A 70,819-nucleotide genomic window follows, 5' to 3' on the forward strand; every position below is an offset into this window, starting at 1 on the left:
TTTCACATTAATTCACTTTCTAAACTCAAAAAACAAAATCTGTTTGAAATGAAGGTTCATGTCAGCAACATGAATGAAAATTCAGTATCTACGGTCATAAATAGAAGGCAACTACAAATACCCCCATGGGCAAATAAATGCTTGTCCTCTAACTCACCCCAAAGCTAATTCCACCCTGCGGTGGTTTCTAAAAGCCTTTGCTGTCTGTGTCTGGTGGTCACCTCCCATTTCCTACTTGGCCTCAACCTTTCCAAGAACAGAAGCTGTTTATCAAATAATGTCAAAGGCCGTACGCCTCCGAGCTGACCCCTTGAGGAGCCCTCCCCCCACCCCCCCCCAACACCTTCAGGAATATGATACTCATCTTTTGTGTAGATAAGCAGGCATACTTTGGGACACTGCCAAACGGAATGCTTCCTATGCTTCCCTTTCTAGAAAAAAAAATTTATTTAAACCCAAATATTGCTGAGGTATCAAAATACAAGCAGTTCATTTGTGAGACATTGGAGTTGCTCTTGTCAGTCAGTCATGACGTTGAAAAAAAAACACAAAGGGCCAATGTATCCTCTTTTGTTTTTTTAGCTGATAGCTCTCCTTCTAAAGCTCTCCACAGTCCACATTTATTTATTTTTAGAGTCCTGTGGCTACCACACTGGCCTGAGGCATGATTGATCTATTCACTTCTGTTCTCTTTAATGTTGAGGGCAATTACAGCAGCTGAATCGACTGTGTTCTAAACCCAGCTAGTGGCCGCCACCCCAAGTGGCTTAGTGGCACCTTGGGCTTTGGTTTTGTGAAGAGTCATCATCTTCCTGGTTCCATTCAGAAGCTTGTCAGCTTTGGTGGGTTTTCTTGGGAATCATACATTGTTGAATAGTGACTGTAAATGGAAAGCTCCCCACTGTGATGTTTTTTATTTCTGGATATTGGCTGATCCATTTGAAAAATTCAGTTCTCCCCATCCCTGTTCCAAGTGCAGGCATCGTCTTGAAGTCCTCCCTCACACTGTGTCCCTTTGGAACTGAGGATTCCTACTTCCTACTGCCAATATTTCCAGGTTGTTTGCTCTTTACATAGCATCTTTTTTAAAAAGGATTTAAATTCTTTTTTTTTTTTTTTTTTTTTTTTTTTTTTGGTTTTTCGAGACAGAGTCTCTCTGTGTAGCCTTGGCTGTCCTGGACTCACTTTGTAGACCAGGCTGGCCTCGAACTCACAGCGATCCGCCTGCCTCTGCCTCCCGAGTGCTGGAATTAAAGGCGTGCGCCACCACGCCCGGCCTTAAATTCTATTTTTATTTCACATGTATGCCTCTTGCGTGCATGGGCACGCACCATTTTTGCACAGTACCCACAGATGCCGGAAGAGGGTGCTGAATCCGCTGGGACTGGAGCTGTGGTGGTTGTGAGCTACCATGTGGATTCTGAGAACTGAGAGCAAGTCCTCCGCAAAAGCAGCAAATGCTCTTAACGGCTCTCTCTCCAGCTCCACCTCTTTTCCTTTTTTCTTTGTTTTGTGAAATTTTGTTAAACAAAACAGTTCTTTGCACATGAAAAAAATAGGCAGTGGAAGTGAAGAGGAAAGCCTGATTTGGGGAAATTCAATCAGGAAACTAGATGGCAGAAGCATTAGACAGTTTTTCACTCATTACTTAAGCTGATGTCAACATATTAACTGTAAACAGTCTATTTTCCATATCTGAGATTATATGGATTTTTTTTCTTTAAAAATTGTATGTTTTCTTTTCTTTTTTTTTTCTTTTGGTTTGTTTGTTTGTTTTTGTTTTTGTATTTTTAGACAGAGTTTCCCTGTGTGGCCTTGGCTGTCCTGGAACTCACTATGTAGAGCAGGCTGACCTCGAACTCAGAGATCTCCCTGTCTCTGCCTCCAAAGGGCTGAAATTAAAGGATGTGCTACCACTGCCTGGCTTCATTAGATTTTTTAAAATCGGTTTATAAAGAAGGGTTAAGGAGAGCTGCTGATGAGGGTAACAAAGACATTTTTCTAGAGTTCAGTCATAAGGCAAAACCAAATGTACATAAGAGCAGGACAAATGTAATAGAAATAATGGCTGGATGGATGGAAATGAAGAAGAGTGCACTTAATCCCAGCACTCTGGAGGCAGAGGCAGACAGAGCTCTGTGAGTTCGAGGCCAACCTGGTATATAAAGGAAGTCCAGGACAGTCAGGTCTACCTAGAGAAACCCTGTTTCAAAAAACCAAAATAAATAAAGAAAGAAAGAATTCAGAAGAGCTGGGCATGTTTGTCAGAGACAGGCAGATCTCTGTGAGTCTGAGGCCATCCTGGTCCACATAGCTGTAGGCTAGCCAGGACTACATAGTGAGAGCCTATATCAAAAATAAATAAGCAAGCAAATAAATAAGTATATAAATGGAGGAGGAGGAGAAAGAGAAGGAGATATTAATCCCACCAAATGAGAGGAAAGACCATCACCCAAATTCTTTGGTCAAATTAAGCAAGCTTTACTTTCTGTCAGATAGGGCTATGCCCTAAAATGGGATTTGAAAATTTGCATTAAACACAGGAAAGGGTAGGGTTTATGTATTCCCCAAAACTACAAGACTAGGGGTTTTTCAAGGGTTGGAGGATTTCTAGAGGAATTTTGGTTGCATAGGAACTTGGCTGAAAATTTTAAAACTTTTTTTGCCAGAATGTCTTGTATCAGGGTGTACTTGAGGTGTGAATCGAACACCACAGGGTGGGGAGCACATCAAATTCCAGAAACAGGTTAAAGCGTGCTCTGCTTGAATTTTGCAGCCAACAGAAACAAACTGGTTTTGACCTTATAACAAAATGGCTTCCGCCCTTAAGACGGCATTAGGCTGGTTCATCAGAGGAACAGGAAGTGCAGGGGGAGGGGCTTATACGACCTGTACTGGTAGACAGGCTTCTGATAGCAAAGCAGGGCTTCTCTGTGGAGGCTTGCACCACAGGTGTGCCGAGCGATCCTGACCCACCTTAGGAGAAAAACAGCAACCATTTCAGGTCACTTTGAGAACAATGGCTGTAAAACTTTCTGCTTTTAGACATAATTTTAAATTGCTTATTCTCTACCCCAAGACAAGTGGGTAAGTATGACTCAAAAAGACTAATACTGCAGGTTTTCTTTCGTCTGTGAAGTCTGGGTTTAAATTTGTGTGCAGTGTGTGTATGTGTGTGTGTGTGTGTGTGTGTGTGTGTGTGTGTGTGTGTGTGTGTGTGTATTACAAGTCATGAAATGAGAAATGGAATCATGAAAGGGGAGAGAAGATCTGAAGGGAGAAGGAGAGGAGGAAAGGGAGGGCAACGAGGTTCCTGTCACATAAGAGCAGAGAGGACACTGTTTGCAGGGAGGTAGGGAACCAGCCAGAAGGCGGAAGTGGGCCTGAAGGAGGGGGCGGTGAATAAGACGAAACTACCGTGGGACATGTGGGGGAAACCACAACTTTGTATACTAACTTTCAAATAATTCTTAGGAAAGTGCTGAGTCTTTCGTTTGGGAACCAGTTGAACTGCTCTGAGCTGTCTACTGTCTTGTTTGGGTCCCAACTGTATGTTTCTGTAGCAAGGACACAAATCTACCAGCAACTTCCACTTCCACTTTCTTCCAGAGCTTGTGCCCCACAAGCCTCTAAGTGTCTATTCTGGATTCCAGCCCAGGAATCCAGAGTTACGTAGTTTAGACAGGGGTGTCTTTCCTCTATCCTGTTTGAGACAGGAACATTTAATCTGTTCTGTTTTCAATAGAACAGAATATGTCTGTTGTTTGCTCACTTGCTTGCTTCTTGAGACAAGGTCTCTTCGCCTTAAGCTTTGTGTTACTCAGGATTCTCCAGAGCAGTGGTTTTCAACCTTCCTAACGCTGAGACCCTTTAATATAGTTCCTCATGTTCTGATGACCCCCAACCATAAAATCGGTTTTGTTCCTACTTCATAACGGTACTTTTGCTCCTGTGATGAATTATAATGTAAATATCTCATATGTGACCCCTGTAAAAGGTTCACTTGACCTCCAAAGGGCTTGTGACCCACCGTCTGAGAACCACTGCTCTAGAGTAGTGGAACTTATAGACTGATCTCCCTTTATATATAGAAAGGAGATTTATTAGAATGACGTAAGGCTGTGGTCCTGCTAATCCAACAATGGCTGCCTAGGAAGAGAAGGCCCAGGCATCCAGTAGTTGTTCAGGCTATGAGACTGGATCTCAGCTGGTCTTCAGCATATGCCAGAATCCAAAAAGATGTAGACCGTAATGCCAGTGAAGGAATGAACTGGCCAGCAAGGTGAGAGCAAGAAGGCAAAGAACAAGAGCTTTCTCCTCCCATGTCCTCATATAGGCTTCCAGCAGAAGGTGTGGCCCAGATAAAAGGTGGGTTTTCCCAGATCAAAATATATGGATTAAAGATGTATCTTCTTATTTCAAAGACTTCAAATTAAGCAAAAATCCCTCACAGGTATGGCCCACCACATTTGGATTTTAGCTAATTATAGATGTAGTCAAATTGACAACCACGAATGGATGTCACAAGCTTACTATTATAGCCCAGGCTATCCTAACACTCACAATCCTTGTGATGCTGTCCTTCTTGTCCTAAGCTTGGGATTGCAGGTATATGTTACCATGTATGTTCAACCAGAAAAGATCTTCAATTTAGAGGGGAAAAAATTACCAGATTTGGGTTTGTACATAATTTCAACTAACTCTGGGCACTGAGGCAGGAGAACCAAGTGTTCAAGGCCTCCCTAGACTATGTATACAGGACGTTCATGGCCAGCCTGGAAAGCTTAGTGAAACTCTGTCTCAAAGTAAACTCTGCTATGGGCCGTTAGGATGGTGCAGCAGATAGAGGAGCTGACTGCCAAGCCTGCTGACCTGAGTTCAATCCCAGGACCTACAACATGATGGAAGGAGAAAACCATCTCCTACAAGTTGTCCTCTGATTGCTACACTACACCATGGAAGTCCTCCCCCAGTCACAAATACATAAAGCACTTTAATGAAAGAGGGCCCTGGGTATATGAATGCTCACCTAGTGTAGTCAGGGCCCTGGGTTCATTCCTTGGTACCATTTCAAAAACCAAAAACCAAAGACAGAAAGAGAGGAAGGGTTAGAGGGAGGGAGAAAAAGATGAAGAGAGAGAAAGAGAGAAACTCGCAGAACTTGAGAGGTTTAAGCAGAAAGATTAAACATCTAAGGCCTGCCTGGGCTACATAATGAGACTGCCTCAAAAATATTAAATGCAGCCGGGCGTGGAGGCATACGCCTTTAATCCCAGCACTCTGGAGGCGGAGGCAGGTGGATCGCTGTGAGTTCGAGACCAGCCTGGTCTACAAAGCGAGTCCAGGACAGCCAAGGTTACACAGAGAGACCCTGTCTCGAAAAACCCAAAAACAAAAACAAAACCAAAAATAATATTAAATGCTGGGTACAGTGAAGCACACCTTTAATCCAGCACTCAGGAGGCAGAGGTAGGTGGGTCTCTGTGAGTTCAAGGCCAGCCTGGTCTACAAAGAGAGTCCAGGACACCCAGGGCTACACAGGGAAACCCTGTCTCAAAAAACAAAATTTAAAAAAAATGTAATTAAAAATTTAAAAATTGAAGCTGGGCGTGGTGGCTCATGCCTTTAATCCCAGCACTCGGGAGGCAGAGGCAGGTGGATCGCTGAGAGTTCGAGGCCAGCCTGGTCTACAAAGTGAGTCCAGGACAGTCAGAGCTACACAGAGAAACCCTGTCTCGGAAAAAAATAATTAAAAATTGAATTAATATGTCTTCAACTCAGCCTTCACAGAATGGGAACCAGTTTCAAAGAACACATTGATTATTTGTAACTAAACACTCATTGCTTCAACAAGAAATTGCTGAGTGCCCTCCTATTGGGTGCGAAATACTTTTTCCATTAAAATAATAGGATGAATATTATTTAGAATCAAGGCCAGTTTGTGGAGAAAGTCCTAACTCTGAGCTGTGATATCAGCAGGCTCAGTGCTGAGAACAGAAAAGAGGAAGGAAGAAAGGCAGAACCTTGTGCTCCCATCTGGCCACCCATTGTCTCTGGACCAGTTAGCACATGGGGCTGGCTGCCACATTAAACACTTTGCAGAACTCCTTGGCTCAAGTAGCCTAAGCTAGTCTGGTGTGTTGTTAGCCTTCCTTCTCTGTTATTTTTAAAGAACTATATTTGCTTGAGAGCTTTTGTGCCGCACACAGTGTAAATCCGTGGTGGATCCCAAGGCTATTCGGCTTCGGTTTTCTACGCCCAAGGTCCCTCGGCTGCTGCTTTGGTTTTGCTGATGAGCAAGGTAGGTGCCTCCACATAAAACCTTGCTTTTCATTCCTTCTCCAGCAGTTCTGTCCTGGATTCTCTGCTTTACATAGTTCAGTGGGACCAGTGTCAGAGGACAGTGTGGTAAAGCCTCCTACTGCACGTGACCCCCTAACTCTCCTGTTCAAGTGCAGCCACGGCAGAGGCTGCGAGGCCGTGCAATACCACATCTCATGGACAGGGAGTGTTTTCAATGTCTGAGACTCACAGGAGCTTAGGGGGCAAGGAGAAAACAAAACCAAAACAATAAACCCTTCTTCCCCAGCTCATGGGACTGCGTCAAGGTGGTCATGGTGATCAGTCAATACTTCTGCATTGATTGATTGAGTGATTGATTGATTGATTGATTGATTGACTGGAGACTATGTAACTCTGGCTGGCCTGGAACTCACTTTGTAGACCAGGCTGGCCTCAAACTTGCTCAGGTCCTCCTGAGTTTGCCTCCCCAAGTGTGCTCCACCACGCCCAGCTCTTTCTTAACTCCTGGGGCAATTCTTTCCAAGTTCTTGGGTTCATGTACTGGATCCAATCTCCCTTGCATACTGAGGGGTGTGTGTGTGTGTGTGTGTGTGTGTGTGTGTGTGTGTGTGTGTGTTTTCTTCTCGAGTTGTCTTCTGTGTGGCATTACCGCTAACAAACACTTTCATGCTTTTGAGATTGATTTTTAAATTCTATAACCAGAGAGGCTTTCAGCCTAAGATCCAAATTCGCTGCTCTGTGGGAGCATCCTCCTGCGTAGACCTGTGCTCTCTGCCTTAGCATTGTCCTTGCCAAGTCACTGTCCCAAGTGACCTGTGCTCTAAAGTCTCCTCCTTCCAGCCTCTGCATTTCCAAGCCACCGTTGCCCCAGTGGAGTTGACCTCACGCCCTAGGAAAGAATTTCCCACACATCTTTTGTTTTCAAGGAGATGTCTCCATTTCTGCTGATACTTCAGGCTGACAGATCTAATGGTGAAGGGCAGGAATGGGGGGCGGGGCTCCTGGTCAGCTCTGTCTACAGTAGGTGGCGGGAGGCCATACTTCAAGGCCGTTTTGGTTCTTGCATCGTCTTTCCTCCTTCACTTCTGAACATGAGAGGAGCACTGGGGATAGAATCTTATGAAGAGACTTGACACACACACACAGCTTCCCTGAAATTCTACAGAACATTAGGAAGGGTCAGGAAAGGCTTAGTTTGTTTTCTGTTGCTAGAACAGAGTACCTAAGACCAAGTAAATTTATCAAGAAAAGGAATGTGTTTGGCTTATAAATTTGGAGCCTAGGATGTCCAAGAAGATGGATCCAGCATCTACCCAGACCTGGGATGAGCCTTCTTGCTTCATTGTAACGTGATGGAGGCAGTATTGGAGAGGGATGAGCTTGACGAGCCCCCCCCCCATGACAGCCTTTACCTAGCTGTACATCTTCAGGAAGGCATGCTTTATGAGCTACCCTCCCCGTCTCCGCCATAAAGAAATATTGCCAGTGGCCCAATTACAGCTTTTAGAGTCCTGGAGAGCAATCGCCACATCATATCTAGAAGAAAGCAAGAGAAGGGTGGAGAGATGGCTCAGCGGTTAAGAGCACTGACTGCTCTTCCAGAGGACCCAGGTTCAACTCCCAGCCCCCATACGGCAGCTCACAGCTGTCTGTGACTCCAAGATCTGACACAAGCATACATTGCAGGCAAAGCACCAATGAGCATAAAATAAAAATAATTAGAAGAAAGTGTTCCACGACCTCTGCCTTCCTCTTTTAAAGCCACTAATGCTACCTCATGACCGTACCTCATTGTCTCCCAGAGGTCCCATCCCCCAAAGCCACCAGGATGTGAATTTGAAGCTTACCTTGCCAGCCAGCATGAGATGTTCTGGGGCACAGGGGTCTCTTGTGTGGCCCAGTTTCTTTTCTTTTCTTTTTTTTAGACAGGGTTTCTCTGTGTAGCTTTGGCTGCCCTGGACTCACTTTGTAGACCAGGCTGGCCTCGAACTCACAAAGATCCGCCTGCCTCTGCCTCCCGAGTGCTAGGATTAAAGGTGTGCACCACCACGCCCGGCTGTGGCCCACTTTCTTACTGTGAGTGACCGATGCCTGTGTCTACTGATTTCTGGCTGACCCATAGGAAAGTTAACTTCCATTTATGTCCTGTTAGGGGAAGTCAGAGTTGAAAACAAAGTCTTCAGACTGATTCCTGCCAGTCCTGGTTTGTAGACTTGGAACACCCTAATGGATTTCATTCCTCTGTTCAGTACAACGGACCAGAGCCTCCAAGGACAGGAAGTGGTGGTTTCTCGTGGTCATCTCTTAGTGTAACTTCCTGGTATAAGAATTAATCATCTCACAAAGGCAGATTCTTACTTTTCAGTCTTCTAAATAGAAGGTGACAACCTGCAGGTCTTTGTCTTCTCTGAGCGAGTCATATAGATGCCAAAACAAATGATACCATTGCTGTCCGTTCGCACTGCACTGAAGCTGATTGGTTTCTCTGAGAACTCTGAAAACTTAGAATTCTGCTGAAAGAAAATCTAGTGTGATTAGTAGGTATTCTGTGATCAGTAAAGGAGATATTTACACCCCCCTTTGTTGTTGTTTTGTTTTGTTTTTCAAGACAAGTTTCTCTGTGTAGCCTTGGCTGTCCTGGACTTGCTTCGTAGACCAGGCTGGCCTTGAACTCACAGCGATCCGCCTTCCTCTGCCTCCCAAGTGCTGGGATTAAAGGCGTGCGCCACCACCGCCCGACTACGCCCCTTATTTATTTTCATGCTTTTTTTCTCATGGACTTGCGGCATCATATGCAGTGAACAGTCGGTGCTGGGTCAAGCTGCAGTCGGTCTCCTGAGTTTCTTCCTGTTACACAGCTCGTTAAGCCGGGACTCTCACCCAGGAAGATGGCTCCCCTGATTGACCTTTTCTGACGCTCATCACAGTGTCATTCTTTTCCACGTCTCCTCTGTATCACCTAAGAAAGTCTGCTGTGTTCAGCACTACATGCTGCCTAGCCCTCCTCTTGCAGGACCTGCGCACATTCAGCCTTATAATAAAATAATCACCCCAATGAACCAATACGTGCTATCCCCAGGCGCCCGGGATAAGGTTGTGGTGATAGCCAAGCAATACATTTGACAATTTCTTGGCAGCTACGGCTTAAGGGAAAAGCTACCAGTTGTAGAACAGTTAGGCTTCTGTTCTAACGACCAGTGACGCGCAGAAGAAGAGGCAGTTTTTCTGAGCTGACCCACAAGGGGCAAGAGTAGCAATGACCAGAACTATATGATTTTGAAGAAGCAAATACCGTCCAAATGAATTCATTTATGGACTCTGCCTAAAAGTGCATGTGACATTTTACCCACAAGGAACATTTAAAGTATCATATACTGTCTTAATATGCTAATAGCAATCAAGTAATATAATGTCTATTTTGGTGCTTAATTGCTTAAGCTGTTGTAAGAAAGATACAGGTTTCGGGCCGGACGTGGTGGTGCATGCGCCACCACTCCCGGCAGGCTTCAGCTTTTTGAAGTGAGCAGCAGTTGGTTTTGTCCAGCTCTTCAGCCTGCAGACAGCTACTGTAGGGCGGTGCGGACTCTGTGCAGCCAGTCTACCGAATCTCCTCAGGTACATACACCGCGCATGCGCGCGCGCGCATAGTCATTCTTTTCCTCTGGAGACACCTTACTGCTACATCTCTTCCTCATTTGTTGACGGAATTTGGCTAGTAAATGTAGGAAGTGAAGGAGTTGGCCAAAGGGAAAGCCATAGTTTAGATGACAGGGAGTAAGAAATGAACAAGTTAGTTCTCCTAGGAAAGAAGATCCTGCCGTATCACTGATGTTTGTAGTGGTTTGAGTGAAAATGGTCCCCACAGACTCAGGGAGTGGCACTCTCAGAAGGTGTGGCCTTGTTGGAGTACGTGTGGGCTTGTTGGAGGAAGTGTGCCACTCGGGGTGGGCTTTGAGGTTTCAGATGTTCAAGGCATGCCCAGTGTGGCACTCTCTTCCTGCTGCGTGAAGATCCCGATGTATAGCTCAGCTCCTTCTCCAGCACCATGTCTGCCCGCATGCCGCCATGCTTCCCGCCATGACGATAATGGACTACACCTCTGAACTGTAAGCCAGCTCTAATTAAATGTTTTCCTTTATAAAGGTTGCTGTGGTCATGGCGTCTCTTCACAGTAATAATGTCCTAGCTAGGACAATGTTGGTAAGGTATATAGGGCATGAAAAAAAGGAGACTAAGAACAGGGAAGAGAGCCGGGCTCGGTGGCGCATGCCTTTAATTCAAGCACTTGGGAGGCAGAGGCAGGTGGATAGCTGTGAGTTCGAGGTCAGCCTGGTCTACAAAGCAAATCCGGGACAGCCAAGGCTACATAGAGAAACCCTGTCTCGAAAAACAAAACAAACAAACAAACAAAAAAACTCAAAAAAAAAAAAAGAACAGGGAAGAGGTCTAAAGGGAGCAGATGAGAGAGAACAGAAGAGTAGAGGGTTAGTATAGAGATGTTAAAGTCAGGAGGGGAGAGAGGGCTGAGAGATGGCTTTGCGGTTAAGAGCACTTACCAACCTTCCAAGGAATCCTGGTTGAGTTCCCAGCTTCCACACGGTGGCTCACAACTACCTGTAACTACAGGTGCAGGGGTCCACGGTTTCTTCTGACCTCTGTGGGCTCCTCCACACACATGGTGCATACACACACACCAAATGGGTTTTATTTTGGTTTTTTTTGTTGGTGGTGGTTTTTGTTTTTTGTTTTTTTGGAGATAGGGTTTCTCTGTGTAGCCTCGGCTCTCCTAGACTCACTTTGTAGTCCAGGCTGGCCTCGAACTCACAGAGATACACCTATTCTGCTTCCCAAGTGCTGGGATTAAAGGCATGCGTCACCACTGCCTGGCTAAAATAAATATATATATTTTTTTTTTGGTTTTTCGAGACAGGGTTTCTCTGTGTAGCCTTGGCCATCCTGGACTCACTTTGTAGACCAGGCTGGCCTCGAACTCACAGCGATCCGCCTGCCTCTGCCTCCCGAGTGCTGGGATTAAAGGCGTGCGCCACCACGCCCGGCAATAAATATATTTTTTAAAGAAGGGACCAACCAGAAAGGAAGGAGGAGAGAATTAGAGGGGGGTGGGTATAAAGGTAGAAAAATTAATAAATTTTAAGATGCGATCCTTTACCCAGCAGCGGTCATTGTTGGATATCTTAGGCCAGGCAGGGCTCAGGACACTTTCTTGCCTAAGATACAAAGGGACGTGGCGATTGAGTCTCAGCGCTTAGCCCCCTTGAAGAAGCAACCCAGGTGGTCCTGCCAGGTCACGAGTGTGATGAGGCAGAACACCGGAACGGTGCCGGAAGCGCAGGACTCCTTCGTGTGTACCTCCTCTTGCTTCCTCCTTAGGCAAACCACTCGCCGTGGTTCCGATAGGCCTTCTGGATAACCAGGCTCCACCTGTAACGTAACGGCTCGAGTTCATCAACTTCTAATTTCTCTTTGTAATTTTTTTTACTCCGATACATGTTTCCTGTCTAGGATCAAGTTGGACAGATCTCTGCCCTGTTTCCTTGATCTCAAAGCATTTGTCAAATACGACGTAATCTTCTGTGGCAAAGTAAAGTACAGAATGCGAGCAGGACAATGTGTGTTAGGAGGTGGGTGTGTGGGTGCCCAGCACCCCAGGGTGATCTATGACTGAGTGCGTGTTAGCAGGTCCCATAGACCGGGGGATTGAATCCAGTTCTGCAAACACAGCAAGTGCTCTTCACCACCGAGTCATTTCTCCAGCATCTGCCTCTGTTACTTCTTAGGATAACTTTGCCATAAAGCCTCAAAGGAAGGCCACCAGCATAGAGGAATGTCCCCATTCCAGTGTCCTGAAGCAAGGTAGCTTTTATTCTGCTCATTAAATGAAGTGATTCTATAACATTGTCTTAATTCCCATCTGTAGTTTTAAAATGCTTGGGAAACTTGTAGACTGCAAGGACAGACAGGAACAGAGCACACGTAGACACCTTCCAAGCTGAGCCTGCACGACTCAGAATGAAGAGTGAAACAATTTTGTTTTGTGTCTGAAATCTGCAACAGGAACAGTAATCCTAATGCCTAGAGGTTTTGTTTTTTCTTCAGATGCAATTAATTAATTTGCTCACCTAGAACTATTTGTGTTGGCCTGGAGAGATGGCTCAGAGATTAAGAGCACTGACTCTTCTTCCAGAGGTCCTGAGTTCAATTCCCAGCAACCACATGGTGACTCACAACCATCTATAATGTGATATGATGCCCCCTTCTGGCCTGCAGGAGTACATTCAGGCAGAGCACTGTATACATAATAACAAATAAATCTTAAATAAAAAGAACTATTTTTCTTGCCTGTTGTATATCTACCAATCATAACTTCCAATTTTAAATTAAGTAAAATTAATAAAGTTATAATTACTTTCAAGCCTGTGACCATATTAGCTACATTTATTTTTTGTTTGGTTGGTTTTTTTGTTTGCTTGTTTGTTTTGTTTTTTGGTTTGTTGCTGTCCTTGTTTTTGTTTTTTTGTTTTGGTTTGGTTTTTTGAGACAGGGTTTCTCTGTGTAGTCTTGGCTGTCCTGGACTCACTCTGTAGACCAGGTTGGCCTTGAACTCACAGCGATCCACCTGCCTCTGCCTCCTGGGTGCTGGAATTAAAAGTGTACACCACCACGCCCAGCTAATACTAGCTACATTTCAAACACTAGAGAGTTACACAAAGCTAGTGGCTACCATAGTGGACAGTGTAATTAGGAAACTTTCATCAGCGTGGGTAATTTTATGGCACAGTACCTTTCTAGAATAGTTAAACCGTCTGGCTGCCAACCTGGAATGGCTCCAAGCTGACGAAATGCTAAGACCCTCGTGAGGTTATGGAGTGGAACCAAATGACTTGTCCATCTCCCCGTGGCAATTCAGACTCTGCTAATTCCTCCTGCAAATGTCATGTCAAAGGTAATTTCTTTCTGACAGCTGAGAATGGTCTCTCGTTCCCGAAATAATGTTGTGTCACCTGGGTCTCTTGTAAGTGCCCTCAGCTTCTCTCGTTAAATCTACACAGTAGTCCCAGGAAGGAGGTGTTCTTTTCAAAATGTGAATGAGAACAATGAAGTTTGGAGTACTGATGTCTTACCTGCCTCAAACAAGTTGGGTTATAAGCAACAGGCGTCTCAACTCTCTTCTGTGTCATTCCAAATCTCTCTGGACTTTTTAAAAATTAAGTCAAAGGTTCATTATTGTAGCCCTCATTAGCCCCAAACTTCTCTTGTAATTCTTCTGCCTCAGCCTTTTGAATACTAAGATTATAAGTGTCTGCCACTATAGCTGGTGTGTGTGTGTCTGTGTGTGTGTGTGTGTGTGTGTGTGTGTGTGTGTGTGTGTGTGTGTAGAGAGAGAGAGAGAGAGAGAGTTGGTCTATCTTCTGTGACTGGGGATTGAACCTGCAGTCTTGTACATGATAAGATTGTGCCACAGAACTCTCCCTACACAGTCAACCTACAGCCTATCTGAGAAAGTATTAATAATGCCTCTTATAGATGAACCACTTCTGATATCTTGAGCCAGACTCCTGCTTAATAGCTATGTGACCTTCGGCAAACAATTCATTCTCAAGTTTGTCATCTATAAAATGGGAGTGGCGGCCACAGCAGCTACCTGTGGCTCATGAATGAGGCTTATGGAAGAGCCGTCTGTCATCTTGTGGGAGCTCAGTGGAGCCCTGATACTATTATCTAACCAATGTTCCACAAAGAGGTGGAGAAAACAGCTTTTAGTAGCTTTAACATAGTTTATAACTTAGTCTGGGAAATTATCTTAGATTTTTACAATATCAAACAGAGAGACTAGATAATCAAATTTTCCCCTAGCTGGCTTTCAGCTCAGACTAGGAAGCAAGAAGTCTAAGAGCCAATGCTGCTCCTGGCTTGACAAAAAGCTAGAGACACACAAAGAAAGGCCACCTTGGCTGGCAGCTGGGACACTGTTTGCACAGGGGCAAGGTAGGGATGACAGAGGAGGAGGGCATCAAAATAACTAGCCTTGCTCTCCTTTGCTAGCTGCCCTCTTACCAGGGTCTTCTATGTAGGGGATGAGAAAAAGGAAATGGAAGCCTCGTTGGAAAAATCTACCTTCACCTCTCTGTTGATAGTTTAAGAGGAGGATGAAGGCATGGGGAGGCTACCATTAGGCAAGGGAGCACATCAGGGCCGCTGTCAAATGCAGGCTTTATTTACTAGGCAATGATTTTGCCATGCTGAGACCAGTCTGATCTGTGTATTTTGATGCTAATTACTGATAGGCAACATCTGGTTACCGCCCTGAACCTCGCCTCCCTGACTGGCTGAATAAAATACTTGGGCAAGGCAGAAGAAGGGTTGGAGGCTTTGGAGCAGAGAGAATCAGGAAGAGAGGCAGGTTGGTTGGGGGAGGAGAATGCCATGGCCTAGGAAAAGAGCCTCTGCAGTTCCTCATGGAAAGAGATGGCCAAAATGAACAGCCTTAGCAAGAATCTTGAGACTATGGGTGGGAGGTGGCCCAAACAGGCATGATGAGAGCAGAATGGGATGGGATGGAGACTGGGAGAGGATGGAGGCTAGGAGAGAATGGAGGCCAGCTTAGGAGGAATGCCTGCCTTGCCCCAGGTGAAAACAGGCGATTCTAAAACACATCAGGTGTCTGTGTCTTTCTTGATTGTAAAAGCAGGTTAGATAATACCACTGTATTAATTATAAGCCTGATAATAAACATTTATCAGACCATACCTTAAACTAGCGGCACCTCCTCACTCCCCACTGAACTGCCTGAACAGGCTAGAGCTCAGATCTGCAAGCCTCTTTCCAGGACAATCAGCACTACATAGAGAGACCTGGTCTACAAGAAGGAGAAGGGGAGGAGGGGAAGGAGGAGGGGGAGGAGGGGGAGAGGAGGGGGAGGAGGGGGAGGAGGGGGAGGGGAAGGAAGAGGGGAAGAAAGGGGAGGAGAGGGAGGAGGGGGAAGAGACCGTCACAAATTCCCTATATACCACGAAGGGTGTCTTGCCTTTAGCAAAAAAGTAGTCACCTGCCCACTTTTCACTGAACAATCTTTCTTCCTTTGTAATTTTCCTTTAGAAGGGTTCTATTTCTTTTGAGATTTTTGTAGACTTGGATTGAAAAATAACAGATAAATTATTGTACTGTATTTATCTTTATTATGAAAATTAATTGGCAGGAAAATAAAAAATCAGAGCTTTCTACATCTATCCTTTGAGCTAGCAAGTTAAAACATTATTGTTAATTGCTGTGTGTCACCACATTGCCATGATGATGTCACATGTGAAGGTGAAATTCACACGGTGATGTCACATGTGAAGGTACACTTCAGCTGTCTCTACTTGAAAAGCAATGCATGGGAAGCCACCAACCTGCTGTAAAACTCAATCTGTACATCTGAATAAGTGACAAGAGGCCACATTTAGTTTGTGTGACGCTGTAACATGAAATTGTCATCTACCAATATCATACTCAAAAACTGCGTAAGCAAGTAGATTTTCTTTTCACAAAAACCTCCATGTCTTAAGTAGGTTTGCAAGCTTGTGCAGGGGTAAATTTATAGCCTGCCTGAGCCACAGGTGGTGGGTTGGATGCCTAGAGGACATCTCCAGAGAGGGAAGGCCCTCCGCTCCCTAAACCTTGTCTCTTCATCTAGCTTTAACCCATATCTTTTGTTTTATTTTTTATGTAATTTAATAATCCAATATAGGTATAAATATAAGCCAGTATTTCCCTGTATTCTGTAAGCCACCATAAAAAAAAAAAAGGCACATTGGGCAGAGGAGACTTCTATTCCAGTGACTATAGAAATGAAAATTGAAGTATAAAGCATAAACTCTCAAGCAAAATTTTTGATGTTTTCTGTTGGAGGTAAAATTGTTAATGAAAGGGGGAAAGAAAAAGGTGGAGTTAACATCGATTGCAGGAGATGCAGACTACTCATTGACAGAGAGAAAATAAGTCATTTGTATCACATTGTTGAAGTGGGCTTAGGTCCGGTAACTTTTTTTTTCTTTTTTTTTTCTTTTTTTAGCTATTTATTTATTTGTTTGTTTAGGAGACAGGATCTCACTATGTAGACTTGGCTAGCAGCAGGCTGGCGTCAAACTCATTGAGATCCATCTGCCTCAGCCCCCTGAGTGCTGGGACTTAAGGTGTGCATCACTGTGCCAGGCTAAGGATGTTATTTTTCTGTTTTTGTTTTGCTTGTTTTATTTTGTGTTGTTGAGACATGGTTTCTTCGTATCTCTGTCTGTCCTGGAACTTGCTACATAGGTGAGGCTGGCCTTAAATGCACATAGATCTATCTGCCTGTGACATAGTTTTTTTGTTTGCTTGTTTGTTTATTTGTTTGTTTTTAATTTAAAATACCTTCTTCAGGCTGGAGAGATGGCTTACAAGTTAAGAGCACTGATGCTCCTCCAGAGGTTCTGAGTTCAATTCCCAGGAACCACCTGGTGGCTCACAACCATCTATAATGAGATGTGATGCCCTCTTCTGGCCTACAGTTGTACATGCAGGCATAGCACTATATACATAATAATAAATAAATCTTTAAAATACTGACTTCATAGTTGAAAAGATCTTTCTCCATATAAAATACAGGTCAGTGGGCAGCTTGACCTGTAGACCTCAGGCACCTTCCTGTACCTGTTATTCTCCCCAGACCCTAAGGTCAGTGGACAGACACACTTCATACACTGGTTATCCTGGGAGAACAGGTCATGGATGAAGAAAATGAGACCTATTACCTCTTGTCCCCAAGAGACCCTCTATTTCTGTTTCATTAGGCCCCAAAGAGGGATTCATGGAAACTCTGACCCCTTGATGGTGTCACTTTATACCTTGTGATGGGCGTATGGCATTGAGGCCAATCTTGTGGGGCTAAGACTTTAATGTGTAGGATATGACTTTGCCCACAGGGTAGACATTACAATAAAACGGAATTATAGGATATCAGGTAAATGAACAACTTCTTGGTGTGTAGGGAAAGTTTCTGGTGTCAGAAGTGTAGAATACTGAATATGAGAGTAGGAAACCCTTGTACTTCATGCCTCGCACAATCTCCAACTGTCATTGACTGCCTCCATTTTACAAAGGTAGGGGTTTTTCTTTTCATTCTTTTTCTTTTATTTTTTCTTTTTTCTTTCTTTTCTTTTCTCTCTTTTTCCTTTCTTTCTTTCTTTTCTTTTGGTTTGTGTTTCAAAATAGGCTTACTCTGTGTAGCCTTGGCTGTCCTGAACTCACTTTGTAGACCAGGTTGGCCTTGGACCCACAACGATCCACCTGCCTCTGCCTCCTGAGTGCTGGGATTACAGGAATAAGCCACCATACTCTGCTTTAAAAGTTACTCTTCTTATTAGAGTAAACACTGAGGTTTGTAATGTTGGAGACACAACGGCACAAATCTAGTTGAGGACATAGCCCAAAAATGTAATAAAAGGAAGTATGTGTTATTAAACAAAAGAGCAGTCCATGAAAGTAAAATAACCAAATGTTCTCATCTGTAAAATGGAAACCACAAGTTCAAGCCTATAGGGTTGAAGAAAATCGCTAATAAGATAATAGAGTTGAAATCAAAAGAAATATGCATCTACTTATGACCACACCCCAGTCAGCCCGGAAGGAGAGCGAAGAACTCAACACAATCCATTGTCCTCTCCCTCCTCAAAACACAGCTACCTTCCTAAAGCATGGTTCTCGGCCCTCTATACAACAAGATGTGTGTTTCTCGCCTATACAGTGTGAGCAGAAATCACACGCACTGCTTCCAGGCTTCAGTTCTAAGGCATTCCCAGTGCTGTCTCCATGTTCTCTCTGCTTCTGGTGATGTGTGGTGTTTGGGTGAGTCTTCGACAGTGCAGGGAAGCCATGTTCCAGCAGCGGATAGTGTACCATAGTGGAAGGCTTACGAGCAGTCATGCGGAGCAAGGCTGGTCTCCTGATCTAGCCACTTCTATGATGGTCACATGACTGAGCTCCTGTAGTGCTGGGTTCCATCCTCATCCACACGTTGATTCAGTGAGCATCTTTACAAGCTTCCGGATGCCAAAAGGAACCTAGTGGATGGTTAGAAAAAGCATATGGCTCAGTGTAGGGGAATTTTAATTCAGACGATGGCTGCTTTGGCATGTTCCAAAGACTTTCTAGGTCTGTGTGATCCAGCTGGAATACAAACAGGCCTTTAATCCCAGGAGACGGGAGACAAGTAGGTTTCTGAGTTCAAGACCAGCGTGGTAAAGAGCAAATCTCAGGCAAAGAAAAGCTTAGGTTTGGGCATGGTGACACACGACTTTAATCCCAGCATCCAGGAGACAGAGGATGCAGACCTCTGAGTTCTGTGCAGGCGGTTCAGCTGAGTCAGTGAGTTGAGAGGCCGTGCAGTGGAGTTGAGTTTGTGGCAGTCTGTGGAATTCAGAGGCAGTTTTTCTGGGACAGTTTCACAGAGAGAGGTTGAAAAGAGAACAAGCTAGACACAGGTGAAGACAGAAGGAGCCAGAGAGTGAGAAGGAGCCACAAGATTAGAACAGATTGCCAAATTAATATGAGACGAAACAGAGCCATTCAGAGAAACCCAGTCTGGGAGGGGGGTGGGCAGGAAGTAAAAAGCCAAAGCAACATAATGCCTACAGAAGTCACTAATCCCACAGCAGTGCTCATCAGGGGGAGTGAATTAGGTAAGATGCCAGATAAAGAATAACCATATATTCAGCAGGGCGGTGGTGGCACACGCCTTTAATCCCAGCACTTGGGAGGCAGAGGCAGGTAGATCGCTGTGAGTTCGAGGCCAACTTGGCCACACCCAGCTGAGTTGGAACATTCTAACAAAGACAAATATAAGGAGGTACATTGCAATGAACATTGGCAAGGGAAGATGTGGGACACACTGTGACACACTACAGCTTCCATGATGACATCTTTTCTGTGCTTTGTTTCTGGTGTTTGCTTGTTTTTATTCGGGGGGGGGGGTGAGAGGGGGGCGCGGACTGGAGGTTGCAGGGGCAAAAGGGGGATATGGCGGGATAGGGAGACGATTGGGACTGGCATGGGTGCATGATATGAAAGTCACAAAGAATCAAAAAAAGGTTTGTTTGTTTTTTTTTTTTTTTAAATATAAGGAGGTACAAGAATGTCAAGAAGCCGGGATCTGTGGTGCAGGTCTGAAATCCCAGCACTTAGGGAGGCAGAAGCAGGCAGATCTCTGTGAGTTCAAGGCCAGCCTGGTCTACAAAGCGAGTCCAGGACAGCCAGAACTGCAGAGAGAAACCCTGTCTCGAGACTAAAACAAAAAACAGAGGCAGGGGGCGGGGTGGGGCGGGGTGGGGTGGGGTGGGGGAGGGGAAGAGACACGGTGTGTGTGTGTGTGTGTGTGTGTGTGTGTGTGTGTGTGTCACTATGTATTCAGGCTACACCACACTACAATTCAAAATCCTCCTATCTTTATCTTGCAAGCGCTGGCTTAACTGGTGTGTGACGTCACACTCCACTTTTCCCCAGAGAACTTTGGTATGCATTCTAGGTACTGATAGTTATCTTGCGGGAAATTGACAGTGGTTCTTTTTTGAGACGGGACCTTAAAGGTTTGACCTTAAGGCTAACCTCCTTAGCCTTGGGCTTCCAGCTCTGGAGGGCGGCTTTTGCAGACGTGTGACCACATACTTGGTATGTGGTGCTGGGGGGCTTGTGGCTTCATGCATGTTAGCCAGGTACTTACCAAAAGAGCCACGTCTACGGGCCCTCCCAACACTGACCAATCTTAAAGAGTGGTTACTCTTTGATTAAAAGAATAATAGCACATAGCCTTTTATACGCACATATTACTTTTTACCGAGTTCTTCCAGGCCTGATTTCACAACAGATAACCAGCTCCTGCCATCTGTCTGTTTTTCCAGTGTCTCCCTGTTATACGATGTGTAGTTGTCTGGAAGACTCCTGTGTAGGCTCATGGGAGAACGGACGTAAAATGTAGATGGTGCCTTAGTATTATAGCCACAGATCGACCCTTCCACCTTAACGGGTGTGTGGAAGGTCACTCCACACTTGGAGCACAACTGTTTAATTTGTAAATCTCTGAGTTGTGGGCCACACTCACACTCTGGAAGATTTAAAACTTGATACCAGCATGGGCTACACAGTGTGGCCCTGCCTTAAATACAAAACCAAGAAGCACCAAACACAAAGAATTAACAGGTGATTCCTAGTCAATTAAAAAACAGCAGCCAGGCCCGGGCATGGAGGCCCAGGCCTTTAGTCCTAGCACCCAGGAAGGAGGCAGAGGCAGGGGGATCTCTGTGATTTTGAGGCCAGCTTGGTCTACAAAGTGAGTCCAGGACAGCTAGGGCTCTGTTACATAAATAAACCCCGTCCTGAAAAACCAAAAAATAAAAAATAAAAATAAATGAAAAATAAAAATATCTTCAAGGTTTCACAAGCTTAGGTGTTTTATATAGACTCTACTTTTTCAGTGAGATGAAAAAAATAGATACACGGATTATTTTCATTATATAAAGCACTTTAAAGAATAACCGAAATACGCTCTTTTCCTGCATCAAATGAACTAAAGCAGAAATGAAGGACTACATATCAGGTAAACACGATGCAGAACAATCTACAAGGCTCAGGCAGAGGCACCCTGAGTTAGGAGCAACATCTGCAGGAGGAGCCGCCGTGGTGGTTCTTAGCTAGGGTGGGGAAATGGTTTCAGAGGAGAGGAGGAGGTTAAGAGTTGCAGAATTAGGCCTGGACGCGGATGGGAATCCGAGCCGAGATACTGCAGTCCTGAGTCTAGAGGACAAGGAGAACCAGGGTCTGGACGTATGGGGTCGGGATTGCCACCCCAAGCTCAGGGGAGAGTAGAGATGGCGCGGTGCGCAGCAAGCGGAGGACCGCCTCTGGCGGGAAGCCTAGGGCGCCGGGGAAGAAGGACGGCTCTGTTACCAGGCAACGCGGCCCGGGGCCCGCCTCCTGCTCCCGTTGCTAGGCAACGCCGAGGCCAGGAGGAGGGCGGGGGGAGCGGCCCTACGTGCTGACGCTAATTGTATATGAGCGCGAGCGGCGGGCTCTCTGGTCTTTTTTAGCGCCATCTGCTCGCGGCGCCGCCTCCCGCTCCTCCCGCCGCCGCCGCTGTCGCTGCTGCCGTCGCCGCCGCCCTGAGTCACTGCCTGCGCAGCTCCGGCCGCCTGGCTCCGCGTCCGAGTCTCCTGGAACGGTAACGGCTGGGGACCGAGAGGACCGGGGCGCGGGGGGCCTGCGAGGTGTGCGTGGAGGGAATGGAGGAGGCCGCGGGCCGCGCTTCCGGGGGGGGGGGGTCCGTGCGGCCTGAGGGACCCCGGGGAGCGGCACCCGCTGCGGGGCGCGCGGGGCAGCGAGGCCGCGGGAGCGCGGAGGAGGTAGAGGACGAGGCCACGCCGTGGGGGCGCACTGGCTCGCCCGGGGGACCCCTCTGCCTCGGTGTGTCCCCCCACCCCCCACCCCTCATCACTCCACAAGAGGGACGCGGCTATGCAGGCCGCGGGAGTGGGGGGTACGGAAGGGACGGGGAGGTGGGGGCAGCCCCGAGCTCCGCCCGCAGGGAGGGCTGCACAGGCCGCGGCCTCCGCGCTAAGGAGCGCAGGCACGTGGGGACCGGGACCGCGCGGCGTGCGGCGGGAGACCCCGGCCCCTGGCCCACCCCGACTTCCCCCTCGGAGTTGGAGGAGGAGGAAGGGTGGGGACGAGCATCAAGCCCCTAAGGGCTCACACGCTTGCCTAGTCTTCGTGGAGGAATGAAGGTGCTAGCGGCTGGGAGGATGGGGGCGGGGAGCGGCGGGCGGCGGCGAGAGCAGCCTCCCCTCGCCTGGGTGTTAAGGGGTTAACGCGTGCAAAGCGTTTTGGCTTAGGTGGGTTTTGTTTTTTGTGTTTTAACAAGAGCTCTGTTTTGTGTCTCGCAGGTTCAGTTAGAACTTCGTTGGGTACCATGGCCGGGGGTATATTTGTGTGGAGAGACTTGATCCCAGTCTCCTTAAACCTCCAGATGGTTCTAAGATGAAAAAAAAAGGGGTGGCTTGGCTTGGGGGTGGGGTGGGGGAAGGCTCCTAGGCTAATACACCGACAACGTACTTTTCCCTTACGAAGCCCTCAGAATTCTCGCTAGGGATAAGGTAGTAGGAACATGAGATATGGAGCAAGGCATTAATATATATTGACCAAGCTCAGTGCGCCACGCATCCGTAAGGATCTCCTGAGTGGCGTTGAAGGCAGGGAGGAGACAGGTCCTGCCGGCAGGGCTGGGCTTTTCAGAACCAAAGGGTGCACCAGCCACAGGGGGATTGTCTTCAGGGCCTCCTTACTTCAGACTATTGCCTGTCTCTAAATTCTGAAAAGAAAACGTTTGAAAGGCTCCCAACACTGACTAGCCTGATTTCAGGAGAACTGACACAAAGTTTGCTTTTCTTTTTCTTTTTCTTTTTCTTTTTCTTTTTTTTTTTTTTGAGAATGGGTATCATCAAATCATCTTTTTAAACTAATAGGCAAAGCATATTTTGATTGGATCAGGGGAAAACCTAAAACAGATTTATTCAGAAACTAACTGCAAGTAAGGGGTTTTTGGTGCTCTTGGGCATATTCTTGCCTAAAACTTGTTTATGGTTGAAGTATATGTCCCAGATTTAAACTGTACTTTAACTTAAGTCTGAGTCGGAGGGATTTACTTTAGCATTAGTAGGGATTTAGACATCTGTTATAAAACCTTGACTTAATATATTTGTTCTTTTTAAGCCAGCCTTTAGCTTACTAAATAGAAGTTAAAGGCTCCTCAACATATCAACAAGAAAAGTGTATCAGTTTTATCTGTTGCAAAAATACCTGTTCTTTTGTATATTTTGCTTTTAATCTTGGGCCCTATAGTTGACAATAATTTAATGCTGAGTGTGGCACCTCTGAGTTGTCCTTTCAAGAGCTCCAATGTGACTAAAATTCTATAGTTTATTTCATTATTTGCTTGCTTGTCTTGGCCTCAGGTGACCAAAGTCCTTACTGGGAAGGAAAGGGACTGAAAGAGGCAGAATATGACTAAAAAGAAGAACTGAAGGTGCCAAGATACATGGTGTATTTTGTTTGGTTATAAATTAAAAAAGGATTAAAGAATCTTAGAGAAAAAGGAGGGATCATTCTCACATTCTAAACTAAACCTATTCTGACCTATATATCACACTGAGCAAATGTGCTATTGGTTTGTAGGAAGTGTTAAGCTGGGAGCACCGAGTAGAAAGGATTGCCGAAGCTTAAGGTACTTAGGACCTGCTTTACAGAAGGGCCTGTTAGAGCTGATTAAACTTCATCTTCAAACTAGTTGTAGATGCTTTTGTTGTGAGTGCTTAATCACAGAGTGCACTGTGTTCATGGGGCATGAGAAGTAACTGCTGCACCTTGGGTTAACTGCCTTTCATTGCTAAAAATTTGGACACATTTTTTAACTTCAGATTTTTTCACATTTTGATTTTTTGTTTTCAACTGGAAAAGGAGCTATAATTTCCTTAAAATAAGTAGAATACTTCAGGGACTGGAAAGCTGGTGCCTTAGGGGTTCAGACCACTCCTTGCTTTTCCAGAGGCCCTGGGTTCAATTCCCCACACCCACATGGCAGGTCACAGCTGTCTGTAACTCTGGTCTCGGGATACAACGTGTGTGTGGTGTACAGACAGACATGTAGACAGAATACTGACTCATACAAATAAAGGTTACCAAACATTAAGGGGGGCATGCTATAGGGGAACAAATAGTCAAATCAGTGATCACTGAAGCCTGCTTTTTTAAGACTAGTTCTGTAGCTCTTTTGTCCTGAAACTGCTGTGTAGACAAGGCTGCTCTTGAATCCTGGATCTTCTTTCTCTGTGGCTCTGAGATGAGAGGTGGGGCGTTATTTACATTCCATATGGATCCTTTACTTACTTAGTAAATGTCAGGTAGCATTCGTTTTCTCTTGAATCTGTCTTACTGTGTATGGTTTTGATAGTAGTACTAAGCTTATTTACTATTACTTAGTTTTGCAGTGATGATTTACAATGAGTAACATTCTTAAGATTTTGTGTATGAGTGTGCTGCTCACATGTATGCACCATGCATGCCTGGTATCTGTAAAGGTTAGAAGAGGTGTCAAATCCTCTGGTATTGGAGCTATAGTTGTGAGCTGCCAAGTGGGTACTGAGAATTAAGTCCAGGTTTCTGCAGGGAAAACAAGTGCTCTTAAACACTGAGCCATTTCTCTAGCCCCTTTATCCTGGGTTTTAAAGGATGTTGTCAGACTGCAGTGCTAGCTGTGGGTGTGAACTTGAAAAGCACTGTCCTGGGATTTGCTCTGGGGAAAAACTGCAAGTGTAGTCATGTGGTTTTGTATCAATATGGAATTTGCTTGCATGTAATGAGATAGTGGCTGCTTAGAAGCCTTGTATTTGTGTATGTGAGCTATGTATGTCACATGCACAAAAGTGGACGCTGCCTCCGAATACGTTGTTGCTTGTAAATTGAAGAGTTTTGCCAAATGCCAGTCCTTTGTACGTGTGCATATGCTGTTGGGCTGTGTGATGCTCTGGATATGGAGTTTAATATATGGGCAGTTGTGACTTGATTTCACTAGGATGAATGTGTTCTAAAAGGTGCTTTTTAAGCTAAAGTTGATTTGAAGCCATATTGGCTACTGGGCTCTGAACTAATGAAATTCATGTGCTAGAAGGGGTTCTGAGAGAAGAAAAGGTTCGAGTTACTGAGTTTCCTGGTTTTGGGGAGACGGGGTAGGGGTTTTCAAGACAGGGCTTCTTTGTGTAGCCTTGGCTGTTCTGGACCACACTGGCCTCAAACTCAGAGATCCACCTGCCTCTGCCTCCTGGCTGCTGGGATTAAAGGCGTGCATCACTACCACCCTCCCCTACTGTTTTTTTTTTTGTTTTTGTTTTTTTTTAATCTTAACTAGGAGAGTGGGTTTTATAGAGTTCCTTTTGAGTATAGATTGGTGTCTTTCGTCACATCTAGAAACTTCTTAGTGTTTTATCCTGTATATTTCTAGAATTTGTATCCAGTCTCATCTAGATTTTGTTATATCCTTAATCTCTCTTCAGTATTTCCTTTCAATCCTGCCTTGCTTGCAGTATGACTTCTACCTTCCTTTTAACTTGATCCATTCCTAAGCTGAACCTAATTTAATATTGGGCCAACCTATTTAGCTTGATGTCAGTGTTTTATTTTTACTCCAGAAATTCTATTTAGTTATTTCTAAATTTGATATTTTTTTTTTAAGATTTATTTATTATTATGTATACAGTGTTCTGCCTGCATGTACACCTGCAGGCCAGAAGAGGGCATCAGCTCACATTACAGATGGTTGTGAGCCACCATGTGGTTGCTGGGAATTGAACTCAGGACCTTTGGAAGAGCAGGCAGCACTCTTAACCACTGAGCCATCTCTCCAGCCCCCTAAATTTGATATTGTTAACAGATGATTGTCTATCGTAAAGGATGTTTTCTTCTGCCTCTCCTCCCCTTTCCCTTTCCCTCTTTCCCTAAGATCAAACTCAGACCGTTTGCATGCTGGGAAATACTCTGTCTACCTTTAAGGTGTACCCACAGTTCCAGACTTAAATAAGACTGTCCATTTGGTGGTTATATTTAGGCTTTTATAATATAGGACTAGGTTTTTTGTTTTGTTTTTTGGCTTTTCTAGATAGAGTTTCTCTGTAGCCAGGCTGTCTTGGACTAGCTTTGTAGACCAGGCTGGTCTTGAACTCACAGCGATCCACTGGCCCTGTACTCCCTGAGTGCTAGGATTAAAGGTGTGCCCTCACTATGCCCTGTTTAGGACTAATTTCTTGCTTGTTTGGGAGGAAGGTATCCTTCACTTAATTTTGCATATGCACAGAGACAGCAAGCAGTAATTAGCTTGAATCAACTTGTTACAGAAGATGAGTGAAGGCTAGTACTCCAGTAACTTCCAAGTGTGGGACCCTATCCCATAGAATGCACATTTAGGGAGGGTTTCCCACCTTTGTTCATCTAGGTAATTGGTCACAAGCACTCTGAGAAGCCTGGCTTTAGGTAATTCTGTAGAAATCCTGCCAAGTTAACAATATACAATATTCCTTACCCATTTTCTTAACATAAGCATGAAGGAGTATGCTTTTACCCCTCACATCATCTGAGCCTGCTTATTATAAGTTTGAGAACTTTTTGGATGTTATACCTATGCATTTATTGTAACAGTTTGCAGGGGGTTGGTTAACTCAGCAAATCCTAAAAATGATACCCCCATTACATTGGTGCATATTGTAAAACAAAATAATACAGAATGATAGTCACTGTTAGGTCCGTGCCTATAGTCCTAGCATTCAAGAGTCTGAGGTGAAGATTGCCAAGAGTTAGAGACCCCTGGGCTGCGTAGTTGTAGGCCAGCCTGGGCTGCAGGGTGAGACCCTGTTTGCTTTCACATCCTATTTGTCCCCGTTGTCTTCCTTGTTACGTGGAACTATTCTTGTTTCTTATGTGCCATTGTATAAAGGTCTGTCTTAGGGAGCTGGAAGAGTAGCTTAGAAACATCGAAGGCTTTTTTTATTATTTTGCCTAAATTACTTTCTAGAAAAGTAGAGCCTAAGAAACATCCAGATTTAAGAATGTTCACCCCAGTTTTTTCTGCCTTCAAAGAAAATCTTTGATTTAATAGGCTGAGCATAATCTCAGTTGTAGTTCAGTAGAGATTAAAAATCAAAATTTCATAATTTTTAATTGGTATTCATAATTGTTTACTAAACATTTTATAAATATTGGCTGTTGCTAGAGAGAATTCAGTGTGGCTATAAAGTAAGTGGAATAGACTGGTGAGGTGATAGGTAAACATTAGGGTGCTTGTTACTCAGTGATGAGGGCCATGGATACCTACCTGTAACTCCAGATGCACACCCCGACATGCCTGCAATCACATTACAGTCCGTACAATGAGATGTGTTTCTAAGTTCTCGCCTATACAGTGTGAGCAGAAATCACACTTGCTGTTTCCAGGCTTCAGTTCTAAGGCATTCCCAGTGCTGTCTCCATGTTCTCTCTGTTTTTCCGATGAAGTGTAGTGTTTGGGTGAGTCTTTAACGGTGCAGGGAAGCCATGTTTCAGCAGCGGATGGTGTACCATAGTGGACGGCTTACGAGCAGTCACCCAGAGCAAGGTTGGGACCACCTCTCTGATTGGTCACATGACTGAGAACTAAACTATGCATAAGCTGCTGTACTGCTTGGTTTCAGTTACCGCTCTCTTCCCTAAGCCCCGACTCTGGGCCTCTTCAGAAGCTTCAGATGCTAAGAGGAACCCAAGAGGGCAGCTCTGAGAAGTAGGTGTTTAAAAAGACATGTTTCTCTGTGTAGCCTTGGTTGTCTGTCCTGGGCTGGTAGACCAGGCTGGTCTTGGAACTCAGACCCGCTTGCTTCTGCCTCCCCAGTCCTGGGATTCCAGGCGTACACCACGCACCAGTCTAAAAAGGATGTTTTAGGCAGAGTCTTCTACTTAGCTCAGGTCGGCTCCCTCAGTGCCTGGGCTGTTCAAAGTACTGGGGCCAGTTTTCATAAAATTGGTAAAAATACTAATATTTAATGCTGGCGCTAGCTATTAAGCTTTTTAGTAGGACAGTAGTTAAGCAAAGATTTTCTTTTTGAAGTGAATTTAAGTTAAATAGTTAACAGCTTTGGGCTGGCAAGATGGCTTACCAAGTAAGCCTGATGACCTCAGTTTTAAGCCCAGGCTCCACACGATGGAAAGTAAGAACCAGCTCCTCTAAGTTGTCCTCTGATCTCCCCACATGCCTTGATACACTAAAAAGAAATAAATGTCATTTTAAAATACTGTTAAACAAAATGGAGGGGCTGTAGAGATGGCTCAGAGGTTAAGAGCACTGGCTGTTCTTCCAAAGGTCTTGAGTTTTAATTCCCAGCAACCACATGCTGGCTCACAACTGTCTATAATGTGATCTAATGCCGTCTTCTGGTCTGCAGGCCTATGTGCAGGCAAAGCACTGTAAAATAATAAATAATTTTTAAAAATGGATTGTTTAGGGGTGGTAATATATACCTCTAGTCCTAGCCCTGGGGAAGCAGAGGCAGACATGAGGCCAGCTTGGTCCAGGTAGTGAGTTCCAGACCAGACAGGGTTATGTGATGAAAGCCTCTCTTTAAAAGCTAATCTAAGGGCTGTCATTAAAAGTATTTGACTAAAGATCACTGTGCTTTCATTTGTGAAATTACAAAACCTAGCCTGAGTTTGTTACACTGGACTCTTCCAGGATTTTTTTTCTTTTCTTGTCTTTTTTGGTTTTTCAAGACAGGGTTTCTCTGTGTAGCCCTGGCTCTCTTGGACTCACTTCGAAGACCAGGCTGTCCTCGAACTCACAGATTCGCCTGCCTCTGCCTGGGATTAAAGATGTGCACCACCATGCGCGCCTCAGGAATTTTTTTGTCTTAACACATGCCATTTTAAAGGGAATATAGCTACTAGATTTTGTGTTTTATTGATTTCGTAGTGTTTCACTTCAATGTTTTTCTTAGCTTTTTAAAGCAAGTCATACTTGGTTTTAACACTGATTCTTTTTTCTCTTAGATTTGTGGAGGTCTTACAAGATGGCGGACATTGACAAGTAAGTGGCAGTTAGTTTGTTCCTTTTCAGAGACTTTGTATTGTGATGTAGTTAATAGTACAAACTATTATGAAAATGTGTGTTGCTGACATACATTCTTTGGTGCCTACTTTTGGAAGTTGGGTGGAATATCTACTCTAAAGTACATTATATTTTATCACTCATAAATACAGTAAACCACCCCCTGGCAATGGGCAAAGAGACACCTTGTTGGTGGTGTTGTTCTTATATCAGTCTGGGGCAGAGCAGATGGCAGTCCTTTGTTCATCCTAGCTTGATGCCTGGCTTGGTGGCCAAAGCTGTTTCATGCCTAGGGCACATAAAAGCCAGGCAAGATGGTGCATGCCTTTAATCCCAGTACTTGGAAGGCAGAGGCAGGTAGGTCTCTGAGTAGGAAGCTAGCCTGGTCTACATAATAAGTTACAGGCAGCCAGAACTACATAGAGCCTGTCTCCAAGAAATCCAAAAGAAAGGGGAAACACAGCAAACCATTTGTCAGTGTTTAGTCTTAGAAAAGTGCTAAGCCTGGTAATAGATCATAAATACTTGGAGAAAATTTTAGCATGTGTATATTTCTTAAAACATTGTCTTATAACGCTAATGCCTATCTAAACACATGTAGAATATACATACAGCAACAGTATGCATTCAAGTTAAAAGCGGGAAGAGTCTAATAGCCTTTCTCAATTGCATTCTCCACCTTCTACCCAGAGTTCTAAGCACTATTCTCCATTTTACTTTAATTCATTTCCTTGTCTGTCTTTTCTTTCTTTTCTTTGAGACAGGGTTTCTCTGTAGCCTTGACTATCCTGGACTTGCCAGGCTGGCCTTGAACTCACAGTGATCCGCCTCCCTCTGCCTCCCAAGTGCTGGGATTAAAGGTGTGCACCACCACCGCCGGCTTTCCTTCCCTCCTTCCTTCTTTCCTTCCATCTATCTATCTATCTATCCTGGACTTGCAGGCCAGAAGAGAGCATCACATCCCAGTATAGACAGTTGTGAGCCACCATGTGGTTGTCAGGAATTGAACTCAGGACCTCTGGAAGAGCAGTCGGTGCTCTTACCCGCTCAGCCATTTCTCCAGTCCTCCTTGCTTTTCTTAGAATGCTGATGTTGGCTTGGGGAGGAGGTGGGACAGTGCCAGGGCTCTGCCACTGAGCTGTCTCCTCAGCTTAGTGTTGAATTGTGACGTAGGAAGCACTGACTTAAAGCAGTGGCTTAAACTTTCTCGGCTCTACAGAGGTTTGTTCTGACAATTTGGAACATAGATGTGAGCTTTTTTTTTTTTAATGTAGTGTGTTTTTGGTGTGTCCTATAGAAATGCTGTCAGGGAGAATGGGATAGGCTGTACAAGATTTGTCTCATTTGACAGTTGTCTTACTGGCTCACCATGGGTAAATCCAACCCATTAATTAACATGTGTTAGAACAGTCAGTGGCTTTTTAGGGCATGGAGTTGGGAGGGACTTTACCATAATGTCAGCACATACATGGAAGTATGTGTAACAATCTTGGCCTGTGTTTAAACATGCTTGCTCTCTGTAGAAGAGAGCAAGGACATATAGCATGACTGAAAGTTACTGTTCTTTATGCTTATAATTAAGGAATACAATATATATATATATATATATATATATATATGTTTTTAGAGACAGCTTCTCTGTGTAGCCTTGACTGTCTGGGACTCTTGTAGACCAGGCTGGCCCTGAACTCACAGCAATCACCTGCCTCTGCCTCTGAGTGCTGGGATTACAGGCTTTTGCCACTACACTCAGCTGTGGGGCTCATTCAGTATTGGGTCCTTTCATTTGGCTAAATTCAGTGGTTTTCGGTTCTACCACATGTTTATTTTTGGCCTACTTGTTCATTGACTTGTTTCTTCTCTTTCTGCAGCTTGTGTTAGACATTGTATCTTGGAATGCTTTTAGTATCCTTTAGCCAATTTTCATCTTCGTCTCTTTGTTCTCTGAACAGAGATGCAGAGGCTTTATGTTTCTGTTTGTGTTCTCAAATATATTGCTTTAGTTCTCTCTTCCCCTTTGCTTCCCCTTCGTTTCACTGATTGTAGTGTCTTTCTCTGAATGTTTCTTTCATATTTAGTCTGTCTACTCTTATTTTCTTTTCTTCTTTTGTTTTAGACTTCATTTGTAATAGGCTTTCCTATGAGGTAGGACCATCTGATTGTTAGGATTGGTGTAGAGGGATCGGGATGAGTACAGTAAAGACAGTAACAATAGTTGGTTAGAAAATGAAGGCTTGCCAGGGGTGGTAAAGTACGCCCGTAATCCTAGGCAGAGGCAGGTGGATCTCTGTGAGTTCCAGGACAGCCAGAGCTACACAGAGAAAGAAACCCTGTCTTGAAAGAAAATGAAGGCTTTGTAGAAGTGTCTTGCTACTGTGGGACTCTAATGCCATCGGTGGTTGCCACGAGAACGCTGGGATCAGAGTGGTTCTTCTGCTGTGGTCCAGCTCCTTGCTGAGCAGAGTGGGTGTGGATCTGGCTTTCATGTGTTGTGGGAATCAACTCAGAAGGCAGCTACGGGGAGGTCTGAGTGTTCTGTAGTCTGTGTAACTAGTCACTCAGAATAGCTGAATTACTCAGGCCAAGTTGTGAGTTTCATTTCCAGAGAAGGAACTGCCATATTTCTGAGAGGATTTAAGAATCAAACTACTTAGTATTATTGCCCAGTCTTCCCTGTTTATGTCTTCATTCTTTGGCCCTATTACAGAAGTGTTGTCACTACTGTCATCTTTTACTCCTGTGAAGACTGTCGGGCTTGGCCTTCACATTGCCTCCTTAGGGTTCAGTTCTTCCAATAAAGTGGCTTGTTGCTGCAGTTTTCTAGCTTCAAAGTTTTGCTGTTCTCCTTACCTTGGCATTTAGTCTTAACACTTTAAATATATCCTTTTTGTTTGTTAATTGATGGTTTTTGGAAGGTTTAAAAGTATATACAACAATTAGAAAAGCGACAAATTGATTTCTCAATCGTATTTGATTTTATATATGACTGTTAGGCCTGGGCAAGTTGATAGAAAGGACTCTTCAAAGAGCCAGGAAACTGAGAATGGCTTGGGAGTGAATGTTCTGGGCATTTTGAGCCTTAAAACTACTCAAGCAGTTTTCTTGGCTGTTTTATTACTGTGTCTGTGTTCTAACACAAAATTATATGTATAGAAACAGAAGCAGGCTAGATTTGGCCATATGATATAGCTTGTGAAATCTCTTCTAAAAACCTAATTAAATATCTGATGATACTAAAGGTGCAGCCAATACATGTTACCTAACAGCAGCTTCTGGCTCATAAGGAGCCAAAGATCCTAGGAATCACTTGAGTTTCTCTGTGGTTTATACGGCCGTAGATTTCTATTAGCCTAATATCTTTCTTACATTTGTCCCTGAATAAGAGTTATTTTTTCAGATGCTATTTAGACACAGCAGCTACGAAGCCCTTAATCCAGATGTTAAAATGTAAAGACATTACATTGAGGCTGAGCGTGAGCCTCAGGCACATTTCTGTGTAGTGTCCCAGTGCTCAAGATGAGACTGAGGATGGTGGAGCTTGTAGGCTGCCCTGTTACACCAGGTAAAACCTTGTCAAACAAAATAAACCCTTAGAACCACCCCTGTCAGTGCTAGAAGGGATTTCATGTTCACAGAGTAGGTTTTTGCTAGTCTCCGAGATGGTGAAAAAGATGTCACCTTCTCCTAAGTCCAAAGATGATACAGTCCTCTATAAGTGTTCATAACCATCTGATACAACAAAATCTCTCGTTTGGTGTTTGGCTGCTTTTTCTAGGCAAGGTTTCTCTGTATAGCCCTGCCTGTCTTAGGACTTGCTCTGTACACCAAGCTGGCCTCAAACTCATAGAGATCTGCCTACCTCTGCCTCCTGAGTGCCGGCCAGGATCCCTCTGCTTTCAACTAACATCTTCATCCTCAGATGTAGTTACTTAATGGTTTCCAGGCTGTCTTATGCATGGTCCACTATGGCTGCTGAAGCTGTAGTCATTCGTCTTATGCAGAAAGGATGGATTTATCAAGCTCAGAAAGTTTTCTTAGCTAACATTTTTCAAGGCTTCTTAAAGTTTTATTTAAATTCTATTTTATAAGCTCTCACTGCCACAGCCAAAGCTGCATGGTGAGAGACATACTATCTAAAAAAACAAAACCAGAACAAAACTCAATTCACTGCCATAAATTGCCCAAGTTGTTATAGGCCTGTAATCCTAGCACTCTGCAAGGTAAGAGAATCAGAAGTTCAAGGCCATCTTGAGCAGTATAGGCTGAATGAAACAAATGTACAAAAAAGCAACAAATATAATATCATTGCCAAAACCTAGTTGTAGTTACTTAGTTATATATAATAGGCAAGAATGGCTTGCCACCTAGGTGTTTTGCTGCCCTATATAATGAGAAGGCTCTTCATTACAATGATGCGAGAATGTGGTCTTTGGGTGTGAATGTGAAAACTTTCCTGAGGTCACAAACCTATCAAACTGCAGTTTTACAGGTTGAAGTATAAACTGGTTTGGGCTAGATGGTGTTAAGTGCTTCAATTAGTACTTGTCTACATAAAGAATTAGAAGACTGAAGCACTTTTTGAATTTCTGTCCTTTGAAAGAAGTGTATTTATTTAGAAAGTCAATACACATTTCTCTATACCTTTGTTCTGTAATTCATACATTTAAACTATGGTGTGATGCTATGACATTGTAGCAAAGAACAGTCTGAACTTGATCAAGATTTGGATGAAGTTGAAGAAGTAGAAGAAGAAGAAACGGGTGAAGAGACAAAAATCAAAGGTATTCTTTTAACTTCCTTCAGGAGCCGGTGTTTGCTGGTGTGTCTTCTAGAGGAGATTGTGAGACTGTCCCGTGCTGGGGCCCCACCCATGCCCTCTATCTCCTGATCGTCCCTGAGTCTAGTGATTGTGTTTGTTTAGAAGAGAGGAGCGGTAAGCAAGGAAGCTGGGAGTGCAATAGCTCCGTGTTTCACCACTGCTGCTGAGCTACGGTGCGCCCAGCTAGGTCAATAGCGGAGTTTAATCTGACCTGAGAAAAGTACTAGAAGGCTGGAAGTAGGGCTTCCTCAGCAATGCTTCCAATCTGGTTACTGTCTAGTTATGTGGGAAGCATTGTGTGTGTGTGAGTTAAAAAATGCACCTGTGGGACTGGAGAGGTGGCTCAGGAGTTCAGAGCACTGGCTGCTCTTCCAGAGGTCAAGAGTTCAGTCCCCACCAACCACATGGTGGCTCACAACTATCCACAGTGAGATCCTGGCTTGCAGGTGTACATACATGTAGAACACTATACATAATAAAAATATATTTTTAAAAAATACACCTTGTTAAACACCTAAAGACATTTGAAAGTTTACCTAGCAGATAATTTGTACAAGGAGTAGTACTGGTGAGGTAGATGTGGTTGGTTAAGAATACTGAGGTAGGGCTGGAGAGATGGCTCAGTGGTTAAGAGCTCTGACTGCTCTTCCAGAGGTCCTGAGTTCAATTCCCAGCAACCACATGATGGCTCACTACCATCTATAATGAGATCTGATGCCTTCTTCGGGCTTGCAGGTGTACAAGCAGGCAGAGCAGTGTATACATAATAAATAAATAAATCTTTAAAAAAAAAAAAAGAATACTGAGGTAACCAGGTGACTTCACTTTTTCATTTTTAGCCAATTGGATTTTAATTATGAGAGTAGAGTTCCTGCCTTTGAAAAGTTTTCAGTTGCCCTAATTGATGTTGCTACGTGATTTTTGTTACAGCTATGTATAATCTAGTTACCGAGTTAGTATTAAAACCTAATTGATCTCCAAGAATATAACTGGAAATATTTTTTGTAAATTTAATTTCTATTCAAATTAAGTATAATTATAAAGTCACTAATTAAAATTTTTGGGCCTTAGTTGCAACTTCTGACTATCTTTGCTACTAAGTTAATTTTCAGCAAAGTGAGAAATGATTTCATTTTGTTAAAAATCTCAAATCTATAAATGTACATAAAATAAAAGCACCAAACAAAACACCCAGACACCCCCTTCATTTTCTCTTGTCTAAAATTGTCAGTATACCAGTTTCCTGTTAATGTTGACTAACTTGAGATTACTGGCAAGAGTCACAGGTAGGCGTCTGGACAAAGCTTTGGCCCACAGTGAGGGGTGGGTGAAATCAAGATAACAGAAACAGCGCATCGTGCCCATCGCTGATGAGAATAACCTAGAGAAATCCTGTACATTAAGATCTTAGAACCCAGACTTTTCAGAGCGCGGGGTTTTCCTGAAGAGCATTTCAGTTCATCATCCCAGCATTTTAGGAGCCTGATAAGACGACCTCGTGATTGGATTGTCCAATGGAAACGAAGCAGAAACATCTTCATAAATCCCTCTCTCAATTGCCCCCTCCCCCTTTCTTTTTAAAAGCACGACAGCTAACTGTTCAGATGATGCAGAATCCTCAGATTCTTGCAGCCCTTCAGGAAAGACTTGACGGTCTGGTAGACACACCAACAGGATACATTGAAAGGTACAAGCTCTTTTTTTTCTTTCTTCTCCCCTCCTTATTTATCTTCTATAAAAAGCCATCTGAGTTTATCTATGTGATCCTGGAGAGCTAATGTCTGTTAGTATCTAGTATAAGATTTGGGATGGGTTTAAGAAGTAGAGGTCTGATTAGATTGTGTCTTGACTTGGTTGTTCATGTCTGCAGGAAGTATACTGAGCCTAGCCATTTCTAGGATTCGTTTAGAAGTTTGTTAGAAATGTACAGCATTAGGATACACATTACATCATGTGCTTTCTGATTGGAAAGGTCCGTGTATATCTTTCTCTGCTTAGTGGAAGTGTTTCCTGGTTTTGTGTCTTACTGTTCCATTACCTGCTCTGCCTTTGGACTCCTATCTTGACACATTGCACTGGATGGCTGCCCATCTTTTTTTTTTTTTTTTTTTTTTGTATATCCTCTTAAAGCAACTAACAATTTCTTTGGGCTATTTTCTAATCGATTCTTAAAGGCAAACAGTCTTAACCTGTACCAGTCTTGTAGCAAGATATCTAGAAATGCTTGACATTTCCAGAGATAGTTAGTGTGAATTTGTCACTGCCAAAAGTTGACGTCTAGCTTTTGTTGATCTTCTTTTCAACCAGTCTAGAAGCTGCTATGATCTTGTTTTGCTTGTGTTTTCTGATACACTGGCTGCTTTTCAGAAAATGTGAGCGCCTTGCAGCCCGTTTGTGCCCTCTGCCCATTTCCTACTGAGGTCCCTGCCATTTCACATTCTCTCTTTCATCTTAGCATTCCAAAATACTTTTATCTATAGAGTCCTTCATTAAGCAGAAACCCTTAGGTTTTATATTAGCAAAGTGGGTGGTGTGGTTTTCATTTTGTTCTTGTGGTTTCAATTACTTAGGAAATCTTTCTTAGCTCCTACATTATTGTTGGCTAGTTTTAACTTTCACGTTAGGGTCTTCAGTTCCTTCAAAGCCCAGCTTTGTACTTGGTACAGGTAAACATCCACTCCTTCCTGATTTTTAGTAAATTTTTATTACACTATGTTAACTGTGAACCAATTTCCATTATACATTTAGTTACTATGGCTTCATAGTATGTGTTAATATCAGAGTGGGTAAGTTGCTTTCAACTAAACATGTTGGTCAAGATGTGATTCTTTTGTCCTTGTCACATCAGACCTTACAGTGTGTCTGGCAGGCATGATGCTTCTTTCCATACTGTCCTGCGTGTAAATATAACCAAGACAGGGTTCTCAAATTTTAACTGAGAAGGTTTGGTGTTGGTTACATTGAGGTTTGCGGAGTGATGCTAGTATATTGTAACTTTATCTTGTCGGTATACTTGTATCGTCCATGCTGTCTTCAGTTTTGTGGTTTCTTCATAGAATATTGGTTACATTCATTTCTGTATAGTTTTGCATGTGATATTCCTGTTGTGAATAGTATTTTATATTGTATTCCTGCTATACAGAGAAATGTTGTATTTTTATTTTTAAATTAATAGTGTAACATTGCTAAACTCATTGGAGTAAGTTATAGTCTTATCTGGCCTGGAACTTGGTATGTAGACCGAGCTGACCTAGACAGAATTCAGATATTGCCTGCCTTTTGCCTACCAAGTACTGGTAATAAAGGAGTGTACGATCAAACCTAGCTTCTTATCTTATGTTAAAATCTAGTTTGGTTTGTCCAAGTTTCTTTGGTATTAGTTCTGGTTTGCTGTATTCTAAACTTGTATATAGATTAGGTTTAAAATAGCCACTTAATAATTAATGTTTCTTAGAACCTTAATTTTTTTTTTTTTTTTTTTTAAATCCAAGACAATTTCTCATGTAGCCGTGGCCATCTTGGAAGGCACTCTGTAGACTAGGCTGGCCTTAAACTCAGATTTGTGTGCTTCTCCTCCTGAGTGCTGGGATTAAGAGCACGGTCCACGACCCAACCCCCTAATATTACTTTGGATTTCCTTTGTATATTTCTGTGGCTGCTCTCTCACTTATCTCTGGCCATGTCCACTTCACTTTGCCTCTCGTTTTAATGTGTAACTATTTTATAATACTGGTGGGAAGGGAGGAGCTAGCTTAGCAGGTAAGGCTTTGGTACTCCAGTGATGGAAGCTACCTAAATCCCTGGAACCCAGGAAAAGTAGCAGAGCTCTCACGGTGTTGTCATTTGACCACTGTGCACAGCTCCCCCAACTGCAGTAATAATAAAAGTTACAGGCAGAGTGAAGAACACATCCTGATGATAATAAATAACTTAAATGTGATTGTATTGTTAAGCTCTCTACTTCTTTGTAGTAACTCTGTTGTATTTCTTCTGTTTACTTGGTCTGAAAGTTCGGTTCTAGGAAGGATGGGTTTCAGGCCTCACTATAGACAGGTTAAATTTTAAGTCTGTTTATGGCTTGTGGTGTGTACTCCCATGTATGTCTTTGTAGTTTCTTTGGCTGTGCATTTTTTATTCTAAATTAAGACACATTCTAGCTTATGTATGTCTTCCTATTCGGTAAGTTCAGCTTTTTATTGTAAACGCGAGCCTCAGGCGCACTCTGTAGCTTCTTGATACTCTTGCCTTCACCTTTCACTGCAAAGTCTGGGGAATCCAACTTAAGTTTTTAGGGTTGTACAGAAATAATCGTAAGAAATAGAGAAAAACTGGCCTACTTAAAAGTGTTAATTCCTTAATTTTAACTACTTTAATGGTGAGATAATATTTTACAAAAATTTGGAAAGAATTCAATCTAGATTCTGAGTAGTTCTTGATGTTCCCCCTATTAATTTACTCTACCTGCTTTTATAATTAAAGCATCTATATACCTATTTTGAATTTTAGTTACTTTAAATCTTTGCTTCAACTCAGAAACTTAGCCACTTTATGTTTTAATGTATATATAGGTGACTTGTGTTTTTCTATGATTTTATGGGATTGTTTTTCTAAACTTTCAGCTTGCCTAAGGTAGTCAAAAGACGAGTAAATGCTCTAAAAAATCTTCAAGTTAAATGTGCACAGATAGAAGCCAAATTCTATGAGGAAGTTCATGATCTCGAGAGGAAGTATGCGGTTCTGTATCAGCCTTTATTTGATAAGGTAATGATTTTCTACCATTTTTTATTTAAACTAACTCAGGAAAACAAATGGCTTAATAGATATCTCAATGGTAGTAGGTATTTGTGAAACCATCAGTAGGAATTTTTTAAAGGTGTGTTTTTTACTCATTAAATTTATGGGTGCTAATGTTTTTACACAAGCTCTCTCTCTCTCTGTTTTTAGCGATTTGAGATTATTAATGCAATTTATGAACCTACAGAAGAAGAATGTGAGTGGAAACCAGATGAAGAGGATGAAGTTTCGGTTAGTAGCTGTGGCAGTTTCCATGAGTAGTGTTTATTGCGCACACCTGTAATCTCAGGGCTCGGAAGGCAGAGGCAGGTGGATTACTGTGAGTTCGACTCTGGTCAACAAAGCAAGTCCAAGACAGCAAAGGGCTACACAGAGAAACCCTGTCTCAAAAATAAAAGCAAACCATTTATTGATGGCATGGTATTACAATCAACTTTGTAAGTGCTGAGGATCAATGGTGGTTTGTTTTTTTTTTTTAAGATTGTATTTATTTTATGTATATGAGTGCTCTGTCTACATGCACACCACAAGGGGGCATTAGAGGGCGTGGATGGTTGTGAGCCGCCATGTGGTTGCCAGTAGTGGAACTCAGGACCTCTGGAAGAGTAGTCAGCGTTCTGAATTGCTGAGTCATCTCTCCAGCCCCCTCAACAGTGTTCTTATACTTAGGAAATGTCCCTTTTATATTTGGATAATACAGATGAGCCCTGTTTGATGGTTGGTTGCCTCCCGAGTGCTGGGATTAAAAGCGAGCGCTACCATGCCCAGTCAGATGGCCCCTGCCTCCTACTCCTTTTTTGGTCTCTCCAGACAGGACTTCTCTCCTGGACTTTTTTTTTTTTTTTTTTTTTTTTTTTTTTTTTTTTTGGTAGACTGCACTGGCCACAAATTTACATCCTCCATGAGTGCCAGGGTAGTAGGTGTGTGACACCATACCCTGCAACCAGGCCTGCCTGCAGTGAATAACGACAGCTGTGACAAAAGTCTAATGCCATGTCCCGTGGTCATGCTTCTTTCTTTAGCATTGCTACTTTGGGAGGATATAATCAGTATGTTATTTAGATTAAGGATCTTATAGGCTGATTATTAGATGGGTTTCTATTTTTGGTTTTTCAAGACAAGGTTTCTCTGTGTAGTCTTGACTGTCCTGGACTCACTTTGTAGACCAGGCTGGCCTCAAACTCCCAGTGAGTTTGCCTTGGCCTCCTAAGTGCTGGGATTAAAGGTGTGCCACCACTTCCCGACTGGGTTTCTGTTTTAAGATGTTGCTAAAACTCTTGATCTGGATGGTGGTTCTTTCTAAGGGTAATGAGAACATTGGTTTCCGTGGAATTGTAGTTTTGAAATGAATGTGACAAGTATTTGCACACTAGTTTTAAGTATTTGCACACTTAAAGCTAGAATGTGTTGATTGAAGGTTGAAAGTTATGCTTGGTGAGTATTGATTGTTTTATACCTAGGCCACTGTCTATAAATTAAGAGGATATATAAGTTTATCAAAAGACCTGATAGTCGCTGGGCATGGTGGCACACGCCTTTAATCCTAGCACTCGGGAGGCAGAGGCAGGCAGATCACTGTGAGTTCGAGGCCAGCCTGGTCTACAAAGCGAGTCCAGGACAGCCAGGGATACACAAAGAAACCCTGTCTCAAAAAACCAAAAAAAAAAAAAAAAAAAGACCTGATAGTCATTCAGTTGTTTGCTGTCATTTTTCAAGGAGGAGCTGAAAGAAAAGGCCAAGATTGAAGATGAGAAAAAGGATGAAGAAAAAGAAGACCCTAAAGGAATTCCTGAATTTTGGTTGACAGTTTTTAAGAACGTTGATTTGCTCAGTGATATGGTTCAGGTACTTTAATTCACAAAACCACCTGTCTACCTAAAAACCGTCCTTGATATTTAAGTACCTGTGGCTACTGATTTCTTCAGCTGTCTTACTTACAGTTTTGTACAGAAAGTTCAGCTTCCAGTAATCAAAGTATTAAAGTTTGGTAATGAAGTGTGTTGTCTTTGGTGACTGAGCATTTGTTGGTGCTTTTGCATAGTTTACAATATCTGTTCTCCTGTTCTTAGTATCAAGGGACTATTGGTGATAAAATATGCAATTTGTTAGTCTAGGGGAAATTTGTTCATAAAATATAAAACTGTTTAATCATTCAGTGTCTTGTTCCCTGGAAAACCAACACAGATGTTACCTTCTTAGAGAAATTGCCTCTACTGTTTCTTGAGCCATGACTGTCTGTGTAGTACTAATCGCTCTAGAGATCTTGTTATTGCTGGCGGTTGTTAACAGTGACAGAGGCATGCTCTCAGGAATGAATGCTTACTGCATTTCTGCTTTGCCAAAGTAGAAGAGGAGCAAACAGTTTGAAAATGCATCAGATGTAATCAGGGAACACTTTAAAAGTAAACAGCCCCTTTTGGACTTCAGTGTTTTTCAGACTGGTCAGTCACTATTCTGAAGAACCACAGTATGAGATAGTGAAAACCGTAATGATCTGGTAAAGAAGCTTTCAAGTTCATGGTTACTATATAAAACCTTATAACTGACACACCCTTCAACTGTTAGCTTTTTTGTGGTAACAGAATATTGACCCTAAAATGCCAAATTAGATACTAATTTTTATTTTAATTTGAAGGAACATGATGAGCCTATTCTAAAGCACTTGAAAGACATTAAAGTGAAGTTCTCGGATGCTGGCCAGCCTATGGTAAAAGAACTTTTACATAGTTCATTTTGTAGTATGTTTTCACAGATAAGTTTTGAACATGACATTTCAACATGGAGTGAGGGGTTGAGGCTGACACTAGGCACTCTCCTACCTGTGGGTGGTTGGGTTTTGATGCTTGTACTTAACCTCTTTCCTGGAGAATGTGAAAGTACAGATAGTCAGTGATCCTAGATTAAAGTGGGTAGAACACAACAAGTGAGCTGTCTATCTGGGAAGTAATCAGGTAGATGAGGCTTGAGGGCCTGCATGAGGAGAGAGCTCAGCTAACAACCCCTCCTATGCCAGATGGGCAGTGCGATCAGGAAAGGTTCATAGAATCTTTTCATGGTTGAGTTGAGGGTCTAGCTTCGTATTTGAAAACTGTCTTTATGGGGAGATGAAAAAGACATACAGTCATTTTAGATTTACCTAACCTAAACGATAGTTTTTTATTCATTATTTTTTTACTGTATATCCCAGTCATAGACCCCCTCCGTCCTCCCAGTCCCCCCTCCCTTCCCTATTCCTTGGAGAAGAGGCGCCTCCCTACCCACCTACCTCAGCTCATCGAGTTGTGTCAGGCAAGGCAGTCCCATCAGGGACCTGTTCTAAAGTCAAGCAACAGAGTCCATGTCAGAGAGAGCCCCTGCTCCCCTCACTAGTGGACCCACATGAAACCTCAGCTGCCCCATCTATGTGGACGACCTAGGTTCTAAACGATAATTTTAAGTTGAAACCATATTGTTTATCTTGTCTTCATTTATTTTTGCCTTTAACAGAAATAGGGGTTTCCCTTACATCTCTTTTATTATTATATTTCAGAATGAGAAAAAAACCATTAGACTTTGATCAAGCTGTTTTCTAATGCATCAAAATTTATGGTTTAAGAACTTAACTCACTTTTGTTTTCTTTTAAAGAGCTTTATCTTAGAATTTCACTTTGAACCCAATGAATATTTCACAAATGAAGTGCTAACAAAGACTTACAGGATGAGGTCAGAGCCGGATGATTCTGATCCCTTTTCTTTTGATGGACCAGAGATTATGGGTTGTACAGGGTGAGTTGATTATACTGACTGTTTTATGTTTAATTGTAGGTAGAGTTCTCATTCTCAGTGTATTGTATTCCCTTGTGTGGCCTGGTGGATTTGTATATTGCCTCTGGGTCTGACTACACTTATGAGAAGGAATACACTATTCATGTTCTTTTTATCATGTGTTAACAGTATTGTAAATCTATAGATTTTAAACTTTCATTTAGAAAACGTTTTACTGTCTAAAATTTTAATTTGACATTTAAACTTGTTAAAACTTAGCAATCAAGTGTGCTTAAATATTAACTATATTTTTTCCTAAGGTGCCAGATAGATTGGAAAAAAGGAAAGAATGTTACTTTGAAAACCATAAAAAAGAAGCAGAAACACAAGGGACGTGGGACAGTTCGTACTGTGACTAAAACAGTTTCCAATGATTCTTTCTTTAATTTTTTTGCTCCTCCTGAAGGTAAGTAGTGTTAGTTTGGGTGGGTATCGATGGGTGCTTTACTGTAAATTATTTAATTTACATTCTCTCTCTCTCTCTCTCTCTCTCTCTCTCTCTCTCTCTCTCTCTCTCTCTCTTTCGGTTTTCCTCTTAATTTTGCAGTTCCTGAGAATGGAGATCTGGTAAGTTGAGCTTATCAATTGGAATAGAGCTAGATCTAGTTATAGTAAGGGCTGGGTAGAGCTATCTTTTTTCCCCCTAAAGGACTGGCTCACTGTGGCATTGGCTGGCCTAGAACTCAGTTATTTAGACAAGGCTGCCCTTGAACTCACAGAGATTGACCTGCCTCTGGTGTTGGGATTAAAGGCGTGTGCCACAATATCTGCTAAAAATTCAGTGTTGATTTATGTGTGTTAGTTTGCCAGCGTGTGTGTGTGTGTTTGTGTTCCATTTGTGTGTGTGATGACTGCATGAGTCAAAAGAGGGAGGGCATAGAACCCTTTTGCTCTGGAGTTACTTACAGTTGGGTGTGTACCTTTGTGGGTGCTGGGAACTAAATCCTGGGTCCTCTGCAAGAACAGACAGTGCAGTTACCACTGAGCATTAACCTGATTGCCAGCCATATTTCTCATATTTACAAAGGAATGTTCTCATGAAGCAAATTTGCTTTTGCCTTTTGCTCTTTTATGAACAAGTCTTGCAGAGCCAGACATAGTGGCGCATATCTTTAACCCCAGCACTCAGGAGACAGAGGCAGGTGGATCTCTGAGTTCAAGACCAGCCTGGTCTACAAAGAGAGTTCAGGACAGCCAGAGCTGTTACACAGAGAAACCCTGTCTCCAAAAAACCAAAAGCCAAAAAAAAAAAAAAAAATTTTTTTTTTAAGTGACAGGAAAGCAAAGTTGAAAGTTACTCACATACCAGCTTACCTCACAATTACTTTTCTTTCTTAATAGGATGATGATGCCGAAGCTATACTGGCTGCAGACTTTGAGATTGGCCACTTCTTACGTGAGCGTATAATCCCAAGATCAGTGTTATACTTCACTGGAGAAGCTATTGAGGATGATGATGATGATGTGAGCACATTTCAGTTTGAATCCTGTGGGATTGTTTGTTGAGGGTACATTTAGTGTTTTATAAAAGGGGGCCATAGAGACTTCATAATGAAGCCAATCCTTTGGATGGCTTTTCTCAGTTTTGAAGAAATCTCTTTAGGATTACTTGGATTCATTTACTTTAGGTTTGTTTTTTGTTTTGTTTTGTTTTTGTTTTTCCTGTTAGAACACTATTCTGAATTGACAAAACGTGGTTACTGTTATATTTATTTCATTTTGATGTCGGGAAGCAGTTCTTGAGTGTTGGTGGTAGCGTTTATATAGGTAGTATAGGGTCTTCAAAGAAATCTCGGGGAAGAGCTAGGTAGCCTTTCTGTAGTAATGGCATTTATAGTTTTTTATGTTGTTCCAAATTGATGGATGTTACTAATGCAATGCTCGCTCATTTGTTACTCATTCATACTTTTGCCTGTCTTCTTTTTTCAGTATGATGAAGAAGGTGAAGAAGCTGATGAGGTAATGTTTACCAAATGAGCAAATAATTCACTGTATGACACATTGAACAACAAATTGAGTGATTAATGTATTTCTTTGCTCTATCTATAATCATTCTGTGATTTGGGATAACTTTTGAAAAATATGATTTTAGAATTCTACAGCCAAACAATGTATGTATAAGGTTTCAATAAATAAATTGCAAAACTCAGCAACATTTTTTTTTATTTCAAATAATTTTGTTCTGCTGCAGGGTTATCAGCTCTTTGAAGAAGTCAAAAGCTGCAGTAAACTTTTTCAACGTTGGCTGCAGTAAATCTTTTCAATAAAAGCTGTCTGGATGTCTCAAGTTGTGTTGGGAAATTTTTCATATTAGAAGCTTTCAAATTAAATTGTATTATCAACAAACTCTGTAATCAAAAAATCTGTTGACCCATAGAGTAACTTGTATGAAAATTTCCATACTTTATGAGCCAATTTTTTTCTATTATGTACCTACTTCATGGATGCATTTTGAACTTTAATATAGGAAGGGGAAGAAGAAGGAGATGAGGAAAATGATCCAGACTATGACCCAAAGGTGAGCAAAGCCAGTGCTGTTCTTTTAAGTTTAGCTAAGATAAATTAAGAGCAGATGAGATATTTTTAATTGCTCTGGGTTTGGCTCTTTATTTTTATTGAACTTGGGAGCGATGCTATGTGTTGGATTCTTCCAACCATTATTACTATTTAATCCTTAAAGGTCCCGGGTCATAATAAGTCCTGGGAATTTTAGGGTTAGTAAAAGCTTTTCTACTTCAAAGTATGTAATGCTCTCCAGCATTCATTTGACACCTAGGAAACATCAGAAAGGTATTTAAATAAGGAAGTATTATGGAAGTTGAATATATTTTGATAGATATGAGTTAAATTAATATTTTATCCAAAACAAAATCATTGTCTTTGAAAATAAAATGACAAAATGTCCAATACTCATTATTTTATGATTATAGATTATCTCAGGTAATAAGGCCTTATATACTTTAATACTTGCTAACATTAAGTAATTTGTCACTATCCCATATCAATTTTCTATCTTCCCTGTAATTTTTACAAGACTTGAGATACTGTGATAATTAAAATAATTATTGTCTGAAACATTTATCAAAGTAGGTAGAAGATAGATTGACATATTGTTTTCCTTTAACAGAAGGATCAAAACCCCGCAGAGTGCAAGCAGCAGTGAAGCAGTGTCTGGCCTTGAGGACGGCCTACCCTGTAATAGCCTAACTCGACTCATTTACTTACAGCCTTATGTTTTTGTATTTTCTTGGTAGAATCAGTAAGTTTTTAAAGGAAAGGAACCTAATATTTTAAAGACCAATTTGTTGTACCTAGCATCCTAACTATAGTTCTGTCAGATATGTCGAATGCATAAATCCTCCCTAATGCATGTTCATTTACTGCTGCGGTTTGGTTCTTCTGGAATATGTTCATCACGTAGCTATTGGAATACAGTTCTAAAAATAACTGTTGAGCACACTGTTTGGTGTAGCTGTTTCTTTCCTAAAGAACCAAAGCCGTTTTCAGCTGGTAGAACGGGTTGAGGTCTGCCTGCATCAGCTGTGCTCTCCATTACGTTGTTAGAGGATTCAGCAACTAACACAACAAGCCGTTATTTGAGGAAGGAAAATTGTGGTTAAGAATTTCCAGGAAGATCAAACTTAAACATTATTAAAGGGATCTTTATGTTGTAGATGACATAACAGGGTCAACTCGTGCTTACCATCAAAGCAAGCTGGAGAAGCCCTCAGAAGTCAGCTGATAGTATTTAATGTGCTTTGAAAATTGACCTCCATTTATTAAATCTTTTCTTTGTGGTAGGGCCTACCTTCTTTCCTGGAAAAGACGAATTTACATCATTTGAACCTATTTTTGAGTTTTTCTGTTATTTGCCTAATTTTGTTTTTATAGTCTAAATAAAAATGTCATACAGTTTTAGCTCACACAGGATGGTGTCTCGGTTTATGCTGGTTGAGGCTATTGCAGAGGGTTAGCTTGAGTTCAGGGGTGCCTAGTTTTCTCTATTGAACAACTTGGAGGAAGTAGTACGCATGCACTTTTTTAAAAAGTGACAAGTGATGTGCGATACTTGTTTTTTCAACAGAAAGGTCAAAGTCCATTTATTAGAGCTAAGTATCTTCTTGACTTGTGTTCATTCTAATACTCAGTGCTGAAAGATGAGTGGTGTCGTTGGCCATGCTGTTCACCATGTGTAACTAAGAATGGGTGGTACTGTTGCTTCACCTACCTCACGGCTGTGGTAAGGCTCATTGGGGTAATTCTCACAAACTTTATCAGTCTTACAAAAAATCACACGTATCACAAGTGTGATAGTCAACATATTCACACCAAACTTTGATACCTAAACTGGAGAGAAGTTTAAGCACCTGTTCTAGATCAGAGCGAATGACTCCTATTCTAGTGGGAATGACGAAATCGGTGTTCGACTTCAAGAGATTAAAAAGTTTTAGTTTTGGTTTACTCCTCTTTGGTAATCTCAAGTGACCACATTAATAAGTCCTAAAGTGGTAGTGAGACCATTGCAGGGGAGGGTGGCATTAGGTTTTAGACCACCTAGAGCCACATTTAAAATACCTCAGGCTAATTACTGTTCAGGGAGAAGGAACCTTTTTTTGACAGGGTATTAATTGGCTTGTACTTGGAAGAGAGTCTAGTCCCTGGTGTTCAGCGTTACTTTTGAGATTTGGGTTTTTTGAGGTGATTGTTCTTTTTGTGAAATTTAGTATTAAAGTCTTAGAATGTGAACACATTCTATAGCTGACCTCTTCCTGAGATTTTTAACTACTGGAAATTCTTAACCAATTATATTATTTCCTTTATTTTGAAAATGATTTGGTTGCTTTTTCTTAGATGGTTTGTGCTATTTTCTGTAATCACAGTTCATCTTAAACACAGCTTATTTTCTTGAATATTAACGTTTGTAACCTAAAGCTAGAATCCCATTCTCAGTGAACTTACAGAGCTAGCGCAATCTTTTTCTTCCTTCCTTAGGAAGTAGCTGTTGCCAAAGTGAAGAGGTGGCTGGTTCTTGTGTATGATGGGAGTGTGCTTTGTGGAGGGAGCTTCAAGGGGTCAGTGTTCATTACAACATTTGTCAGTCCCCAAATGGTTCTATTCCATTCTACAAGTCTGAAATATGTAATCTGAAATCCTTAATAAAATTGGATCTAATTTTATAAAATATACTGGTGATATTTGAAGTTTTTACAACTATACATAACTTTGAAGATTGGAGAGGCACTAATCGTGTGCTTTAACTGTGACCTGTTAAAATAAAATTCATTTTAAGAGCATCTTCCTAGACATGTTAATTTTGTGAAAAGAAGAGAAAATAATTCAGTGGTTTATTACTGTCTACAAACATTTCCTTTTTTTTCTTTTCTTTTCTTTCTTTTTTTTTTTTTTTTAACAATTCTGGTCTTAACACTCTCAATGTTAAATTAACCCACCCATGTGCTGTCAAGAAACGATGGAAGCACTGTATAGTTGTAAGATTATTGAAGACCCAGGGTCTTTCAGATCTGGTAGGTGAACAAAGTTAGTTTCCCTTGATTGGTTGTTAGTTTGCTTTGAATATCTGAAAGGTGCAGGGTGATATTATACCTATGTGTGTGTATGTGCACATACATACACACATATATTTTATATAATGTCTATATGAAGATGTCTTCATTGTTTTGGCAATGGTGAGTTGGCAACAGAAGAATAGGATTCTACCTCTTTTGAGCTCATTCACACGTATGAAAGACATGTCTTTGATAGATTTTTTTAAAGATGTATTTATTACATATACAGTTTTGCTTGTATGTTCTGCCTGCATGCCAGAAGAGGGCAGCAGATCTCATAGATGGTTGTGAGCCACCATGTGGCGGCTGGGAATTGGACTCAAGACTTGGAGGGGTAGCCAGTGCTCTTAACCCCTGAGCCGTCTCTCCAGCCCCCACTTTGCTAGACATTTTATTTATTTATTTACTTACTTACTTATTTTGCTTCTTTATGTTACTGCTTGGAAGACATAATTTATGGCTTTGTCAGAGTTACAGGTTTTTCCTGTTAAATTACTGGCAAGACAGCTGTATCTTGCTATGCACAAGTATGAAATATTTGTTGTGATTTTGGGCTTGGTTGAAGACCATAGTCCATTTTTATTGGTTAGTATACTGAGATTTTTAGGCTTCATTTTGGCATTAAATTAAACCTAATTTTATTTTTGGTTTACAGAACACAGAGTTAAGATACATAATGTATAGGGACTTTGGAAAACAAAGAGTTCTAACCAATATAATCTGCATTGTATATATCCTTGATAATAGTAAACTCAATTTTATTTATTATTTATTTATTTACTTATTTTGGTTTTTCAAGACAGGGTTTCTCTGTGTTATCTTGGCTGTCCTGGACTCACTTTGTAGACCAGGCTGGCCTCGAACTCACAGAGATCCGCCTGCCTCTGCCTCCCAAGTGCTGGGATTAAAGGCGTGCTCCACCACGCCTGGCTATGTTTTGTTTGTTTTTCAAGACAGGGTTTCTCTGTAACTTTGTCTGTCCTGGACTCTTTTTGTAGACCAGGCTGGTGATCCGCGTGCCCATGCCTCCCAAAAAAGAAAAAAGGTAATGGGAGTATTATTCTTTATTTCTTAAAGTGGAAAATAAGTCCTATTTAGAAATGTAGCCTGAGTCAGGAAGAATGGCTCAGTTCAGTGGTTAAGAGCACTTGTGTTCTTGCAGAGGACCTGGGTTCACTTCCCAGCACCTATACTGTGGCTTTTAGAACTCCTGTTCAATGGAGATTTAGCACCCTCTTCTGGGCTTCAGGCACCAGGCATATAGACACCTCACAAACAAAACAAAAATTAGCCTTTAAAAAAGAAAACCAGTCTAGGTGGTAGGTAAGCTTTTTCTTGGGTTTGTTGTTGTTTTGTTTGTTTTTTGTTTTATTTTGTTTTATGGAAAGTGCTACATGACAAAGGCTGTATGCTGATTCCCCTCCCCTCATAAGTGGCATTTCTTGGGACATTGTTTTAAGTTTAGTTCCTCTGTTAGAATATTGTGGAGTAGGAAAGATACACTTTTATCAAAGCCATGCGACCCATAATTTAATGGCCATGTGGATGACATGGTTAAACCTTGTCTTTGGAGGGCACACCCCAGTTGTCATGTAGAGTCAATACTTTGATCAGTATTAAGGTACATCTGGAACCTGATGTTATGCAGCCATAAACTCAACACAAGCTGGGCGTGGAGATGCACGCCTTTAATCTCAGCACTCGGGAGGCAGAGGCAGGTGATTGAGGTGAGTTCCAGGGCAGCCTGGTCTACAAAGGGAGTCCACGACAGCCAAGACTACACAGAGAAACCCTGTCTCAAAAAAATAAAAACACAAGCAGACATGTTCACTTGTTTTCCTTTGAACATACTTTGGAAGGTAATTCTAGAATTTAGGTGGCTTTTAAAGTTTTCCGAAGGCCGAGTCTTGTTAGGTAACAGATGCCTACATGCGTATAGTCTAGGGAATGTCACTGAAGCCACGACCCTGGTGAAAGCTTTTCATTTTTATTAGTATCCAGAGAAGATAGAAGGAAAATGAAGCCAATTTCACTCCTGTTCTCAGTGTGACATTGACCTAGTTTGGCCTTTGAGGCTATCTTCTGAAGTGCCTTTGTATTTGGTGCTTCCAGCATTAATGCAAGGCTGGTTGTTGACAGGGGAATATATACTTGCTATTTAGAGCAGAATTAGAGTATGAATAGAGTTTACAATGACGGCTACAGCTGCTGCCATTTAGATTGAAGATTGAAGGCTTACAGTTACTTGGGTGCTTAGTGAAATAAAACTTACCCACTGCTTTTATTTTTATTTAGAAAGTTCTGGCCTGCAACTCACTGTATAGACCAGGTTGCTCAACTCACAGGTCCGGCTGTCTTCTCTTCTGTAGTAATGCTAGAATTAAAGGCATGAGCTACCATACTTGGTTCTGGTCAGAATTTGATAGGAAATAAGATTTGGTGGGGAGGTGTTGGGCTGTTAGGGAAATGTTAGCTCCCTGCTAGAGTGCTTGCCCAGTGGTCCTAGGCCCCAGGCGCTGGGTCCAGCAACAGAACACGGAGGGGAAAGACAGTTGGTCCCATATACAGAAGGGTGGGAGGGTGGGTGGTGCCGGAGAGCAATGCTGGGCCTTCACCTATGTAGCTGCTATAAGGTGACATTAAAACCTCAGCCCAACATCTGGCCTCCCTTATCCTGAGGAGGTGTTTGTGTGTGCTACACAAACTGGTCACTAGGAGGCATCCATTCATCAGTACTGTAAAAACTGTAGACCTGAGAAGTGTATTGAAACTTGACGATAGCTTTTAGAAGTTAGAAAATAAGAATTGAGAGGCTTTTTTTCCCCTCAGAAAACTAAGGAATGGCTGAGGAATCTTATGCTTTCTGAATGTAGGATTATTTTGTGTTTTAAAACTGACAATTACCTGACATTTTCGTGGTGTAAGTTTTTAGTTTTCTTTCCTTTGAGATAGGGTCTCACTATAGCCCAGGCTGGTCTCATGCCATCTTCCTGCCATAGCCTTCAGGGTGCTAAGATTTCACCTGCAAGGCCAGCACCCTTAACCTCTGAGCCATTTTATCAGTCCTTGTTAGTGGCTCTTTAACATTTTCGTTACTCTTGCAGGCACTGGGATGCTGGTATGTAAATGCCTCACAGTATTACTCAGAAGACCTGTGGGGTTCAGTTTATATGGATGTCAGGCTTAGCAATGGTACGGCTCATTTGAAAGGCAGACCAAGTGCACTTCAGTGGTGTGGCACCCTGTACTTTAGAGACGGTCTCCAGCAATCCTGCTGTTGAAGGTGTGAAGCGCCATGCCTATAAGGAAGAGAAATAAGCAGTGGGCATGATACATTTCACCACCATGCTGGAAAAGTTAAGGAAATGGTTGGTTAGCAGATGGTGAGTGGACATTGAGGCTACACTGAGAAGTTGGTAAGGATAAAGTTAAACTATGAAAACTAAAGACCAGTAAAACTGGGGAGATCGCAGCCTTTTTGGTAACCCATGTGGTTGGATATAAGCTCCAGAGATAGTTTGAATAAAGTCTAGCCAAATGTGGTAGCTATCAACAGGGGAGAGATTGGTGCAAGGCAATTTACAATCTTCCCGACCCACATGATTAAGTGGGTCATACAAAGGAAACTGGAAAGCGAGGCCTGGGTTTATGGCAGAACGCAGCTTGTGCACAGAGCCAGTCCATAGCCCACACCATGCCTCTGAGCTGAGGTTAACTGCGTGCACATTTGAGCAGACCTGATGACGTCTACACCATGTGCAGGGTGCTGATGCTGTGGTGTTTACGTCCCTGGAACTGTGACTGCCATTTAGATGGAGTCCTTAGTGGGAGTGTCCACAGACATTTTGACTGAAATGCAGCCCTAAAGCTCAGGGCTCTTGATAAGAGCTACTGGGCCACAAGCCCATCGAAGAAGTCATTTTGTATATTTAACTGTCCCTCCATTGGAACTAGAGCTTTTACAAGTAAAAATCCTGCTTTCTGTGACTTAGAACCTCAACTCTTAATACCAAAGGAGTGTGCTTTAGCAGTCGGTTTTAGTCTTCAGCAGTGAGTCCTTGCATGTACTAGACAGATGGGAAATAATTCCTACAGAGAAACTGAACCGTTAATTATATAAAGTGAATTTTTTAAAAATTATATGTATACAGTATTCTGCCTGCATGTGAGCCAGCAGGCCAGAAGAGGGCGCCAGATCTCATTCTAGTGGTGAGCCACCATGTGGTTGCTTGGAATCGAACCCAGAACCTTTGGAAGAGCAGCAGCCAGTGCTCTTCATCTCTGAGGCATCTATTCAGTCCAAGTGAAGCATTCTTTATGGTAATCTCCTGCACAGTATCTTAATCACAATATCTTAAAGAGTTTTACGTTTGTTTGTTTGTTTGTTTAAACAAAGCAATATAACCAGGTCAGTGAGGTTGGTGGCTGTTGAAATTAATTGGGAGCAAAGTTTCAATCTGCATCTTACTAGCTTACTACAAAAATACAAATTGTGAAAAAGCCAAAGGGAAATAGCGGAAACTTTAAATCTCTAGCCAGAATTAAATGGGCACATTTGACATCTAGCTGGGCATTTGTAAACATTTTAAGAAAATAGTGTCAATGTCCCTTTCTGGTATAATGAGTTAACAGTTCCAACAGTTTGGTTTGTTTGTCCATATCAACTTTGAAATTTTGAAGTGTCTTTTCCAGCTAACAAGAGAATGCTAAAAAAAATAATAATAATAAATGGACGTCTGGTACTGTAGAAACTGCAATGCTCACATGCTCTACGAAAGCAGAGAAAAGAAACTTGGGATGTTTAGTAATCAGAATTACAAATCTACTTGTAGATATGCACCAAGATACTGTTCATGTGTAATCACACTAGAAATTTTTGGTTTTTCGAGACGGGGTTTTTCTGTATAGCCACGGCTGTCCTTGAAGTCTCGGCTTAAACTCAGATCCACCTGTCTCTGGAATAAAAGGCATGTGCCACCAACCACCAGAGTACGTTAGCTTTCTTCCCCCACCACAGACGGTGTCCTGGACTCTATAGACCAGGCCGACCTCAAACTCACAGATCTGCTTGCCTCTGCCTTCCAAGTGCTGGGCTTAAAGGCATGTGCCACCACTTTTGAACTCTCTACACGGTTCTTTTGGGGGTGAGGAAGAATCGAAATACCCTGAAATGCAGCCAAATTTTATGACCCAATTAATTTGGGACTGGCTCATTTGCTCAGGCATTGTGCTTTGGATGAAAGTTCTAGACTCCTGTTTTTAAAAAGACATCTGTGTCAGCTTTCAGATTATGGGATTTTTTTTTTTTTTAAGCATGGTACACAAGGAATTTGAGCAGTTCCTCCTCTTTCCGCTTAGATTGCCTCCTCCTTGCACAGTAGTAGCAGTTCTGTCTAACCAACTGACCTCTATGATAAAAGTAGGCTTGGGGTTCCTTTGCCAAACTGGAGGCTAGAATTCTACCTACCAGGAAGCAGCGTCTCTGAAAAGTTTAAACGCAGGAATGAGAGCAGGGCCTTCCCAAAGTCAGATTCCAGCAGGGTGTGTGTGTCCATGTCGGACAACTAACTACCCTGCTACTCATTAGACTGGACGGTCTGTTGAAGGAAACCCGAGGGCTAGGCGGATGGGTGGTTCAGCAGTTAAGAACAGCTCTTGAGAGAGCCCTGGTTCAATTCCTCGAACACACATGGCGCCTCACCAATTCCAGGGACCCGGTGACCTATGAGTTGCGTTTACATATATGCAAGCAACACACACAACGCACTCAGGGGCCGGGTGCGTCTAGCCTGTGCCCTGTGGTGGAAAAAGAGGAGACCACACTTCTTTCCCTACCTCTACATCGAACCTGTAGCCTTTTTGTTTTTAAAAGCCTTATCTAATTTTCTCCCGGAACTATTGACTGAACAAAAAAAAATACGAAGCACCCTTGGGCTTTGTCCCCCGAGATGTTTACATAGGCATGGAAGAGTCACCCGGTGCTCCACCTGAGCTTTAAGTGTGGACCCCCTGCTCCGCGCTAACCCTTGAGCTGGCTCGCCAGACGTTTGGGGATCCGCTACCCGCCCGCTCCCCCGCAGCAGAGAGCCCACCCGCCAGGGAAGGGCGGGACCGTGGGGATGGCCTTTCGGTGCCCTCTGGGCGTCGGCATTCGTCGCCCAGCAGCCGCGGCGACCTCGGCGACCGCGTGGAGCCGCCAGGAGTTTCCGGAGCCCAGCTCCCAGGCTGCGTGGGAGGCCGTGGGCGGCGGGGGCGGAGCCAGCGGCGGGGGCGTGTCCGCGGCGGGCTCTGGGAAGGCCCCAAGTTAATGAGGCGTGCGCCGGCAGCCGAGCGCCTCTCCGAGCTGGGTTTTCCCCCGCGGCGCGGGCGCCAGGAGCCGCCTTTTCCGCTGGGTGTCACTCGGGGGCGGGGAGGGTGGCCCATTGAAAAGCTCCGCGACGGGGCCCGGCCAGTGCCCTTCAGTGAGCGCTCGAGGGAGGACGGCAAAGAGCAGCCTGCTCCTGGCACCGGGATCTTGTGGCGCTTCAGGACGCGGCTGTCTCTCTGCCGGGACCCCGAGCCACCGCCACCGCCACCGCCACCACTCTGTCTCCTGCGAGTCAGCCTCCTCTGCGCGCTCCGGGCGGGCGGCCGCGGAAGCCGCTGGGGCGAGGACAGCTCTCGGCTGCTACTGCTGCCCCCAACCCGGGCGTCTGAAAATCCGAAGGCCGAGCGGAGCAGCAGCACCCCTTATGCCGAAAGGATGCTGGAGAGCAGCGGCTGCAAGGCGCTGAAGGAAGGAGTGCTGGAAAAGCGTAGTGACGGGCTGCTGCAGCTCTGGAAGAAAAAGTGCTGCATCCTCACCGAGGAAGGGCTACTGCTCATACCGCCCAAGCAGCTGCAACAACAGCAACAGCAACAGCCCGGTCAGGGGACAGCCGAACAGTCCCAACCTAGTGGCCCCAACGTCGCCAGCCTTGAGCCACCAGTCAAGCTCAAGGAATTGCACTTTTCCAATATGAAGACTGTAGACTGCGTGGAGCGCAAGGGCAAGTATATGTACTTCACTGTGGTGATGGCGGAGGGCAAAGAGATCGACTTTCGGTGCCCCCAGGACCAGGGCTGGAACGCGGAGATCACGTTGCAGATGGTGCAGTACAAAAATCGTCAGGCCATACTGGCGGTCAAGTCTACCAGGCAGAAGCAGCAGCACCTGGTCCAGCAGCAGCCTCCGCAGACGCAGCAGATCCAGCCCCAACCGCAGATCCAGCCCCAGCCCCAACCTCAGCCCCAACCCCAACCCCAGCCCCAGCCCCAACCTCAACCCCAACCCCAACAGCTCCACTCCTACCCGCATCCGCATTCTCATCCTCACCCCCACCCGCACCAGCACCCGCACCCTCACCCTCATCCACACCAATTCCAGCACGCGCACCACCAGCCTCCTCACTCTCAGCCGCACGGCCACCGGCTTCTCCGCAGCACCTCCAACTCCGCCTGAAGAGGGCGGCACCCGGGCCACTCAAGGTAAAGTCCTGGCGACTTGGGAAACCTAGAGAAACGTGTCAGCATGGTAGCTGGGGAGAGTAGAAAGCTTGTTGACGGGTTCTGCTCTCGAGGCAAAATGAAAAGCCCTTTCAAGTTTCTGGAGAGGTGGCAGGAAGATGGGTAAGCTGGACCTAGTAGAGGCCGGGCGAGGAGGGAAGGACAGGAATTCGGCCAGGGAGCGGGGAACGGTACATAGAGCCTCTTCCCACCACCGGGATCGCCCTTGTTCTGAGCCGAACATGCTAATCGTGTACCTCCGCACCAAGGTTGTGACCTGGTGTCTCTCTGGGCACTCTATCCCTTGGACTGGCCGGGAGGGAACTGGGTCTTGACTTCCGAGCCACACATTTCATTCCGTGTCATTTCTTTCCAGGTTTTGAGGACTTCGGGAAGTGGGACGCGAGTGCATTGCTATTGTGTTCACTTGGATCAAAAACAGCAGTCTCCCCAGCCCGTGCCAGATGAAGTAGTTCGGACATCACCCGACTGATAACTTGCATTGCAGTTCCTTAGTTTTCTGCATAATCTTCATCACAGTGCAGGAAGCGATTTTGAGTCAAGATGACTTTATTTATGAACCTTTGGAAGGATCATCTAACACAATGGACCTTGTAGGAGCAATTTATGTACTGTAATTTTATTTTAATGTATTTTGGTTTATGATTATTTATTAGTTTTTTTATGCCTATTCTAAGACATTTCTGAATGTAGGCCAACCCCCTCCCCCACCAAAATGGAACTTTATTTTCAGAAGCCTGTTTCCTAGTAATCCCTAATCTCAGAAAAGAAAAAGAAAAAGGATGCGTGGAGGGGCAAACATTAAAAAAAATCAGCTCATCATCCCTAGAGCACTCTCAGAAAGTCAACTCTTTCATTGTATTTGAAGAAGTTGAAATTAAATTCTGATAATACTTTCACTTTTTAAGGTCTCTTTCTTAAATGTGTAGAATGTGCCGAAGGTTTTCTTTTCTTTTCTTTTTAAAAGCTAATGGGTCCGAATGTATAATTATGAAAATCTGACAGTCAAGATCATGCTTTTCTAAAAAGAAATCAGTAAAAATGACATTGGATTTCAAAATATTTAAATACTACCCACTCGGAGGCACTACCGATGGGCTGGTGACATTGTGGTAAACTGAATCTCCTTGGGGGGTTGGGGGAGCCTGTAGCATCTGTGTAGGAAAGTTTACTGAGTCCTTCTGGAGCTGGGGCGGGTAGTAGAGTGGCAGACCCCTGAAATTACATCCTAGTACCAGTCATTTTGACTGAGTGTTAATGCACACATGTTTCCATTATAAAATGTAAGGGATGCGCCGCTCTACTTGACGGTATCCTTACCGCTGTTCAGGATCGCAACCCCCTCCCCCCGCCAACCTCTTCCCCCCCCCCCCTCCCCGCGCCTTCACGCAGAGCTCCGCATACTTAGCCTGGACTACGTTTTCTTAGCCTTGTACTTTGCAGTAGACGCACTCTGAAAATAATTTGTAAATATTTTGAAGAACCAGGAGGAGTCATAACATTTTTTTTTTCGTACTGAAAATAATACCAGTCAGTGAAATCAAATCTTCCCTTTTTAGTGCTCTGGGGTGAGTCTGGACCTTTTATGTTTTGGTTAGGTTGCTAAATTCACCGTCAGGACTGGAAAAAGCTGTTGGTCCCTGGTTCTCAACCTGTGTGTGGGACACCCCCACTCCCCTGCAGGGGTCGGACCTGGTTGTATATCAGGTATTTACATTATGATTTCATAAGAGTAGCAAAGTTACAGTTATGAAGTAGCAATGAAAATAATTTTATGATGGGGGGCGGGGGTCACCACCGCATGAGGAGCCGTATTAAGAAGGTTGAGAACCACTGCTCTAAATTGCCAGTAAGAAAACAAACTCTTGTTTTAACAGCCGCTTGTTCAGGATGCTGCGGGGGTGGAAGGAGAGGATGTGCTTTTAAAGGTAGAACAAACCCTCCACTGTGTAAAATCAAAGGGATGGTCAAGATTTACAAAGGCAGACCCTACTTCCGCGGAGAAGGAGTCCCAGATAATGCCAAAGTCTCTTGGGGGTAAAAATCACTTCCTAGCTGCCTGGCTTTACTAACTGGCCTCTGTTTGCCCTGACCCTTTCACAGTATCTTGTTTAGTTTTTAATCCAGCATCCAAACCGGAATGTTGTTTTTAAGAAATGAGATGGCTTTATTCAGCTTCTGCACAGAAAATGAGATTCAGTGAGGGGGGGGCGGAATGCTGCAATTTTGAGGTCATAATTTAGTTGAAAAGTTGCAGTAGGGATTAGAACTCAAAAAACAAAAAACAAAACAAACAAACAACAACAAAAAAAAAACAGGAAAAACCTGAGTGAATTCTCACTTTCAGGGCTGACTAATTTGTAGTTGTGAAAACATTCTGCCAAAGGTTTAGAACATAGCTATGCAGGACAGCCCCAAGAACTGTGTTGACACATCTCCTGGGTTTGATTTGGCTTCCTTGTAGCTATTTCTGTGCCTCTGATAGGATGCAGCCACACAGCTTTATACAATCAGACCATGCCACCCCAGTTAACCCACAGCTCTCTCCAGCCGCAGCGTTTGCTGTCTAATTTATGTATTATCAGGAGAATAAAGGCCATACCAAGTGACTTGAAAATTAAGATTGATGTAGTTTCTTTTAAAAGGTATGCCTATTGTTGGATTATATATAGAACTAGGTCATCACATTGCTGGAAAAAAAAAAACACCACCAAACTCAATAATAAAAAACAAAAACAAGAAACCGTGCCTGAGCCTTGTCTGAGCTGCTAGAATATTTTTTTTTCTTTTTTCTTTTTCTTTCTTTCTTTCTTTCTTTCTTTTTTTTTTTTAACAATAGCTGTGGCTCTTGGTAGAATCAAAAGAAATGTGGTTACTTGTCTTTCATAGCCCTGTATCTGCAATGACATGTTAAATTGGCCTTCTCCAACACTTTCCTTGACATTAAACTGTGAAATCTCAGAGACTGGAAAAATGAATTTCTTGAAATTGTTTTAATACTCTGAAATTAGTATTTTCTTTTCCCCCAGGGAGGGAGGACCAAGCATGCTTAACAAAACAAAATACAAATGCACTTGAGGGCTTTACCTACAAGAAAAAGATGGAAACCACCACATAAGGCCTGGAAAACTAAGAAGGCGGTTTCATTATGGAAAGTCTGAAAATACTTTTGCCCCAAGAAAGAGAGCAAAGGGCCAGGTCCTGTTAAAAAATTTTTTAAAAAAAATAGCCACACTTGAAACAAACATGAAATATAAAAAATTGAAAAATGAAATGTCCCACCTGGAAATTGAACTTTTGGCAGCCAGCCTCCCACACATTCAACCCAAGAACTCAAAGGAGAGGAGGGAAGGCACAGAACTTTTTCATACTGGGGAGGTGGTCTCTCTGCCTCACTGAGTGGCCTTTATTCTCTCTCCTGCTTCCCTGAGACACCCAGTGACAGTCTGAGTTCCGTGGCCTTCCTTAGTTGTACTTTCTCAGCAGAAATCCTTTTAGTCCTGAGGTCAGAGAACAAATGTGCCTGAAGTTCTTTCAGAAGTCACATCTTTATCAAACAAGCAGATGAATAAAACCAAAGTTTTTGTTTCAATTCATATTTTTTTTTCTCTCTCTCTCAATGATAGTTAAAAAGAAAGCCGTGTGGCCAGGCGGTGGTGGCGGATGCCTTTAATCCCAGCACTTGGGAGGCAGAGGCAAGCAGATCAGTGTGAGTTTGAGGCCAGCCTGGTCTACAAAGTGAGTCCAGGACAGCCAAGGCTACTATATTAAAAGCGTTTCCTTAGAATGTTTAGAATGTTAGCAAGTCTGGCTGAAATTGAAAGGCCCAACTTAGTTCCTTTTTGGCTCTTCCTCTAATTCTTTAAAAAAAAAAAAGTCCTAATTTTAATTCTGATACATAGTAAGTCCTATCAGGCTCTGAGTTCAAATACATTGCTTGTTTCTTCCCCAGGGGAAGTGAGACGCTTCAGCTTGGCTGCAGCTGTTAACAATATCGTATTTAGGACAGTGTTAGAAGGGGCTGAGAAGCCGGGAGTGATGGTGCATGCCTGTAATCCCAGCTGTCAAGGAGGCAAGCAGATAGCTGTGAGTTTGAGGCCAGCCTGGTCTACAAAGCAAGTCCAGGACAGCCAAGGCTACACAGAGAAACCCTGTCTGGAAACAAACAAGAAGGGTCTGGAGACTGGAAAGGACACAGAGCAATTTTGCAGATGAGAGAGCTCTGTGGACTGGAGAGAGAGGTCTGTGAATATTTGTTTCTTTCTTCCTATGTAACTGTCAAACTACTTGGGTTTTGCTCAATGAACGAATACCCTTAGCAGAATAAATTTTTGTTTTGTTTTTTCGAGACCAGGTTTCTCTGTGTAGCTCTGGCTGTCTTGGCACTTGCTCTGTAGATCAGGCTAGGCTAATCTGGAACTCACAGAGATCTGCCTCCCAAGTGCTGGGATTAAAGGCCTGTGTCTGGCCCAGAATAAACCTTAAATTGGGAAATTACAGCTCTAAATCAGTAGTTCTCACAGGGTCAGTTACAATGGAAAACACAAATATTTACTTTATGATTCATAACAGTAGCAAAATTGCAGTTACAAAGTAGCAACAAAAAGCCGGCTGTGGTGGCACACGCTTGTAAACCTAGCATTTAGGAGGCAGAGACAGGCAGATCTCTGTGAGTTCCAGGCCATGTAGTCTCGAGGTCTATAAAGTGAGTCCAGGATAGCCAAGGCTACACAGAGAAACCCTGTCTCGAAAAAACAAGCAAAACAAAACAGAAACAAACAAACAAAAAAAACCAAAACAAAGTAGCAACAAAATAATTTTGTGCTTTGGGGTCACTACAACGAGAGGAACTGTATTAAAAAAGTGTTTTGGCATTGGGAAAGTTGAGAGACACTGCTCTGGATAGTGAGTCAGAGTCTCACATGACCCAGGTTGGCCCCACACTTGATATGTACCTGAGGATGACCTTGAACTTCAGCTCCTTTTGCCTCTCATGGGCTGCTGGGATCACAGGTGTGCACCACCGCATTTAGTTAATTTGATGCTGGAGAGCTAACTCGCATGGCCTTGTACCTGCTAAGCAAGCGCTTTCCCAACTGAGACATATCCATAGCTCTAATTTTTAAATTTTTGACCTAGTTTTTTAAAGTGGTATATATATATATATATATATATCTGCAGTTTGAGTAAGCAACCAATGGATAAGATTTAGTGCTAAAGATATCTGTGACTTTGTCAGCCAGTTATTGACCAAAGAGAAAAGAGAGCATTCTTAGGCCTAGGAATATGAGTGTAGTGGTAGAATATTGGGCTGGAATATGTATATAAAGCCCTGGGTTTAATCGCTCTAAAAAGGAATTTTCTCCTGTGAGGGAAAGATCTCTAGTGTGTAGACACATTCCCCTCAGCGCCCAGAGGTTGACCAGCTGGTGAATGGCTAGGCAGTGGGGAGGCAGGGTTTTTGGTTTCTGGTTTGTTTTTTTTTTTTTTTAAGATAACTATAGTGGATGGTTACCTTTGTGTGGTCAGCCTTGTAATTTGAGTTTTAGAATATAGACATGCCAGCTCCACCCAACCAGCACCGACTTGTTGTACCAAGTGCTTTACACGCAAGCTACTGAGTTGTGAACCTAACAGCAGGGTGAGAATTTGTGTGACTAGATTGTTAGGAGTTATTTTTCATACTTTGAAGATGCATTCCCTCTCAAATGAGGTGGCTTTTGAGATGCCTAGCATGTCTTGGAAGGCCTTAAATGCCTGGTATGTACACTAAGTTTCTGAAGAGCTGGGCTTATAAAGGAAACGGTCATTCTCCTATGAAAATGGACATTTTTGAGGTCAAGGTTAGACACTTCTTTTTTAAAAGACTGAGAACTCTGAATCTAGAAATTTGCTCACCTTTTGGTGATATAATTAGCTTTCCAAATGCTAGTTATGTTTTGGGGTTTTACCCTGGGCTCATGAGCCAGCTCTGGGTTTTGGGGAGTGCATGTTTTTCCTCAATAAGCCCTATTTCTACTTCTAAAGAGAAAGAGGGATGGAAGAAAATGCTAATGAACTCCAGCTGAATTATCTTTTCCCAGAAGATGAGAAACAGTCCCTAGGGAATTAGCTTGAAAGCATTTTTTTTTTGGGGGGGTGGGTCTTGAGTCTTAGGTTTCTAGGAGAGTGAAACAAGGGAGCCATTCCTCAAACAGGTATCTCCAAAGCTTCCTGTTTGGAGTTGACAGCTGCAGGCCTCCAATCTCCGTTGGCATCTGAATGCTTTCAAATATTAAAAGACTTGAAAGTAGAACTTTGATGGAGTTTTTTTTTTTCTTTCTTTCTTTTTTAAAATCCTCTAGCATAGTCTCAACATTGGCGGCTTTTTCTACTACTGTTTTTCCTAAGAACTTGAATCGCAAGGTAAAATTGCTGATGTCGAGAGGGAACTTCAAGGCTACTTGAAATAAACATTTATAGGTCATCAGACAGAGTCTGTCAGAGCCAGGATCGGAGAGAGACATGCATTCAAAAGCTCAACCTACCACTTAACTGCTGGAGAGAGATCCTGAGTCGCTTAACCAAATTTTCGGTGAAATGGAATGGATGAAGTGCCCGCCCCAGAGCTCCGGAGATCTCCTGTGTTTGAAGTTAGTGCTTACGAGGCGCGCCTGGCATGCGTGTGTGAAAGAGGAAGTTTCCTATATTTCAGGACAGACGCTGCCGAGGGCTTGGATCTCCAGCCGTGGGAATATGTAACACGGTGTTTTGAAGCCGTGAGTTACAGTTCCTGAGGCTGTAGCACTACTCATTTGCTGGCCGGAATGATGGCGTTTGGAACGTGTCACTGTTGTTGAGACAGCAGCTCTGTATGTAGCTCACACTGGCCTTGAACTAGCGATCTCAATGCCTCTTCCTCCTGCATGCTGGGATTTCAGGTGTAAATCATCACGTCTGACTTTGAAGACAATAGGAAGATAAATTACTTATGGTACTACACTTTAAAATGTTTTATCAGCTGGGCGTGATGGCGCATGCCTTGAATCCCAGCACTTGGGAGGCAGAGTCAGATGGATCGCTTTAGTTCGAGGTCAGCCTGGTCTACAAAGGAAGTCTAGGACAGCCAAGGTTACACAGAGAAACCCTGACTCGAAAAAAAAAATGTTTATAATGTTTATTATTTATTATGCAAAGGAAGTGGGCAAAGCATGCACTGACAGTCAAAGGACTACTTTTAGGAGTCAATTAATTTTCTTCTTCCACCAAGCAAGTCCCTGGCCTCCAACTCATGTCCTCGGGCTTATCAGCAAGAATCTTTAACTGGCCCAATATTATCAATTTAATGACTATTTTGATATTATTTTTCATGCTTCATCTATGTACTTATGTATTTTAGAGTCTATGATTATGTAATCAATAGCACTCATTTCTATGGCTGCAAGACTCCACCCAGGTGACCAGATGGCAAACACTGGAGTGTTGGTGGCTCTCATGGAATGTCACCTTGCCCGAGAACACGCAGCTTCTTTGGGTGTTGCCCATATCTAGAAAGCAGTGTACAGGAAAGGAAATAGGGCGAAGCGCTGTTATCTGCCATCAACCCCACGCTAAAGGACCAGCTAGCCCCAGATGCCCCTGTCAAACTGGCTGAGACCACTCTCTCTGCCAGAGAGTTGGCGCTGTCATTCAGCTCTGCCCAGTCCTGCTTCCCTTGTGTCCTTAAGAGTGACATTCTCAAGGATTCTGTGCCCACCCCCACCCCCACCTCTTAGAGGTAAATCTTAGTCTCAGAGCCTGTTTCTCAAGGAATCCTGAGTCTGACTGTGGCTGCCACACCCACAGCTAGTTTGCTGTAGGAAGGCTGACTAAGCGTGTTGGGAAAGGAGTCTATGACACTGCTGTATTAAAGCCTGCCATTTAAAGGGTAGTTTTAACTTGGAACGGTTTTGTTCTGTTTTTTTTTTTTTGCAACAGGTGGGTAGATACCAAATATGCTGATAGCTGTTCTGGAACGCACAGATGTGCCCTTCACTGCAAATCATTTTTTTTTCCTGCCTTGACCCTTCTTTCTCGATGGCTCTTGCTTCCCAGTCGCTATGTGAATGGGTTTCTTCTACCAGCTTCTTCCACCTGTATGACTTTATTACAGGTGGTGGTGGGGGCACAGTGGCAGGCTACGATGCACTGAAACCCTTAACAATGCCAGCCAATTCACGCCTTCCTCCTTGTAAGTGGGTTAGGTCAGCGACGAGGGTAGTGAAGTTAGTGTCCGTCCGTGGCATTGAGTGTCCCAGAACTCCAGGCTTACTCACCTACAAAGTGAACTGGGACCTGAGGGGGGAAAAAATCCACTGCTCTGTCCCCGGATGGAGTTAGATTCTCTGCTTCTGAGACAGAACTTGTGAGAATGGCTTACTCCCTGCCGGGCCATTCACCTGAAGCTTTTGATGTTTAGTTAAGACTCCGGAAATGGAAGCTTGAAAAAATAGACAGTGTGATCGTATTGCACAGGCTCCCAAGCTCTGCCAAAGTCATTCACAATAGAGTGAGCCAACCCGTTCTTCTGCCTTTAAAGACCACACATCCACTTCCGGTGCTTCCAAAGCCACGCAACGGCTATTCAGCTAGTGCACAAGGAAAAAAAAAATCAAACAGGAAATGAGTCCCAAAGTTTTGAAGCTTTAGTGATGTCACTGCTTTCTGCTAGCTTTCTCCTGGAGCTGGTGGGACCATTCAGGTCCGTTCTGAAGCTGGTTCATTCACTGTTTGAGAAGGAGTCTGAGCTTTGCAACTTGTAGCCAGTTACCCAGGCTCGGGTCAGGGCTGACTCATCCCTCAGAAGGACAGATTGGCTACATGATTCACTCAGGGCAAAGAAACTTCTCTCTCTCTCTCTCTCTCTCTCTCTCTCTCTCTCTCTCTCTTTCTGTCCATCTCTTTCTCTGTTCTATAAATCTTGGTTACAGGCAATAAATACTCACTTTCAATGATTCTTCCGAGTGACTCTAAATCCATACACTTTGGGAGGGGTGTGTGTGTGTGTGTGTGTGTGTGTGTGTGTGTGTGTGTGTGTGTGTAATGCCGTTCTACTCCCCCAACTCAGGAATTTTCATGGCCCAGAAAGATAGGCAGGCCAGCTTTATGGTGTCCTATTGATATCTTCAAGCTTGGGACAGCAGTGAGAAGAGAGAGCTGGTTTCCTCAGAGGTGTGAGCAGCCTGCTTTGGAGGGTGGACCCTACGCACTCTAAACGTTCATTACAAAACACGGACCTGTTTTGTAGCAGAGGTGCAGGTCCTGTGTAATTTCCTGTGGTGGAGTTTCAAAACCCGCTGGAGGGAAAGGCTCTTCTCGGTAGGAGGAGAACTGCTCAGTGACTCACTCTTAGACACCGGCAGCCAGGGAGACACGTATCATTACAGGAGTTGTATTTGCAGCCGCGAGAGAGCGAGTGTGGTACTTCTTACAGCATAAAAGCTCAAGTGGATCAATTGTAACTACTGCCAGCGGTTTACACGAAATCCCGGATACCTGTGACTAGTGCCAGGGAGCACTGGTGGGGGTGGGGGTGGGGATGGGGGTGCCTCAGTTCCATGGTGGTCTCCTTTGGGAGTTGAGACAAAGCCTCACCTAGCCCCCTCCCTTTACAGAGGGGAGAACAAGGCATTTCAAAGACAGGATAAAGCGCTTGAATGAAGCTGTCTTGACTCTTTTTTTTTTTTTTTTTAGTTTTATGTGCATTAGTACGAATGTGTCAGATTCCTTGGCACCAGAATTATAGACAGGTGTGAGCTGCCCTGTGGTTGCTGGGAATTGAACCCAGGTCCTTTGGACGAGCAGACAGTGCTCTTAACCACTGAGCTATCTCTGCAGCCCCACTGTCTTGACTCTTAACAAACCACTCTGTAAGGCGAGAGGGACAATTTATATAAATTGAAGGTGAGTTCTAAAAAATTTAATTAGTGGGGCTGGGATGGGGCAGAGAACCGCTTCCTGGTATGGAGTCTCTTCCTCCACCTTCACGAGGTGGTTCAGGGATGGTGGTTCAGTAAAGGGTAAGAGCCTTTATTCCCTGAGCTTGCCGCTGGATGGCCCTGAACGGGATCCTTACACACATCCACTTGCAGCTTTTTGTTGATTTAAAAGAATGAAAATCCCAACCGTTCAGTTTTACCAATGATGACTCAGGAGCCAGATGCTGGGGTGAAAACCTGCTAGCCCAAAGAGGCAGAGAAAGCACCTTCCTACTCAACTCACGTCTCAGAGGACAAAGCCCCCCCCCCCCACCAAAGCTCACTAGCTCAGCTGACAGCCCAGGAAGAAAAGATCAAACAGAACAAAACAAAACAAAACACCAAAACAAACAAACAAACAAAAACAAAAAACCCAAGGCCAAAGGCTTACTAGCCCAAAGCTCAAAAAGCCACTTCTTATCTTAAATGTCCTAAATACCCTTCAACTCAAAGTCCCTCCTGCTCTTTACTCTCTTGTCAGCTGGTTTCTTGCTCCGTCTCTTGACCTAGGGTTAACTTTATTAAATCCTGTGCCTATGGAAAGTTCTTGGATTAAAATGTGTGTTAGCGCCAGGCATGGTGGCGCACGCCTTTAATCCCAGCACTTGTGAGGCACAGGCGGGCGGATCGCTGTGAGTTCGAGGCCAGCCTGGTCTACAAAGTGAGTCCAGGACAGTCAAGGCTACACAGAGAGACCTTGTCTCGAAACCCCCCCCCCCCGAAAAAAATGTGTGTTAGCGTTCAACCTCACCAAACAACAATCAAAAGACAGGTTTTTACGGTTCACTATCTCAAGGGTCACAGTGGGGTCAAGTACCCTGCAACAGCTTTTAGACTCATTTGTCATTTTTCAGCACCCAGATAGAGTCATCCCATTTTGTTCCTCTATAGTTTGTTTTTTTTTTTTTTACTTTAGCTTCACAAAGTCTTTAAAACCTTTACAAATATCGAGAATAATCTATGTAATTTTACGGTTTTTGCAGTGATTTAGTCCTTTCAAATATAATCTGCCAAGGTGAACAAAGACCTCAAACATGGGGTCAATTCACAAAAGAAACCAAAAGCACATATTTTAAATAGACATTTTTTTTTGTTTGTTTAGTTAGTTAGTTTTGGTTTTTCGAGACAGGGTTTCTCTGTGTAGCCTTAGCTGTCCTGGAAGTTACTCTGTAGACCAGGCTGGCCTCAAACTCAGAGATCTTCCTGCCTCTGCCTCCCGAGTGCTGGGCTTAAAGGCTTGTGCCACCACTGCCTGGCAAATAGACATTTTAAATGTGATTTTTAAAAAGACTATGTCCTTTAATTTTATCTTCATTGAAAACAATTTAGAAACTGGGTTTTGCATGCCTTTAGTGTGCAATAAACACTGTCTTGAAAAACCAAAATAAATAAAAGAAAAATTAAAAATTAAAAAAAAAGAAAGAAAGAAAGAAAGAAAGAAAGAAACTGGGTTTAAAAGTCAAGTGCATCCGGGCGTGGTGGCGCACGCCTTTAATCCTAGCACTCGGGAGGCAGAGGCAGGAGGATCGCTGTGAGTTCGAGGCCAGCCTGGTCTACAAAGTGAGTCCAGGACAGCCAAGGCTACACAGAGAAACCCTGTCTCGAAAAACAAAAACAAAAACCAAAAACCAAAAAAAAGCCACGTGCAATTTATCTTATGACTTGCAAAATATACAGAAACTGTTTCAGTGCCCTTATATCCTTAATGTCCGAGGTCTTGAAATCACCTGTGGCGTTTTAAAATGGTAAATGCTTTGTGTATTGTTACTTGAGGAGGGAGCTTTCCTAGCTCGAAGGCCAGCTTTCCTAGTTTTCTTGGGTGTCCAGGGAAAACAGTGCCTGAAAAAGGCTTCCAGGCCTTTCATGTATTTATGTGTATTGTTTTTTTGTTGGCAGGGATTTAACGCAGAGTTTCCCACATGCCAGGAAAACACTACCACTGAGCTACATCCTCAGACCAAGGAGGGACGCTGAGGCTGATAGCGCTAACGGCCTCTGTGAGAGTCTCATGCAGCGTTGGTTGCCACCCTTCTGAAAAACAAGGTAGGTGTTGGTGTAGTTGTTGTGTAATTCAAATGCTGACTTCTGTACCCCCATATTTGCTTGCAAGCTTTGTTCTCAGGATTTCTTGTATAAACTCTGCTCCTCAATTGCCCCCTGACATGTCAATAAAGCTGCTTACAGCCAATCACTGAGCAAGAGAGAGAATAGGGCTGGACTTCCTGCCAGCCTGGGAAGGAGGAGTTAGAACAGGAAATAGATTCAGCCTGCGATCCGGCCCCAGGCGGAGGTGCACTAGAGATGAAGATTCAGCTCGAGCAAAGAAAGAGCTAAAAAGCAAGTACCTTGGGGATTTTGGCAAAGATGGAATCAAGATAAGATAGAGGATTAATAACAGACTGCTCAAGATTGTGTTGTGAAGCCTTATAAACAAATATAAAAGAGTTTCAATCATTTGTGTGATAGCCGGGTTAAGAGAGAAGCTAAGAGAAACGGGAGTTTTGTAAAAATAACACTAACAGGTGAAAGCCATTTGCATAGCATCTGATCAAATCATTAACAACACTTTGTTTAGCTGGTCAGTATAGCATAGGCACCCAGGAGCCAGAGGCAGGACAGTCTGTGAGTTCGAGGTCAGCTGAGGCTATAGTGAGACCCTGTTTTTAGTTGGAAGGAAGGAAGGAAGGAAGGAAAAAAAAAAACCAGCTCTCCTACCCAGGACATTAATAACCCCAAATGACACATTTCCTCGCTCTTTTGACTGAATGGTTCAAGCTGAAGAATAGTTCAGAACTCAGAGATGATAAAAAGGAGCTGGGAGTTGGGTGCCGTAGCGCACACCTTTAATCCTAGCACTCGGGAGGCAGAGGCAGGCGGGTCTTTCTGAGTTTTAGGCCAGCCTGGTCTACAAAGTGAGTCCAGGACAGCCAGAGCTACACAGAGAAACCCTGTCTTGGAAAAAAAAAAACCCAACCAAACAAAAACCTAAAAAGGAGCTGGGAGCTGGGTGTAGTAGCGCACACCTTTAATCCCATCAGCTGGGAGGCAAAGGCAGGGGTTTCTCTCTAAATTGAAGGCCAACCTGGTCTACAATGTGAGTTCTAGGACAGCCAGGACTACATTGAGAAACCCTGTATCAAGCCACCCCCCCCCCCCCGCAGCCCCCCCACCCCCACACACACAAAAATAAAAATAACAAAAAGGAGATGGCTCCCTGGTAAGGGTGTGTCCTTGAGTTTGCAATAGCCCACTTTTTAATTCCAGATTATGTATGTGCTGCAGGCTGTGCTGTATTGCCTCTGGCGTAGAGTGACCTTTCCTGGGGTTCCATTCATAGCACTTGGCTCTTTCCCTGAGTCACTGTGCTTGTCACAAGGCAGCAGGTTGCCTGCTTGTTCTTATTGGAGTGACAACTGGGCCGTGTGACGGGGGCAATGCCGACAGGCTCTTTCTCTGACAGCTGATTGTCAGCGTTCTTGACCCCGGCACTCCAAGAGCCTGGGAAAACACTGTGATTTCAATGCGGCTTTCACACACAATATCCAGCTAAACCAAATGACTGTAAAATAGGTCTGTGGGTCAGCTTTTGTGAAATTAGCTGGTTCTCAGAGTCCTCAACCAACTGATGGCTATGCCAGTGGCATAATCAGGGGACGTTCTTATTCGTATGCATTTAACTTGACATGTAAAAATTGGCTTTTTTATTTTGAATTTACCAGGTAGAAATTTAACACATGGGATCGGGCGAGAGACGATGGTGTGTCTGGGAATTCATAAGTGGGACATAGAAGGTATAAAATCAGAAGGGCGAGAGTTGCAAGGCGGGTGGGAAGACTCACGTACTCACTCTCCGGACACAGAGGAAGGGCAAGGGCCGCCAGCAGGCCTGGAAGGAGACGGAGAGGAAGGAACTTTCCAGAAGACTTCCTCAACTAACGCTTTCCAAAGCACTCATGACATTGCCCTTTTGTCAGAGGGGAAAAAAAGCCTTTTCCTAGGATGTGCACTAAAGGCTTTGGTAGGTTTGTGACAACTGATTGTGACAATTATTGTTTAGCAATGGAAGCCGAGGAAAGCGAACAAACAAGCGCTCGCTCCACAATCATCCAATTGTATGCACTGAACATGTACGGATTTTAATGCATTCATTCAACCTCAATAACACCATTAAAAATAATTTAACATTTCTCCTCTACCAGGAGTCATTGGAAAAAGAAATAAACATCGAGTTCAGAGGAGATGTGTGTGTGTGTGTGTGTGTGTGTGTGTGTGTTTTCAATAGACGTAAGTCCCTTAAGAAATATTTGTTACCCTGGCGTGGTGGAGTTCGCCAATAATCCCAGCACTGGGGGAGGTAGAGGTAGGCAGATCTCTGTGAGTTCGAGGCTAGTCTGATCTACAAAGCAAATAAGTCGTGATTTGATTTGAGTTGGAAGAGCTGACATTCATTAAACTGTTGACGCCTGAATCCCAAAACCCCAGTAGGAGACAAGAGAGCCATATATCCTATCTCTCTACAGCAGCCGCTTAGCAGTTATTTCAAACAAAGCAACAAAAAATCCTTAGCCTCATGCGGTGCTCCCAGTGAGTGCTCCATGAAGGAAGGTGACAGTAGTTATAGGGCTGCCAGAGACATTTGACAGACTGCTGCTGCCACAGTTGGTGTCCCTGGTCTCCTCATGATTTTATTCTGTGTGTTCAATTTTATGCAAAAAGATTACAGTCTCTTTAAAAAAACAAAACAAAACAAAACCACACAGTCACAGAACTGGTTGCCAATTTTCATATAAACAAAACAAAATGGACTATAAAACAAAACAAAACAAAAATTAGGGAAGATAGAACTCTAAATTTTGAGTTTTCCCCCTCTGGTTCTTATTAAGCTTGATTAAGTTTGACCTTATGCAGCACATTTAACATTAATCAAATAAATCAAAGATGCTTTCATCTTAGAACTCCGTAGGACACAGTGGATGTGAGACTACAGATATATTCATTTGCTTTGCTACAATAACCTTTGGCTCACTTTTATTATTATTATTATTATTTTAAATATTTTTTCAAGATTTATTTATTTATCATGTATACAGTGCTTGCCTGCATGACAGAAAAGGGCATTAGATCACATTATAGATGGTTGTGAGCCACCATGTGGTTGCTGGGAATTGAACTCAGGACCTCTGGATGAGCAGTCAGTGCTCTTAACCTCTGAGCCATCTCTCCAGCCCCTCACTTTTATTATTGAAGAATTATTATATTGAAGTATTAGCTACCTTTCTCACCGCTCTGTCAA

The 70,819-nt window shown here is 43.2% G+C and overlaps 2 protein-coding genes across 4 annotated transcripts; both read left to right on the forward strand.

Moving 5' to 3' along the window:
- Window positions 1–21,360: 21,360 nt before the first annotated feature.
- NAP1L1 (nucleosome assembly protein 1 like 1) lies at window positions 21,361–47,601 on the forward strand. 3 transcript variants are annotated; one of them, XM_084797064.1, is made up of 16 exons: window positions 21,361–21,550; window positions 28,945–28,981; window positions 33,698–33,783; window positions 35,406–35,508; window positions 38,441–38,582; window positions 38,766–38,846; window positions 40,332–40,460; window positions 41,251–41,322; window positions 42,241–42,380; window positions 42,680–42,825; window positions 42,967–42,986; window positions 43,761–43,883; window positions 44,349–44,378; window positions 44,887–44,937; window positions 45,547–45,614; window positions 47,412–47,601. In XM_084797064.1, exons 2-15 carry the CDS (start codon window positions 28,965–28,967, stop codon window positions 45,580–45,582), a joined length of 1,176 nt encoding a protein of 391 aa, XP_084653190.1. In that variant the 5' UTR covers window positions 21,361–21,550; window positions 28,945–28,964; the 3' UTR covers window positions 45,583–45,614; window positions 47,412–47,601. The 3 variants fall into 3 exon arrangements, with proteins under 3 accessions (XP_084653190.1, XP_084653191.1, XP_084653189.1); XM_084797063.1 differs by having other exon boundaries at window positions 21,362–21,550; window positions 45,547–47,601; XM_084797065.1 differs by lacking the exons at window positions 44,887–44,937; window positions 45,547–45,614; window positions 47,412–47,601 and adding an exon at window positions 44,611–44,706.
- A 6,677-nt stretch (window positions 47,602–54,278) lies between these two features.
- Window positions 54,279–56,430, forward strand: PHLDA1 (pleckstrin homology like domain family A member 1). Its single transcript, XM_084794131.1, has 2 exons — window positions 54,279–55,492; window positions 55,887–56,430. Exon 1 carries the CDS (start codon window positions 54,294–54,296, stop codon window positions 55,464–55,466), a length of 1,173 nt encoding a protein of 390 aa, XP_084650257.1. The 5' UTR covers window positions 54,279–54,293; the 3' UTR covers window positions 55,467–55,492; window positions 55,887–56,430.
- The last annotated feature ends 14,389 nt before the right edge of the window (window positions 56,431–70,819 follow it).

This window comes from Acomys minous, assembly GCF_964271855.1.
Source record: "Acomys minous genome assembly, chromosome: 9".
Taxonomy (NCBI): domain Eukaryota; kingdom Metazoa; phylum Chordata; class Mammalia; order Rodentia; family Muridae; genus Acomys; species Acomys minous.

What these genes read in the sequence shown, in the direction of transcription:
- NAP1L1 (XM_084797064.1), top strand. An exon ending in ATCAGCCTTTATTTGATAAG is followed by an intron (nt 38,583 to 38,765) that starts GTAATGATTTTC and finishes CTCTGTTTTTAG; the next exon opens with CGATTTGAGATTATTAATGC. An exon ending in AAGGTGAAGAAGCTGATGAG is followed by an intron (nt 44,379 to 44,886) that starts GTAATGTTTACC and finishes ACTTTAATATAG; the next exon opens with GAAGGGGAAGAAGAAGGAGA.
- PHLDA1 (XM_084794131.1), top strand. Translation starts at nt 54,294, where the DNA reads ATGAGGCGTGCGCCGGCAGCCGAGCGCCTCTCCGAGCTGGGTTTTCCC.